This window comes from Eubalaena glacialis, chromosome X (genome assembly GCF_028564815.1).
Source record: "Eubalaena glacialis isolate mEubGla1 chromosome X, mEubGla1.1.hap2.+ XY, whole genome shotgun sequence".
Classification (NCBI taxonomy): Eukaryota; Metazoa; Chordata; class Mammalia; order Artiodactyla; family Balaenidae; genus Eubalaena; species Eubalaena glacialis.
The window spans coordinates 92,345,157-92,417,245 of NC_083736.1; the positions used below are offsets into that span (position 1 = coordinate 92,345,157).

The 72,089-nt window shown below is 39.0% G+C and overlaps 1 pseudogene; it reads left to right on the plus strand.

The window, feature by feature from the left end:
* The first annotated feature begins 27,210 nt into the window (after positions 1-27,210).
* On the plus strand, positions 27,211-30,820 carry LOC133082549 (uncharacterized protein CXorf49 homolog; annotated as a pseudogene).
* The last annotated feature ends 41,269 nt before the right edge of the window (positions 30,821-72,089 follow it).

Below are 72,089 nucleotides of genomic sequence, written 5' to 3' on the forward strand. Positions count from 1 at the left end.
TCTTAGGAATTTCCAGACTTTTTCCTGGGCTCCCTGCCGTCTAGCCGTGGTGCACTAGCCCCCCTCAGGCTGTCTTCACGCAGCCAACCCCAGTCCTTTCCTTCTGGTCTGACCTCCGAAGCCTGAGACTCAGCTCCCAGCCCCCACCCACCCCGGTGAGGGAGCAGGGAAGCCTCTCAGGCTGGTGAGTGCTGGTCGGCACCAATCCTCTGTGTGGGAATCTCTCCACTTTTCCCTCTGCACCTCTGTTGCTGCACTCTCCTCCTTTGCTCCAAAGCTTTCCCCCCGCCCACGCCTCGTTTCCACCAGTGAAGGGGCTTCTTAGTGTGTGGAAACTTTTCCTCCTTCACAGCTTCCTCTCAGCGGTGCAGTTCCCGTCCCTATTTTTTGTCTCTGTTTTTTCTGTTTTCTTTTTCCTTACTCAGGTACGTGGGGATTTTCTTGCCTTTTGGGAAGTATGAAGTTTTCTGCCAGCATTCAATTGGTGCTCTGTACAAGTTGTTCCACATGTAGATGTATTTTTGATGTATTTGTGTGGAGAAGGGGATCTCCATATCTTACTCTTCTGCCATCTTGAAGATCCTCAGTGTGTTCTTTTATATCTGTATGTGCTCCTAACTTAGAAAAGTATTTTCTTTATTAAATGCTTCCTTTTACAATTAATGGCAATGTATTTGATCATTATGTACTTTCTTTATTCAACTCTTTATGTGTTACATTATTCCTGGAATGGCTCTATTTAGGAAGCTTATATGAGGAAGGGAAGAAAAAGATGTTCTAAACTATCAGATATTCTCCTAATGTCAAAAGGCTATTATGAGAGTGTGATTTTTTTAGACTCAGGAAACTAGAATCAGGACAGGTGGAGTCTTTATTTTTTCCCTGACCAACTGATAGTTAATTTCCTGTAAATGTTACAAGTTTATATTAATTCTGATTCAGCCTCATCTCCATAGCTTCTTAAGCTTCTTAAGACTTTATGTTTAATGGGGTCTAAGAAAGCTTCAGCTACTACCCTTGAACACTTTTTCTGTTGTACCAAACAAGTCATCACTGGTTTTGTATTTCAGGCTATACCACTTACTTGCCAGGTTTTACTGAGCCACAGGCAGTCTGTCTCCTTGTAGTCCCTCAGTTCTACTTGACCACCATTATTTGGGCAGTCTTTCTCTTGTTTTGTCATTTGGAGCTTGAGGTATCTCTTAGTACCATTGTAGATAAAGTTTTTTTCTGTTTCTCACTCTTCTCATTTTTTACAGTGATTTATGAGGAGAAAGGGAGAAATTGCCAGGTTACCTTCACCATTTTTAACTATAAATTTTTCTATAAACCACTCGGACTTTAGAGCATAATGGGAACTGGGTTTAGAGGTGCAGCACTGAAGATGAAGTAGTGCTGGGACTCGATAATTTTTTTTTTTTGCATTTCTTTGTTTTTCTATTTAACTGTAATTTGGAGTAGTTGCAAATGTTCAGCACATACAGGGGGAAAATGTTTTTGCTACATCAATAAGTTTCTATGCATCAATAGCCTCACTTATATAGTGAGGCTGAGTACAGTAATTTAGTAAATTGAAAGGTCTATACATTTCTGCCTTCATGTATACTTCTGAGAATTAAAACACCAATGTAGTAAGATTACATAAGAAGGGATGTAGCACAGAGCAAAGCCCAATTGTAAACAGTTATGGGAAACAGCATATTTGTAGCTTAGTCTCAAATATAGCCTTAGATTAGTGCTCACAAGAGTGAACAGTGTAAAATCATCAAAGGCATATATCCAAGCTGCTTAGAATTTCTTTTTATAAGTATTTTAGTTTAACAGTGTTGTTTAATTTCCTGTACGCCTTTAAACCATCATAAATTTTAAGACGCATGTAATATATTTACAAGTACAATTTGAAAAATAAAAAAAGTAACTGAGCTTTCTTTTGTCCATTTGTGAAGAAAGATACTGAGGTAATACATTTTAGCTTTAAAGGAGAAATTTTTGCATTTATGGTAATTTCTCATGAGAGAATTCTGAGAGGTATATGTGGCAGATTAAAATCATTTAAAGGGGCAGAGAGAAACCACGGAGGGAAGAGCAGGCTGGAGTGCAGCATGCATCTATGTCTGCAACCCATGCTTTCTGTATTACTGTGCCATTAGGTAAGGTCTTAAAATCAGATACTGACAGAAGACATGAAACTCCTTTGTCAGAGACAAAGGACCTCAACACTCATGGCACAAGAATGGAAAGGGGAGCAAGATAAATAAGGCAACTCAGTTAAAAATAAGATTTTGGATTGCACTATTTGCTTATGATACTCTTCTGGAGTTAAAAACTCTGTGAATAATATTGCTCAGGAATGGGTCTGCTCCTAGTTATCCCAGAAGACAGGCTGCCTAAAGTTGTCCTGAGGGCACAGCCACCTCTAAACATACGTCTTGACATGGCCCTGCCCATCAGAGGGACAAGACCCAGCTCCACCCATCAGTGAGCAGGCACTAGTCCTTCCCACTAGGAAGTCTGCACAAGCCCCTGGGCCAATCTCACCTGCCAGAGACAGACACCAGAAGCAAGAGGAACTACAAACATGTAGCCTGAGAAACAGAGACCACAAACACAGAAAGTTAGACAAAATGAGATGACAGAGAAATATGTTCCAGATGAAGGAACAAGATAAAACCCCAGAAAAACAACTAAGTGAAGCAGAGACAAGAAATCTGCCTGAAAAATAATTCAGAGTAATGATAGTAAAGATGATCCAAGATCTCAGAAAAGGAATGGAGGCGCAGACTGATAAGATGCAAGAAATATTTAACAAAGAGCTAGAAGATTTAAAGAACAGAGATGAACAATGCAGAAGAGCAAATAAGTGAGCTGGAAGACAGAGTGGTGGTAATCACTGCTGCAGAACAGAATAAAGAAAAAAGAATGAAAAGAAATGAGGACAGTCTAAGAGACCTCTGGAATAACATTAAACACACCAACATTCACATTATAGGGGTCCCAGAAGGAGAAGAGAGAGAAAGGGCCCGAGAAAATATTTGAGGAGGTAATAGCCAAAAATCCCTAATATGGGAAAGGAAACATTCACTTCCAGGAAGTGCAGAGTTCCATACAGGCTAAACCTAAGAAGAAACACGACAAGACACACAGTAATCAAATTCACAAAAAGTGAAGACAAAGCAAACATATTAAAAATAACAAGGGAAAAGCAACAAAGAACAATAAAGGGAAACTCATACAGTTGTCAGCTAATTTTTCAGAAGAAACTCTGCAGGCCAGAAGGAAGTGGTATGATACATTTAAAGTGATGAAAGGGAAAAACCTACAACCAAGAATACTCTACACAGCAAGGCTTTCATTCAGTTTTGACAGAGAAATCAAAAGCTTTATAGACAAGCAAAATCTAAGAGAATTCAGCACCAGAAAACCAGCTTTGCAACAAATGCTAAAGGAATTTTCTAAGCAGAAAAGAAAAGCCCACAACTAGAAACAGGAAAATTATGAATGGGAAAGCTCACCAGTAAAGGTAAACATACAGTAAAAGTAAGAAATTATCCACACAGAAATATCATGTCAAAATCAGCAATTATAAAAAGAGAGTACAAATGCAGGATATTGGAAATGCATTTGAGATTAAGAGACCATCAACTTAAAACAATCTTGTATATATACAGACTGCTATATAAAAACCTCATGGTAACCACAAACCAAAAATCTACAATAGATACACATACAAAAAAGAAAAAGCAATCCAAACACAACTCTAAAGATAGTCATCAAATCACAAGAGAAGAGAACAAAAGAGGAAAGGAGGAAAAAAGCCCTACAAAATCAAATCCTAAACACTTAACAAAGTGGCAATAAGAACATGCATATTGATAATTGCCTTAAATGTAAATGGACTAAATGCTCCAACCAAAAGACAGACTGACTGAATGGATACAAAAAAAGACTGGTATATATACTGTCTTCAAGAGACCACTTCAGATCTAGGGACACACACAGACTGAAAGTGAGCATGTGGAAAAAGGTATTCCATGCAAATGGAAATCAAAAGCAAGCTGGAGTAGCAATACTTATATCAGACAAAATAAACTTCAAAATAAAGACTGTTACAAGAGACAAAGAAGGACACTACATAATGATCAAGGAATCAAACCAAGAAGATATGACAATCGTAAATATATATGCACCCAACATAGGAGCACTTCAATATATAAGGCAAATGCTAAGAACCATAAAAAGAGAAATCAACAGTAACACATTAATAGTGGGGGACATTAATACACCACTTACATCAATGGACAGATCATCCAGACAGAAGATCAGTAAGGAAACACAGGCCTTACATTTTCTCAGAACTAGAATAAAAAATCTTTAAATTTGTACGGATACATAAAAAAATCCCAAATAGCCAAATCAATCCTGAGAAAGAAAAACGAAGCTGGAGGAATCAGGCTCCCTGACTTCTAGCTATACTATTATATACAATACAAAGCTAGAGGAATCAAAACAGTATAGTACTGCCACAAATACAGAAATATTGATCAATGGAACAGGATAGAAAGCCCAGAAATAAACCCAGGGACCTATGGTTAATTAATTTACAACAAAGGATGCAAGAATATACAGTGGAGAAAAGACAGTCTCTTCAATAAGTGGTGCTGGGAAAATTGGACAGCTACATATAAAAGAATGAAATTAGAACATTCTCTAACACCATATAAAACAGTAAACTCAAAATGGATTAAAGATCTAAATGTAAGACCAGTTACTCTAAAACTCTTAGAGGAAAAGATAGGCAGAACACTCTTTGACATACATTGCAGCAAGATCTTTTTGTATCCACTTCTCAGAGTAATGAAAATAAAACCAAAAATAAACAAATGGGACCTAAGTAAACTTAAAATCGTTTGCACATCAAAGGAAACCGTAAATAAAATGAAAAGGCAACCCACAGAATGGGAGAATATGTTTGCAAATGAAGCAACCAACAAGGAATTAACCTCCAAAATATACAAACAGCTCATGCAGCACAATACCAAAACAAAGAAACAAACAAACCAATCAAAAAATGGGTGGAAGATCTAAATAGACAGTTCTCCAAAGAAGACACAGAGATGGCCAACAGGCACATGAGAAGATGCTCAACATTGCTAATTATCAGAGAAATGCAAATCAAAACTAAAATGAGGTATCACCTGATCCAGTCATAATGGCCATCATCAAAAAGTCTACAGATTATAAATGCTGGAGAGGGTGTGGAGAAAAAGGAACCCTGCTACACTGATATTGGGAATGTAAATTGGTGCAAACACTATGGAGAACAGTATGAAGAGTCCTTAAAGAACTAAAAATAGAGCTACCATATGATCCAGCAATCACACTCTTAGGCATATACCTGGAGAAAAGCATAATTCGAAAATATACATGCACCCTAATGTTCATTTTATCACTATTTACAATAGCCACGACATGTAAGCATCCTAAATGTCCTTCGACAGAGGAATGGATAAAGAAGATGTGGTACGTATATACAATGGAATATTACTCAGCCATTAAAAAGAATGAAATAATGCCCTTTGCAGCAACATGGATGCACCTTGAGATTATCACACTAAGTGAAGTAAGTCAGACAGAGAAAGACACATATCATATGATATCACTTATATGTGGAATCTAAAAAGATGATACAAATGAACTTATTTACAAAACAGAAACAGACTCACAGACATAGAAAACACACTTATGGTTACCAAAAAGGAAATGGTGGGGGGGGGGGGTGTAGGGTGCTTCCTCTCATTTACCACCTAAGCCCATTACATCACCATTTGATTCGTTTTACCACCCAAATATATATGTTAAAATATGTCTCTCCATTTTTTCTCCAGTTCCTTCATCTAACTGCCTTATTTTTCTTCAGTCTCACCATCAGTGACTGCTTCAATTAGCTATCGCTGTGTAGCAGACTACTATAAATCGTAGTGGCTTAAAAGCTCACTGAATTATTATTACTCACGAATCTGTGATCTGACTTGACCGTCCTTTTGCTGTCTGGTCTCACTTGCATAGTTACAGTTAGGTGGCAGCTCTAATGGTTGTAAGGTACAAAATGGTATCACTCACAAATTTTGTGGCTGGGGCTAGCAACTGGTTGGGGCATCTTGGTCCTTTTCCATGTGGTCTCTCATATTCCAATAGGCTGGATCAGTATCTTCACATAGCAGTCTCAAGACAGCATTCCAAGAGGGTAAGAGTAAAATTGCAATACCCCAATATAACACCGTGATATCATGCAGCTGAACCACTTTAAATACCATCAATATGCTGATCACAGTTGAATTTATATACTTATCATTTTACCTCTTCCTGATCTGTAGACGTGTATGTCCAGCTGCTTACTCATCATGTCTACTTGGATGTGTAATAAATATCTCAAACTTAAAATTATGAAAATTTTGATTTTTCCCAACCTATGCTTCTATGAATATCCTCCATATTCAGAAAATGTATCCATTCAGCAAATATTTATTAAACATCTATTATGCCAAATGTCATTTTAGACAATGGATACAACAGTGAACAAAACAAACAGCATTCATGATTTTATGGAGTATGTTTTCTAGTGGAGAGGTCAACTAATAAAAATAAAATGTCAGATTATAAGTGTGAAGAAGAAAAATAAAGTAGGAAGGGGATAAAGAGTGATGGAAATTGCTATTTCAGATAGGGAGGTCATGGAAAGCATCTCTGACTAGATGACATCTGAATAGAGACCAAAATGAATAACGGTGTGAGCCATGTGTATATAGGTGAGAATCACATAGTAGGCACCATCCAGCTGCTGGAGTCCCAAACTTAAGAATCATCTTTGATTCCTTTCATTCCCTCACTACTCTCTAAGATGGGAAATAATTGAATTGACTTTAACAAAATATATCCCATATTAGTCTACTTCTTTCCAGTTCAATTGCTATCACTGTGTTCCAAGTTATTATCTATCCTGATGTACTACAAAAGTCTAACTTATAACTAGCTACCAATTCATTGAATCTCACAGCTAGAATGATCTTTTAAGACTGTAAATCAAATTATATGACCCCCCTGCTTAAAATTTGACTTCCAATTGCACTTAGGATAAAATACAACATTCTTAACCAGTTCTACAGGGCTTCATGATGTGATTCTTGCTTACTACTGTAGCTCCAGTCTGTTGCATTTTACTTGGATTCTAAGCTTCAGTAATTCTGTTCTTCCAACTTAGCCTCAGAGCTTCAGGGCATGAAATTGTCTTAGTGTCATCCGTACTCTTTTCCATTCTCCATATAACTATTAACTTATTCTTCAGATCTCAACCCAAATGCCACTTCTTTTCTGCAGTCCTTAGATTGGCATAGTGCACTGTACTTTTGAGATTATAGTTTTTATGACATTTTGTTGAAATTACCAATTTAATTGTATATCTTTTCTGTTGGACAGAAAGCTCAGTGAAGTTAGGCAGCATATTTATTGTGGCTATCATAACACTGATATTTTATTATATTTATATAATTACTTATTTATTGTTTACCTTTCTATTTTCCCTAACTAAAAGGTAAGCTCTCTGAAGGCAGAGAGCATATCGGCTTGTTCATCTCTATAGGCCCTTCACCCTTTAAAAAGTTCTAAAATATAGTATGCACTCAGGAAAATGTTTTCAAATTTGTACTTAAATTTTAAATATACACACAGAAAAGTGAACATCTTATAAGTATACAACTTCATGAATGACCACTAACTGAATATACTCATGTAATCTGTATCCAGACCCCAAAATGTTACAGTACCAACACTTTAGAAACCCACCAGTCCTCCCTGCCTCTCATTACCCATGTCCTCAGGGTAACTGAAATCCTGATACCTACCAACAAAGTTTAGTTTTATCTGTTTTTGTACTTTATATAATTGGAAAATGCAGTAAGTGCTCTTTTGTGTCTGGATTCTTTCACTCAGCATTGTTTTTGTAATACTTACCCATATTATTCGGTGTCCTTGCAGTTTTTCTTTATGACTGTTATATAATATTTCATTCTGTGGGTATACAAATATTTACTCATTGTCATATTTATGGAAAGTTTCAACTTTGGGGGTTTTACAAATTGTGCTGCCATAAAAATTCCAATTCATGTCCTTAGATGAATGAAATGTAGGAATTTCTGTTGGTTATATGCCAAAGCAACAAAGTGGAATTTTTGAGTCATAGAATAGGCATATGTTCAGCTTTAATAGGTACTACCAAAAAGTTTTCTAAAGTCGTTGCACTAATTTACACTTCCACCAACAAGGTATGAGAGTTATAATTGCTCTATATTCTTGTCAACATATATTTTCTATTTTTTCATTTAGTCTCTTGTGGGTTTGTAGGGTATTTCATTGTGGTTTTAGTTTTCATTTTCCTGGTACCTAACGGGATTTACCACATTTTCATATGTTTCTTAATCATTTTGATACTCTTTTATGTGAATATTTTCTGTTCACGTGTTCTTCCCAAGTTTCTATTTGGTTGTCGTAAGTCACATTTCAGTAAATGTATAGATCTATTTCTACACGTTCTTTTTGGTCCTATTGGTCAGTGTTTTTTTGTTTGTAATAATCAATAATTACTTTTTGAATAAATGCAAGATTTAACCTGTACAACATGTGTAAGTGAATATAAAACCTCAAGGAAACAGTAGAGGCCCTTGATGGAGGGAGAAGATGGCGGAAGAGTAAGAGGCGGAGATCACCTTCCTCTCCACAAATACACCATAAATACACGTACATGTGGAACAGCTCCTATAGAACACCCACTGAACGCTGGCAGAAGACCTCAGACCCCCCCAAAAGGCAAGACACTCCCCATGTACCTGGGTAGGGCAAAAGAAAAAAGAGACAACAGAGACAAAAGAATAGGGATGGGACCTGCACCAGTGGGAGGGAGCTGTGAAGGAGGAAAGGTTTCCACACACTAGGAAGCCCCTTCGTGGGCGGAGACGGCGGGTGGCAGAGGGGAGAAGCTTCAGAGCCACGGAGGAGAGCACAGCAACAGGGGTGCGGAGGGCAAAGTGGAGAGATTCCCGCACAGAGGAGTGGTGCTGACCAGCACTCACCAGCCCGAGAGGCTTGCCTGCTCATCCACTAGGGCAGGTGGGGGCTGGGAGCTGAGGCTCGTGCTTCAGTCGGATCGCAGGGAGAGGACTGGGGTTGGCGGCGAGAACACAGCCTGAAGGGGTTAGTGCACCACAGCTAGCCGGGAGGTAGTCCGGGAAAAAGTCTGGAACTGCTGAAGAGGCAAGAGACTTTTTCTTCCCTCTTTGTTTATTGGTGCGTGAGGAGAGGAGATTAAGAACGCTGCTTAAAGGAGCTCCAGAGACAGACTCGAGCCGCGGCTACCAGCGCGGAGCCCAGAAACAGGCATGAGACGATAAGCCTACTGCTGCCACCACCAAGAAGCCTGTGTACAAGCACAGGTCACTCTCCACACCTCCCCTCCCAGGAGCCTGTGCAGCCTGCCACCTCCAGGGTCCCATGATCCAGGGACAACTTCCCCTGGAGAACGCATGGCACGCCTCAGGCTGGTGCAATGTCATGCCGCCCTCTGCCACCCTAAGCTCACCCCGCACTACGTACCCCTCCCTCCTGCTGGCCTGAGTGAGCCAGAGCCGCCGAAGCAGCTGCTCCTTTAACCCCGTCCTGTCTGAGCGAAGAACACACGCCCTCAGGCAACTTACACACAGAGGCAGGGCCAAATCCAAAGCTGAACCCCAGGAGCTGTACGAACAAAGAAGAGAAAGGGAAATCTCTCCCAGCAGCATCAGGATCAGCGGATTAAATCTCCACAATCAACCTGATGTACCCTGCATCTGTGGAAAACCTGAATAGACAATGAATCATCCCAAATCGTGGAGGTGGACTTTGGAAGCAAAATATATTATTTTTTCCCCTTTTCCTCTTTTTGTGAGTGTGTATGTGTATGCTTCTGTGTGAGATTTTGTCTGTATAGCTTTGCTTTCACCATTTGTCCTAGGGTTCTCTCCGTCCATTTTTGTTTGTTTGTTTGTTTGTTTTACATAAAAAAATTTTTTTTCTTAATAATTATTTTTTATTTTAATAACTTTATTTTATTTTATCTTTAATTTATTTTATTTTATTTTATCTTCTTTCTTTCTTTCTTTCTTTCTATTTTTTCTCCCTTTTATTCTGACCCATGTGGATGAAAGGCTCTTGGTGCTCCAGCCAGGCATCAGGGCTGTGCCTCTGAGGTGGGAGAGCCAACTTCAAGACACTGGTCCACAAGAGACCTACCAGCTCCACGTAATACCAAACGGTGAAAATCTCCCAGAGATCTGCATCTCAACACCAAGACCCAGCTTCACTCAATGACCAGCAAGCTACAGTGCTGGACACCCTATGCCAAACAACTAGCAAGATGGGAACACAGCCCCATCCATTAGCAGAGAGGCTGCCTAAGACCATAATAAGGCCACAGACACCCCAAAACACACCACCAGACGTGGACCTGCCCACAAGAAAGACAAGATCCAGCCTCATCCACCAGAACACAGGCACTAGTCCCCTCCACGACGAAGCCTACACAACCCACTGAACCAACCTTAGCCACTGGGGACAGACACCAAAAACAACGGGAACTACGAACCTGCAGCCTGCGAAAAGGACACGCCAAACACAGTAAGTTAAGCAAAATGAGAAGACAGAGAAACACACAACAGATGAAGGAGCAATGTAAAAACACCTAACAAATGAAGAGGAAATAGGCAGTCTACCTGAAAAAGAAATCAGAATAATGATAGTAAGGATGATCCAAAATCTTGGAAATAGAATAGACAAAATGCAAGAAACATTTAACAAGGACCTAGAAGAACTAAAGAGGAAACAAGCAATGATTAACGACACAATAAATGAAATTAAAAATACTCTAGAATAGAGCAATAGCAGAATAACTGAGGCAGAAGAACGGATAAGTGACCTGGAAGATAAAATAGTGGAAATAACTACTGCAGAGCAGAATAAAGAAAAAAGAATGAAAAGAACTGAGGACAGTCTCAGAGACCTCTGGGACAACATTAAACGCACCAACATTCGAATTATAGGGGTCCCAGAAGAAGAAGAGAAAAAGAAAGGGACTGAGAAAATATTTGAAGAGATTATAGTTGAAAAACTTCCCTAATATGGGAAAGGAAATAGTTATTGAAGTCCTGGAAGCACAGAGAGTCCCATACAGGATAAATCCAAGGAGAAAACACCAAGACACATATTAATCAAACTATCAAAAATTAAATATAAAGAAAATATATTAAAAGCAGCAAGGGAAAAACAACAAATAGCACACAAGGGAATCCCCATAAGGTTAACAGCTGATCTTTCAGCAGAAACTCAGCAAGCCAGAAGGGAGTGGCAGGACATATATAAAGTGATGAAGGAGAAAAACCTACAACCAAGATTACTCTACCCAGCAAGGATCTCATTCAGATTTGATGGAGAAATTAAAAAATTACAGACAAGCAAAAGCTGAGAGTTCAGCACCACCAAAGCAGCTTTACAACAAATGCTAAAGGAACTTCTCTAGGCAAGAAACACAAGAGAAGGAAAAAACCTACAATAACAAACCCAAAACATTTAAAAAAATGGGAATAGGAACATACATATCAATAATTACCTTAAATGTAAATGGATTAAATGCTCCCACCACAGACTGGCTGAATGGATACAAAAACAAGACCCATATATATGCTGTCTACAAGAGACCCACTTCAGACCTAGGGACACATACAGACTGAAAGTGAGGGGATGGAAAAAGATATTCCATGCAAATGGAAATCAAAAGAGAGCTGGAGTAGCAATTCTCATATTAGACAAAAGAGACTTTAAAATAAAGATTATTACAAGAGACAAAGAAGGACACTATATAATGATCAAGGGATCGATCCAAGAAGAAGATATAACAATTGTAAATATTTATGCACCCAACATAGGAGCACCTCAATACATAAGGCAAATACTAACAGCCATAAAAGGGGAAATCAACAGTAACACAACCATAGTAGGGGACTTTAACACCCCACTTTCACCAATGGACAGATCATCCAAAATGAAAATAAATAAGGAAACACAAGCTTTAAATGATACATTAAACAAGATGGACTTAATTGATATTTATAGGACATTCCACCCAAAAACAACAGAATACACATTTTTCTCAAGTGCTCCTGGAACATTCTCCAGGATAGATCATATCTTGCATCACAAGTGAAGCCTTGGTAAATTTAAGAAAATTGAAATCGTATCAAGTATCTTTTCCGACCACAATGCTATGAGACTAGATATCAATTACAGGAAAAGATCTGTAAAAAATACAAACACATGGAGGCTAAACATTACACTACTTAATAACCAAGTGATCACTGAAGAAATCAAAGGGGAAATCAAAAATTACCTAGAAACAGATGACAATGGAGACACGATGACCCAAAACCTATAGGATGCAGCAAAAGCAGTTCTAAGAGAGAAGTTTATAGCAATATAATCATACCTTAAGAAAAAGGAAACATCTGAAATAAACAATGTAATCTTGCACCTAAAGCAATTAGAGAAACAAGAACAAAAAAAACCCAAATTGAGCAGAAGGAAAGAAATCATAAAGATCAGATCAGAAATAAATGAAAAACAAATGAAGGAAATGATAGCAAAGATCAATAAAACTAAAAGCTGGTTCTTTGAGAAGATAAACGAAATTGATAAACCATTAGCCAGACTCATCAAGAGAAAAAGGGAGAAGACTCAAATCAATAGAATTAGAAATGAAAAAGGAGAAGTAACCACTGACACTGCAGAAATACAAGCGATCATGAGAGATTACTACAAGCAGCTCTCTGCCAATAAAGTGGACAACCTAGAAGAAATAGAAAAATTCTTAGAAATGCACAACCTGCCGAGACTGAACCAGGAAGAAATAGAAAATATGAACAGACCAATCACAAGCACTGAAATTGAAACTGTGATTAAAAATCTTCCAACAAACAAAAGCCCAGGACCAGATGGCTTCACAGGCGAATTCTATCATTTAGAGAAGAGCTAACACCTATCCTTCTCAAACTCTTCCAAAATATTGCAGAGGGAGGAACACTCCCCAACTCATTCTACAAGGCCACCATCACCCTGATACCAAAACCAGACAAAGATGTCACAAAGAAAGAAAACTACAGGCCAATATCACTGATGAACATAGATGCAAAAATCCTCAACAAAATACTAGCAAACAGAATCCAACAGCACATTAAAAGGATCATACACCATGATCAAGCAGGGTTTGTTCCAGGAATGCAAGAATTCTTCAATATATGTAAATCAATCAACGTGATACACCATATTAACAAATTGAAGGAGAAAAACCATATGATCATCTCAATAGATGCAGAGAAAGCTTTCGACAAAATTCAACACCCAGTTATGATAAAAGCCCTCCAGAAAGTAGGCATAGAGGGAACTTTCCTCAACATAATAAAGGCCATATATGACAAACCCACAGCCAACATCATCCTCAATGGTGAAAAATTGAAACCATTTCGACTAAGATCAGGAACAAGACAAGGTTGTCCACTCTCACCACTATTATTCAACATAGTTTTGGAAGTTTTAGCCACAGCAATCAGAGAAGAAAAAGAAATAAAAGGAATCCAAATTGGAAAAGAAGAAGTAAAGCTGTCACTGCTTGCAGATGACATGATACTATGCATCGAGAATCCTAAAGATGCTACCAGAAACCTTCTAGAGCTACTCAGTGAATTTGGTAAAGTAGCAGGATACAAAATTAATGCACGGAAATCTCTTGCTTTCCTATACACTAATGATGAGAAATCTGAATGTGAAATTAAGAAAACACTCCCATTTTCCATTGCAACAAAAAGAATAAAATATCTAGGAATAAACCTACCAAAGGAGACAAAAGACCTGTACATAGAAAATTATAAGACAACGATGAAAGAAATTAAAGATGATACAAATAGATGGAGAGATATACCATGTTCTTGGATTGGAAGAATCAACATTGTGAAAATGACTCTGCTACCCAAAGCAATCTACAGATTCAATGCAATCCCTATCAAACTACCACTGGCATTTTTCACAGAACTAGAACAAAAAAATTCACAATTTGTATGGAAACACAAAAGACCCTGAATAGCCAAAGCAATCTTGAGAACGAAAAATGGAGCTGGAGGAATCAGGCTCCCTGACTTCAGACTATAATAAAAAGCTACAGTAATCAAGATAGTATGGTACGCATCCATAAACAGAAATATAAATCAGTGGAACAGGATAGAAAGCCCAGAGATAAACCCACGCACATATGGTCACCTTATCTTTGATAAAGGAGGCAAGCATATACAGTGGAGAAAAGACAGCCTCTTCAATAAGTGGTGCTGGGAAAACTGGACAGGTACATGTAAAAGTATGAAATTAGAACACTCCCTAACACCATACACAAAAATTAAACTCAAAATGGATTGAAGACCTAAATATAAGGCCAGACACTATCAAAATCTTAGAGGAAAACATAGGCAGAACACTCTATGACATAAATCACAGCAAGATCCTTTTTGACCCAGCTCCTAGAGAAATGGAAATAAAAACAAAAATAAACAAATGGGACCTAATGAAACTTAAAACCTTTTGCACAGCAAAGGGAACCATAAACAAGACCAAAAGACAACCCTCAGAATGGGAGAAAATGTTTGCAAATGAAGCAACTGACAAGGGATTAATTTCCAAGATTTACAAGCAGCTCATGCAGCTCAATAACCAAAAAACAAACAACCCAATCCAAAAATGGGCAGAAGACCTAAATAGACATTTCTCCAAAGAAGATATACAGATTGCCAACAAACACATGAAAGAATGCTCAACATCATTAATCATTAGAGAATTGCAAATCAAAACTACAATGAGATATCATCTCATACCGGTCAGAATGGCCATCATCAAAAAATCTAGAAACAATAAATGCTGCAGAGAGTGTGGAGAAAAGGGAACACTCTTGTACTGTTGGTGGGAATGTAAATTGATACAGCCACTATGGAGAACAGTATGGAGGTTCCTTAAAAAACTAAAAATAGAACTACCATACGACCCAGCAATCCCACTACTGGGCATATACCGTGAGAAAACCATAGTTCAAAAAGAGTCATGTACCAAAATGTTCATTGCAGCTCTATTTACAATAGCCAGGACATGGAAGCAACCTAAGTGTCCGTCATCAGATGAATGGATAACGAAGATGTGGCACATATATACAATGGAATATTACTCAGCCATAAAAAGAAACGAAATTCAGTTTTTTGTAGTGAGATTGATAGACCTAGAGTCTGTCTTACAGAGTGAAGTAAGTCAGAAAGAGAAAAACAAATACAGTATGCTAACACATATATACAGAATCTAAGGAAAAATAAATAAATAAAAAAAAGGTCATGAAGAACCTAGTGGCAAGACGGGAATAAAGACACAGACCTACTAGAGAATGGACTTGAGGATATGGGGAGGGGGAAGGGTAAGCTGTGACAAAGTGAGAGAGTGGCATGGACATATATACACTATCAAACGTAAAATAGATAGCTAGTGGGAAGCAGCCACATAGCACAGGGAGATCAGCTCAGTGCTTTGTGACCACCTAGAGGGGTGGGAGAGAGAGGGTGGGAGGGAGGGAGATGCAAGAGGGAAGAGATATGGGCACATATATATATGTATAACTGATTCACTTTGTTATAGAGCAGAAACTAACACAGCATTGTAAAGCAATTATACTCCAATAAAGATGTTTAAAAAAATAAATAAAATAAAATAAAAAAACAAACAAAACAACAACAAAAAATCAGTAGAGGCCCTTGAAAACGATGGGTTTATTTTGCCATCAAAAGTTAATAGAAAGAGTCTCATTTAGTGATATGTACCAGAAAATAGCCTAGAGGATACACTTGTGTGATGAAATTTGTTTAAGTAATAGCATATGTGTATTCAGTAAATTTTGGCAAATGCTGATCAATTTTCATGAAATTGTACATTGACATCTTCAATCTTCACTGTATTTTTGTCATAAATTATTAGTAGCTTATCAGATTTCTGTTGTAACTTTCTCTCAACTTGCAAAAGCTTTGAAGGATCCATCCCTTTAAGGGATTACAGGGTACAAAATAACATTATTATTCCTTGATGTTCACATTTTGTGTAAGCAACAGTTGTATACTGATATGCAGAAAAATCAAGCATAAATATTTAATCCCATAAGAATTATTTTAACACTTATTTCCTGATATTCAGTAAACACAGGTCTAGTCTTCATTCCAGGGGAATCAATGTGGTCATTGTCCACTTGATTCATCTATTCCTTCTACAAATATTTATTGAACAACTACTATGTCCCTGTCCATAGAAATTCAATATTAAATAAGATAGATAAGGTTCTTGTATTCCCACAGTGTATATTCTAGTGTTGAAGGAAGACAGAATATAGACAAATATACATACCAACAAACCAACAAACAAAAACAAGAAAAGTAGTAAAGAATATGTACTAACACATAGAATTTTAAAAGGGTGAAGTAAGTATCTTGTTGGTTTCTTTATTTTTAATTTTTTTAAATTGAAGTATAGTTGATGTACAATATTATATAAGTTACAGGTGTACAATATAGTGATTCACAATCTTTAAAGGTTATACTCCATTTAGAGTTATTATAAAACATTGGCTATATTCTCTGTGTTGTACAATACATCCTTGTAGCTTATTTTATATAATAATTGTTTGTTCCTCTTAATCCCCTACCCCTATATTGCCCTTCCCCCTTCCCTCTCCTCTCTGATAAACACTAGTTTGTTCTCTATATCTGTGAGTCTGTTTCTTTTTTGCTATATTCACTAGTTTGTTGTATTTTTTAGATTCCACATATAAGTGATATCACACAGACAAGGATATATTTGTTTTTTGCTGTCTGACTCATGTCACTTAGCATAATACCCTCCAAGTCCATCCACATTGTTGCAAATGGCTAAATTTCTTTCTTTTTTAAGGCTGAGTCGTATTCTAGTGTGTGTGTGTGTGTGTGTGTATGTATCTATATCTATATCTATCTATATCTATATCTATATCTATATCATCTCACATCTTCTTTATCCATTCATATGTTGATGGACACTGAGGTTACTTCCATATATTGGCAATTGTAAATAATGCTATTAGGAACATTGGGGTGCATGTATCTTTTCAAATTAGTGTTTGTGTTTCTTTCAGATATATACCCAGGAGTGGAACTGCTGAGTCATTGCTGGGAATTGCTGGTAGTTCCATTTTTAGTTTTTTGAGAAACCTTCATACTGTTTTCCACAATGGCTGCACCAATTACATTCCCACCAACAGTGTACAAGGGTTCCCTTTTCTCCACATCCTCGCCAACATTTTTTTTTTTGATCCCAAATAGTCAAAACAATCTTGATAAAGAAGAAGAGAGTTGGAGGAATCACATTCCCTGACTTCAGACTATACTATAAAGCTACAGCAATCATTACAGTACAGTACTAGCACAAAAACAGACACATTGGTCAATGGAATACTATAGAGAGCCCAGAAATAACCCCACACACTTATGGTCAATTAGTCTATTACAAAGGAGGCAGGAATGTGCAACAGGGAAAAGACAGTCTCTTCAATAAGTGGTGCTTGGAAAACTGGACAGCTACATGTAAAAAATGAAATTAGAACATTCTCTAACACTACATACAAAAATAAACTCAAAATTGATTAAAGCCCTAAATGTAAGATCAGAAAACATGAAACTCCTAAAGGAAAACATAGGCAGAAACAGAACACTCTTTGATATAAATCATAGTAATATTTTTTTGGATCCATCTCCTAAACAAAGGAAATAAAAACAAAAATAAACAAATGGGGCCTAATTAAACTTAAAAAACTTTTGTATAGCAAAGGAAACCATCAACAAAATGAAAATACAACCTACAGAATTGGAGAAAATATTTGCAAATGATATGGTCAATAAGGGGTTAATATCCAAACTATATAAACAACTCATAAAACTCAACATCAAAAACAACAAAACAAACAAAAAACAACAACCTGATTTTAAAATGGGCAGAAGACCTGAATAGACATTTTTTCCAAAGAGGACATGCAGATGGCCAACAGGCACATGTGGCTAATCATCAGGAAAATGCAAATTGAAATCACAGTGAGATATCACCTCACACCTTTCAGAATATCTATTACTCTATGTCTTTTGATTTGAGCATTTAGTCCACTTACATCATAGGAATTATTGGTGGGTATGTACTTATTTACATTTTGTTAATTGTTTTCTGTTTGTTTTTGTAGTTTTTATCTGTTCCTATCTTCTCTTGGTTTCTTCCCATGTGGTTTGGTAGATTCCTTTAGTGTTATGTTTGGATTCCTTTCTCTTTATTTTTTTGTATATCCATTGTAGGTTTGTGGGTTGTGGTCACCATGAGGTTCATATATATCAACCTGCATGTATAGCTGTCCATTTTAAACTATAGGTGCTTAGGTTTGAAGCCATTCTAAAAGTACTACATTTTTACTCCCCTCAGGCAAGTTTTGTTTTTGATGTCACAGTTTATACCTCTTTATTTTGTATATCCCTTAACTAATTACTGTTGTTATAGTTGATTGTACTATTTCTTATCTTTAAACCTTCATACTAGCTTTTAAGTGATTGATTCACTGTGCCTATACTATATATTTGCCTTTACCGATGAGATTTTTCCTTTCATATATTTTCTTGTTTTAGTTGTAGCCTTTTCTTTTCCACTTAAAAGGACCTTCTTTACATTTATTGTATGGCTAGTTTAGTGGTGATGAACTTCTTTAGTTTTTCTTGTCTGGGAAACTATTTTTCCTTTAATTCTGAATGATAACCTTGCCAGATAGAATATTATAGGTTGTAAGATTTTTTTTTCCCAACACTTTAACTATATGTTGCCAATTCCTTCTGGCCTATAAATTTTCTGCTGAAAAATCAGCTTATAGTCTTACAGGGTTTCCTTTGTATGTAACTAGCTGTTTTTCTCTTGTTGACTTTGATTCTCTCTATCATTAATTTCTGCCATTTTAATTATATGTCTTAGTGTGAATTTCTTTGGGTTTATCTTGTTTAGGAATGTCTGTGCTTCCTGTACCTGTATGTCTGTTTCCTTCCCCAGGTTAGAGAATTTTTCAGCGATTATTTCTTCAAATAATTTTCTCTCCCTCTCTCTCTCTTCTCTATCTGGGACCCTTATAATGCAAATGTTAGTACATTTGATGTTGTCTTAGAGGTCTCTTAAGATCTCCTCATTAAAAAAAATTCTTCCTTCTTGCTGTTCTGATTGGGTAATTTTATTATTCTATCTTCCAGATTGCTTATCTGTTCTTCTGTATCGTCTAATTTAATATTGATTCCCTCTAGTGTATTTTTTATTTCAGTTATTATATTATTCAGGTCTGATTGGTTCTTATATTTTTTAAGTATTTGTTGAATTTCTTCTGAGTTCCTCCATTCTTCTCCCATGTTTGGTGAGCATTCTTATGACCATTTCTTTGAACACTTTATTAGGTAAATTACTTATCTTTATTTTATTAGGGTTTTTTTCTGGGTTTTTTTTCTGCTCTTTCTTTTGGAACATATTCTTCTGTCTCCTCATTTTGTTTTACTTTCAGTGTTTGTTTTTATGAGTTAGGTGAAACAGCTACTTTTCCTGGTATTGAAGGAGTTCCCTTGTGTGGGAACACCCCCTGTGTATACTGCTTATGCCTGGCAGCTTTGGCAGGCCATCTTAAGCTGGAGCAGGCATGAGCCAGAGTTAGTCTCTGAGAAGCACCGTACCTGAGACTGCCTTGGTGTGGTAGATGGAGCTGGAGCAGGTATGGGTTGTGGGGAGTCCATGAGGAACTCAACCCATGTTGTTCACCAAAGACTCTGACCCCAAAGAGGGTTCCAGAAGTCCCTGGACTGATTGGCAAGTCTCTAGTGTTAGTAAATGGATTTTCTTCCCATATAATATAGGTGCCCTTTAAACTGCTGGGTTCTTTTGCTGTGTCTCAGGATAAGCAAGTCTGCACTCAGGTTCCTCAGCAATATCCCTTCTTACTGCAGAGTCAGGGCTGTGGTTCCCATGGATATTGTGTCTGTTTTTCCTACCCGTTTCTATGTGGTCCTTCTATATGCAGCATCTACACAATCAGCCTTCAGGTCTTTTTTAAGAGAATATGCTCTATATGCAAGTTGTGGATTCAGTGTGTTCAAGGAAGGAGGTGAGATCAGGGTCTCCCTACATTGCCATTTTGAACTCCTCTCTATGGTTTGGTTCTATAGTCTGACCAGGACAGGTTCTTATAATTTTTCTAAACCATGGATTTGCTTCTTGTTGAATCTTGCAATAACTCACATTTTCAGGACCAGTTCATGAAAGGCTTATTTCATATTAGATTTTGTTAAGCACTATAGATTGCCTTCAGTGTTAGAAAATAAAAAATGATATATCCTATTTCATATCTTTCAAGGAAGATGGTGGGAGCCTACTTCATGTCTATGTCAAAGGACATCTCAAGCACATCACATTATTTGTAGTATAAGCTACCAAGGCAAAAATAATCAAAACAGATTGACTAGGTCAACCACAGTAGAAGAATCCCAGGCTGGTATGCAGGTTTGATATGAGAGATGAGTCAACTTCATGTCAAACATGACATGTGTGATTATTTGAGTAAGGATTTTAGAGATATTGAATAGGGTTAATAGATTTTTTGCTCCTTCAAGTTAGTAAATTATGTTTATTTGTTCACATATAAATCAGATATTTTCAATTAATAATAGAAATAGCAAACACTGTATTAAAGAGTTTAAATTGAAGAATATTTTTATTTCCAAAAATTTTTCTTAAAATTTCTCTTCTTAGTGATCTCTATAGATTCTTCTACATTCCTTTTTCTTTATAGTACTTCTCAGATTTTTTAAAATAATCATTACAATGTCAACAACTTTTTTCTTATTATTACTTCAGGCTTATAAAATTTTCCTTTCCCTTGACATATTTTTCAGATATTCTTTTTAATATGTCAATAAGCGTCTGCCTCCAAATTGACACTGTCCCAAATGATTGATCAGACATAATCTAAAGAAAATTGATGAAGTGGGAAATCAAAGGTTATGTCTGCAATTTAGAGGCTTCCATCTGGCCTTTGGATTTAAAATGTAAGTAATGTGTATAAGCAGTTGCATCATTTTTTCTCTCAATAGACAGATAGATGATGGATACATAGATAGAAAGATAGATAGATAGATAGATAGATAGATAGATAGATAGATAGATAGATAGATAGATATAAAATTCCCTAGCCAAGCCTCATTTAGTTTGTTCCTAAAACAAAATGTATATATAAATAGATTTTGGGGTGCCAGAATCATACAATTTTACCTTTCTAGAGCATGCTTTTAGAAACCTACATTGTAAGAATTCTAAATCAGTAGAATTGCTATGAAAATTGGTGGAATTTACAAACAAAATGCGTATTTCTCTATTAAGCATATGATTTACATTTTAGACTTGCATTGCAATGTTTCGAGATATTATCAAAACAATTTAAATGTTCTTCTCCTGGTGTGATGCTGAATAATCTGTGCTCTAAACACTTTACATATGATTTTTTACATATACTCAGAGATCACTCATTTTCTTTCCCACTTGGATGCCCAAATGTATTAACAACTTCTTTTCTTGAAAATGAACTAATTCTGAAAAGGTGCATCACTAACTCCGGGAAAAATTGTTTCTGAAGAATGAGTATACATTTCTAAACAAAAATTAGGAACCAATTTTTTCACCAACATACTTAAAACATGCTAAAGAAACACACCACATAACTCAAAATTCTTCTGCTAGTGACAGATAAATAGGATTTCCTCTGCATTCTGGTTTCTATTGACATTTATTGTTTTAAAATGTGTGTGGTCCATGGATACCTGAGTGCTCCCAGCCTTAATGGGTATTAATTTCATTTTCTTCTTGTACATTATTATGCAGCTGCACTTCCACCCACACTCCATTATCTTCCACAGTTTTTAAAGAATCCACAAGCCAAATTCACTTACAAAAAGCCTTGTTTCATTTATTCTCTTTTTTTTTCTTAACACCTTTATTGGAGTATAATTGCTTTAAAATTGTGTGTTAGTTTCTGCTTTATAACAAAGTGAATCAGCTTTACATATACATATATCCCCATATCTCCTCCCTCTTGCACCTCCCACCCACCCTCCCTATCCCACCCCTCTAGGTGGTCACAAATCACTGAGCTGATCTCCCTGTGCTATCTGGCTGCTTCCCACTAACTCTCTGTTTTATGTTTGGTAGTGTATATATGTCCATGTCTCTTTCTCACTTCATCCCAGCTTACCGTTCCCCCTCCTTGTGTCCTCAAGTCCATTCTCTACATCTGCCTCTTTACTCCTTTCCTGCCCCTAGGTTCTTCAGAACCTTATTAAATTTTTTTTTAGATTCCATATATATGTGTTAGCATACAGTATTTGTTTTTCTCTTTCTGACTTACTTCACTCTGTAAGACTCTAGGTCTATCAATCTCACTACAAAAAACTCAATTTAGTTTCTTTTTATGGCTGAGTAATATTCCATTGTATATATGTGCCATATCTTCTTTATCCATTCATCTGTCGATGGACACTTAGGTTGCTTCCATGTACTGGCTATTGTAAACAGAGCTGCAATGAACATTGTGGTACATGACTCTTTTTGAATTATGGTTTTCTCAGGGTATATGCCCAAAAGTGGGATTGCTGGGTCGTATGGTAGTTCTAGTTTTAGTTTTTTAAGGAACCTCCATACTGTTCTCCATAGTGGCTGTATCAATTTATATTCCCAACAACAGTGCAAGAGGATTCCGTTTTCTTCACACCCTCTCCAGCATTTATTGTTTGTAGACTTTTTGATGATGGCCATTCTGACCAGTGTGAGGTGATACCTCATTGTAGTTTTGATTTGCATTTCTCTAATGATTAGTGATGTTGACCATCCTTTCATGTGTTTGTTGGCAATCTGTATATCTTCTTTGGAGAAATGTCTATTCAGGTCTTCTGCCCATTTTTGTATTGGGTTGTCCGTTTTTTTGAAATTGAGCTGCATGAGCTGCTTGTAAAATTTGGAGATTTATCCTTTGTCAGATACCTCATTTGCCAATATTTCCTCCCATTCTGAGGGTCGTCTTTTTGTCTTGTATGTTTTCCTTTGCTGTGCAAAAGCTTTTAAGTTTCATTAGGTCCCATTTGTTTATTTTTGTTTTTATTTCCATTGAAACCATTTCCTCTAAGATCAGAAACAAGACAAGGTTGTCCACTCTCACCACTCTTATTCAACATAATTTTGGAAGTTTTAGCCACAGCAATCAGAGAAGAAAAAGAAATAAAAGGAATACAAATTGGAAAGGAAGAAGTAAAATTGTCACTCTTTGCAGATGACATGATACTACACAGAGAGAATCCTAAATGTGCTACCAGAAAACTACTAGAACTAATAAATGAATTTGGTAAAGTAGCAGGATACAAAATTAATGCAATGAAATCTCTTGCATTCCTATACACTAATGATGAAAAATCTGAAAGGGAAATTATGGAAACACTCCCATTTACCATTACATTTTTTCTTAATACAAAGTACAGACATTAACCTCCAGCTGTGTATTTTTAGAAAGAATGAAATGTTTTCTTAATTTCACTTTCAGATTTTTCATCATTAGTGTACAGGAATGCAAGAGATTTCTGTGCATTAATTTTGTATCCTGCTACTTTACTAAATTCATTGATTAGCTCTAGTAGTTTTCTGGTAGCATCTTTAGGCTTCTCTATGTATAGTATCATGTCATCTGCAAACAGTGACAGCTTTACTTCTTCTTTTCCGATTTGAATTCTTTTTATTTCTTTTTCTTCTCTGATTGCTGTGGCTAAAACTTCCAAAACTATGTTGAATAATAGTGGTGAGAGTGGGCAACCTTGTCTTGTTCCTGATCTTAGTGGAAATGGTTTCAGTTTTTCACCATTGAGGACGATGTTGGCTATGGGTTTGTCATATACGGCCTTTATTATGTTGAGGAAAGTTCCCTCTATGCCTACCTTCTGCAGGGTTTTTATCATAAATGGGTGTTGAATTTTGTCGAAAGCTTTCTCTGCATCTATTGAGATGATCATATGGTTTTTATCCTTCAGTTTGTTAATATGGTGTATCACGTTGATTGATTTGCATATATTGAAGAATCCTTGCATTCCTGGAATAAACCCCACTTGATCATGGTGTATGATTCTTTTAATGTGCTGTTGGATTCTGTTTGCTAGTATTTTGTTGAGGATTTTTGCATCTATGCTCATCAGTGTTATTGGCCTGTAGTTTTCTTTCTTTGTGATACCTTTGTCTGGTTTTGGTATCAGGGTGATGGTGGCCTCGTAGAATGAGTTTGGGAGTGTTCCTCCCTCTGCAATATTTTGGAAGAGTTTGAGAAGGATAGGTGTTAGCTCTTCTCTAAAAGTTTGATAGAATTCGCCTGTGAAGCCATCTGGTCCTGGGCTTTTGTTTGTTGGAAGATTTTTAATCACAGTTTCAATTTCAGTGCTTGTGATTGGTCTGTTCATATTTTCTATTTCTTCCTGGTTCAGTCTCGGCAGGTTGTGCATTTCTAAGAATTTGTCCATTTCTTCCAGGTTTTCCATTTTATTGGCATAGAGTTGCTTGTAGTAATCTCTCATGATCCTTTGTATTTCTGCAGTGTCAGTTGGAGAAGGTGAGAAGAAGTTCTGGGAGTCTCTCTATGGGGGAGGGAGGAAGGGAATGGAAATGGTGAGAGAGAAGATGGAGGCTTCCACTGGATCCACTGGTAATGTTTCATAGGATGCTGGTGGATGCAGGAGATTTTGCTATATCCTTCCTTATCCATTTTAACATATTTGAAATAGCACACCATGACTTAAAAAGTCACTGGGAGAAGTGGAAGAGGGCGGTATCCACAAACAGGCAGGCACCATCGGGGGCAGGCTCGAGGAGGAGAATTGCAGATTTACAGTGCACCCAATCTCCCCTGCTCTGTAACTTCTCCAGCATGGTCAGCTTCTCAGGTGCAGACCCAGAAAACTGGGCCTTTCAGTTCCATAGGCAAGAGGGGTTCAGACACCCCAGGACTCTCCAGGAGGTCAGCCATAGCAGGATGCAGGAGAGAGAGGTGACTGAAGACAGAGGGGTATGAACGGGAAAGAGTAGAAGGAAGGTATGGGAGGAATGGAGGGGTGTCAGAGTAAGAGTTGGGTGGCAGACAGGGGAAATTCTAACACCCATGGGCCATATAGAAACCAAGAGAGGGACCACTCCCCAGACATCAGTACTGCTCAGCTCAGGGAAGCTGAGAACTGACAGTTCCAAGAAAAATTGAGAGACACCTGGCTATCCACACCCATCGCCATCACAACTGGTAGGCCTTGGTTGTGCGTTCTTCAAAACTTTAAAACATCTTGTACATATACTTAAATGAATTCTCATATATTACATAGGATTGACTGGTGTGTGTGTGTGCCCACGCACGCAAGTGCTTTAATTTACAAATGTGAATCCAAAGCCATCGTTCTGCAACTTGCAGTTTGAAGTCAGGCGGATGCTTTCGAAAGCTGTGAGAATGGCCTGATGCATTCCTTTGGACTGCCACGCTTTATGCTACTGGATGCTAAGCCACGTTGCATTCATCCATTTCCTTACTGACAGGAATTTGGAGTGTTCCCAGTTTTTCCCATCACCAACACCCTTGTGCATGTGTTCTTGTACACTGCAGGTACCAGCCTGTCTCTGGAAGAAGTACCAGGCAGCGGACTTGCCGGAACATAGAGGAAATAGCTTTTATTTTTCCTTCCAGTTTTAAGATCTTGGGCTCAAAGCAAGGACTCTGGAGTCAGATTGATTGGTTTCAATCCTGCCGCTGATTCCCACGAGCCAAATGACCTTGGGCCAGTGGCTGAACCTCTCAGTGCCTGTTTCCTCACCGGTAAGAGGCCAGTAATAGTTGGTACTATAGTTCTAGGTGTGTCACGCGGATGCATTACTATTTATGCCCAGCGCTTAGAAGAGTGCCAGGCACAGAGTCCGTGCTGGCGCTAAGTTGCTTTCAATGGATTCTGCCAGATTACCTCCCAAATGGATCTCTTGCACCACCGCCACAGGGGTTTGCTCCTAACCTCTCCCACCCTCGGAATGGTTAAGCTCTTTGAAGGTTGTCAACCTAGTGTGTGAAACCCGATTCGTGGTTTTAGTTCACATCTCCAGGATCAGCGGTGGGGAGCATCTTTTGGGGTGTAACTGGCCACTGTGATTTCCTCTTCTTTGAATTTGCCTCAGAGCGGGGGAAGGGCTGATGGAGCGAGGCCAACCCCAGTCTGTCCGCCAAACCCGCCTGCCAATAACGTTTGCTGAGCCACATTTGATGGAGCAGTTGAGACAGAGACCTTACAGAACGAAAATACGATCCCTTTGCTCTCTGGCCGACCCCTGATCACTGACTGCGGGACTCCTGTGCCCATTCTCCTGTTGGGTCGTAAGGCTTGCGGCGGAAGGGAGGCTGGCAAATGCTTTCGGCGCGTGCTAGGCGTCCAGCGCCTCCATCTTGACGTTTCATCCTCACCACCCCTGGAGCCCGGCGCCCTCACTCCCCGACCCCCTGTGTAGATGGGAGACGGAGGCTCAGAGCTGTGACTCTAACCGGAAAGGGGAGGTGGGACAGGAGGAGGCGGGCCGAGAGGCTTGACAGAGGGAGGCACTCCCACCATCCCCTTCGCCAGCCCACTGCCCGGACCGCCCACAGGCTTGGGGGCAAACCAGAGGCCCTCGACCCCATTGGTTAGGCCTCGAGGGGGCGGGCGAACAAGGCGCCCGCTGGTTGGCGGGGGCCGGACCAATGAGGAGGCCGCGGCGCGGGCGTGGGAGGTGCGCTGGAAGCCGCGCGTCGTCTCGTTTGAGGCGAGCTTGTGCGGCGCCTGAGGTGGCTGCCGCTGACCTCTGAGCGCCGCCCGCCTCGCCCGCCGTGACCGCGACCGCGACTCGGGCCATCGACCGTCGCCCCGGTTCCGGCACCGCCAGGGTCGCGACATGAGCTCCCCCGATGAGGTGTCTGTGTGGGGAACGGGTTTCGGCCCAGAGGGCGAGGAGCGGGCCGGCGTCGGCCTGGCCGACCCCGCAGTCCCGCAGGGACCCGACCCAGGCCCCGAGCTGGGGAGCCGCGGAGCGGCGAGGGCGGGGGCGGCTTCCCGGACCCCGAGGGCGGCTTCCCGGACCCCGAGGGCTTCCAGTCGGAGCGGGAGATGCTGGAAGCGGGAGGGCCGGTGCTGTGGGGCCGCGAAGGCCGACCTGGCTCCCCGGCTGACGACACGAGGGACCTCCTGGACCTGGCCGAGGAGTCTGCGGCGGCCATCCTGCTGCAGCTGGCCGACTGGGACGTGCTGGGCGTCGCAGACACCCGTCCCTGGAGAGCTGCGCCGCCTTCGAAGTGTCCGCCGTGTGGGCCGGCCTCGAGGCGGGTCCCGGCGGTCGAGGAGCGCCCGCCCAGAGCTGTGGGGAAGCGCCGCCGGCTCCGACCGGCCCTCTCCACCTCGGTGGGCCCGAAGCGGGCCGGGCCTGGGGAAACCCTAAGAGAGGCCCTAAGCGTAGGTTGAACGTGGCTGCGGATCGCCAGCGGCTCCCGGAGGAAGGCCTGGCCTGGCTGCTGTCCGACCCCGAGTCCTCAGATGAGTTCAGTGAGACACAGCTGATGACGGTGAGCACTTACCCCAGAGGAGGAGGCCAGGCCGAGCCCAGCAGACCCGAGGATCCCGGGGACACTCCCAGACACTCGAATTTCCAAGTCAGGGAGAATTTCCTTCATGTGCGAGGCTCTTCCCTGTCCTCGGCTCCGCGAGGACTCACTTCGGTTGTGGAAACGCAGGGCGTGGGAGAGCAGGGCATCTCTTCCCCTAAGAAAATGCGGAGTGTGCTCTGGGGGAAGGGGGGCAGCAGGCCCAGCTACCCGGGAGCTGCTGCTGCTGCTGCAGGTGGCCTGCCGCGGGTCACTCCTAGGAAGAAGGGGGCCCAGGAGAAGAAATCCCTCGGGGGAGCCTCCAAACTTGCCCTGGGGACAACCTTCCCTTCCGGGGGAGAGCGAATCTCGGCAACTCCCCTGGAACCGGCCACCTTGCCCCCAATCTCTGGTATTCCGCTGCTTGGGAGATCCAAGAGGTATACCTTGGTCCCTTCGGGAACCAAACAGTCCAAGCACACCGGTGCTGGGAAGAAATCCGTGGCCAGGCGGGCAAGGGAGTCTGAGGCGGTGGCGGGAGAAGATAAGGACCCAAATAGAGACCCAGCCCCAAAGGGCCAAGTGAGTAGGCCATGCTCCTCCTCTCTGCCCACTCTTCCCCCCCCCTCCGCTCCAACCGCCCCCAGGACACACGTCTTCACCCATGCTGCCTGTGTCCATCCCTCAGGGGTCGTCATTGGGTGCCCCTCGGTCACTGGGTCATTAGGATGCCAGATCGGGCTCCTTTTACTAGGGACAAACATTAAGGTAGCACTTCGGGTGTGCTGGGCCCGGTTCTCCACCCTTGGCCTGTTTCCAGCCTCCTCTGCGAGACTGGGGCTGGGATGGAAGGGAGGGCTGGTAGCTGAATTGGGTCGGGGGATCCCTTAAAAGCTTCCCCGAAAAGCCTCAGTATTTAGACTCACCAGCTTCCTGAATCCTACTTCCTAGCTGTTCCCCAGACCTTCCTTGCAGGGGGCCTGGGCTTTCTCAGTGCCCCACTGTTGTCCCTAGATCAGCTCTGCCTGCTGGCCTGGGACTGACTGAGGGAGAAAGTGCTAATGAGATCAGCCTTTAAATTCCCTTCCCAATTCCCTGCCTCACCCCGGCCCCGAATCACACAACTCTCTCTCTCTCTCTCTCTCTCTCTCTCTCACACACACACACACACACACACACACACATACACATCCTTAGTCCAAATCGGTGAGAAATTCTTGTTTCAGCTGCCAACTCACAGGCCAGGCACATCTTTTCCACGCATGCATCGTGGAAAAGCCAGCAGTGGCGACCTCAACACCAGAGGCCCCCAAGATCCAGGAAACTCAGAGCCCTTGGCCCTGAACCAGGGAGAAGTCATGCCCAGGGGGCCTGTCCCCTCAGGTGAGTGTCGTGGGTTTGATATGAGGGGAGGGGAGAGGGGTTGAGGACAGAAACCTCTGGCTCTGTCTCTGCTGGGGGCACAGCCTTGCTCCCAGGCAGCTTCTCCCACAGGAGACGGGGTGCTGGCAGGGCTGGCCTTGAGCCACATCATCCTCTGTGTGGGGTTTGTGCGGCCGGGGTGATCGGTGGCAGTGCCCGCAAACAGCTCCTCCGGGTGTAGACTTGCAGGGGAACAGCCTTTTCTGTTAAGTCCTGTTCGCCCACATTGCTCTCCCACGTGCTGGCTGTGGCTGCAGCTCTGGGAGGGTCGAATCCAGAGCCACAGTCTTTGGGGATCACGGTGGTGAAATGGCTGCCCCCGGGGAACAGGGGAGGCAGGCCCAGAGAGAAGGTTCGGGCTGCTGGGCAGAGCAGGGGCGGCTTGTTGCCAGCGGAGGGTGGTGCTGCCTCACCTCACGTTAGACCCCGCTTGGCCCTTTCCACCTCACTGGGAGCCTGGGAAGCTGGATTGTGTGTCCTTTCCCTCTCAGGTGACCGGGAGCCACTTGACCATCCCCCAAGACCGGAAAGGCAGCAGCAGCCACTGGGAACGCCGGGCTGTCCTTGGGTAATGCTTCCTCTGGCTCCTGGAAATGCAGGCCCAAACTCGAGGGTGGGATCTGGGTCCAAGTTCAACTGACATGTGTGGGGCCCCCCCTCCCCTGCCCCCATCGCGTACCCCACGGAGGGAGCCCACCTCCTTTCCACTGAGGAGCCCTTGCCAGTCTAGCCACCCGGCTTTGGGATGGAGGGCCCTGGGGAGAGGAGAAGGTGGAGGAGAGAGGAGGCCAGAGTATACTAATCATTTCTCTTCCTCCTGTGTCTGCTGGCCTAGTGTCTCATGCTACAGAGAGAAATAGACGACCTTAAGGAGCAACTTGGTATGAGGAACCAGGGACGGAGAGCGGTGTCTTAGTGCAGAACCCGGGTGGGCACCTGGGGTGGGGGTGGGCTGCAGGTGCAGTCGGCCTCGCAGGGACCAACATCCCTGTGGGGAGGAGAACCTAGCAGGCCTGGCCCTGGAGCCGGCTGTGCATGTACAGCTGGGCGTGTGTACAAGTAGCAAAGTACTGTCTGGACTGCATGCACACTTTGCCAACCAGACCAGTCCTAGGGAATCTCCTTCTGATCGGACTTTTAGAGATGCCTCGTTGATTTTTCCCTTGAACTGCTGCTTGGTGTGGCTTCTAAGGTTCTTGTTGGATTGTTTGTTTGTTTGTGTGACGAGTTCTGACTGGTTGTGGCACGGCCCACAGCATGAGAGCTGCTGGCACATTTTGTTTCCCTTTAGGAACCGGTTCCACATTCAATTCGGGTGGTGGGGAGTGATCAGGCCCAGAGCTCTTTGCATCGGGTCTGGAGGGGGTTTCAGGTTGCAGGGCTAGGCGGTTCCTCACGGGGATAGGGGGACGGGCTTCTATATCCCTCTGTCTGGAGCGCCTGCTAATGCCTGTCCCTGTTGCAGCCGCCATGCAGTACCTGGCTGACAAGTTCCAGACCCTTTGAAGTGAGTGTTACACACACCGTACCCCTTCCCACAGTCCTGGCTGTTGAGCAGGGCTGGGGGCTGGCCCTGGCTTGAGGCTCTTCCCTGACTCCGCTGTTTCACAGGTTGAGCCCAGCGTCTTCCTGCAAGAGGAGCAGCTGGTACCTTTGGGGCCCGGGAGCTGTGGCCAAGCTCGTTCCCTCCTGTTCTGCCTCAGCTAGGGCTTCCTCTCCCCCTTGTTTTTTTGCCCCCACCCCGCCCCAGTTTCACAGCAGTTTCCAATTAAAGTACCTCTCATATTCTGTGTTCTGCCTTCTCTCTGGAGGGTTAGGGGTAGGGGTAGGGGTAGGGGGCCGGGGCGGGGCGCTGCTCCACATCAGAGCCTTTTCCAGAACAGTATCTCTGGCATCCTGTGGTGGGGACTCTGGGCCAGCCTCTGCTACCATCCCTGCAGTCAAGCCAGCGGAGTGCCCCAGGTCTGGGTCCTGTGTGTGCTCTGCCAGGCCACATTGGCACGTCCTCCCTTTCCCCCGAAGGCCCTCTTCTAGTTCTCTCCAAACCCCCCTCCTCCTTTGGGGTCTGGCGGTTCCCATTCATCTCTGCCATTCCCCCTCCCCATCAGCAGGAACTCATGACCCCCTTCCAGAGCTCCAATCTGGAAGCTTTCACATCCTCCCTGCCCTAGCCAGCTGACCACCCTCCTCCAGCCTGGTCGTCTCTATACCCTTGAGTGGAAATTGGCCCTTCAGGTTCTATGGCAAGTGTGGTTAGTAGGTCTGTGTTCTTGCATGGTCCCCGTCAAATACTCTTCCACCCGCCCCATGACACAGATTTTCCTGGAAATGATATTTCCGTGTCCCAGCTCAATCTCCCAGACTGCCTCTTTAGGACACACGAGATTGAGTCTGAACTCCATGTTCGATTTCCCCCTCACTGGAGGTTGGGGAGCACTTCCTTCCCTCAGCCGGGACCCAGGGCTGTACCAGCCTGAGACTCAGAAGAACAGATTTGTGTTTGAGTGAGGCGAGGGTGGTTCTGCCTGACACCCTTCCCGAAAGACCGGTGTTTTACTACACAAAAGGGGGTATGAGGGTAGATAGGACATTCCAGGTTGGTGACTGTGTCCCTGTGTGTGAATAAAAGTAATCAGGGATAATCTCCCTTGAGGGAGAAAGATGTGATTCAGGGAGTAAAGGGAGTAGAGGCTGGTCCAGGTTCTGTAAGGCATTGAATGAGCAAAGGCAAGGGTCGGATCTGTTTTGTTCAAGGGTTGTCGTTAAATTCCCAAAACATAGGAGGGGGGTGATGCAGAAGTCACCAAACCCCACGACAGGGTGTCGGGATGCTCAAAATGTTGGATTCGCTGCAGGAGGCTCTCGATCGTACTCTGTGACCCTGTGATGTCTGACAACTACTGTGGGTGTGGATGGAATGAGATTGGGAAGGGTGGCTCCTCAGAGTAGCTCATCTTAGAATCAGGGGACCCATATATGAGACCACCCAACATGAGCTACCGGGGACAGGGGCGGGATGGGCGCGGTGAGGATGGGAAGTAAGGAGTGACTGCACCTGGACAATGGGGAGCACTTGGGTCCACCCTTCCCCCATATTCTCACCCTGACTCGCTTCCAGAGTTCATGGCATGAGCTCAGGTGGACAGACCACAAGTGGGATGGGACAGTCACAGACCTCAGAGTCAGAAAAGAACGTTCCTGGGACTGAATCCTTCCACTCAAACCCCTCCCTGGTGAAGGTGGGCTTGACTGCTTAGTTTACAGCTTTGACCCTGAACTTGATCCAGTGGTTATTGCTTGGCGGTGTAGCACATCTCGCTGCTGTCTGCGTAACTAAGTTTGGCAGAGACCTTCCAGCTGAGGTTTCTGCTCACTGAGACGTGCAGGCAACTTGTGCCCGGGGAGAAGTCCAGCACCAGCACCAGCACCGCCTGTCGGCAGAGGGGTTCTCGGGGCTGTGGTCACCAGTGTGAGGAAATAGAGAAGCTTGTTGAAAGGGAGGTGACATGGGAGGGCGTGACCTCAACCCTTGGTGATGCATTTTCCCTGCCTCCCTTCCCTCCACTGAGCACACAATCTCTCTGTTCCGTGTTCTGACCAACTACCGCAGAAAAATGTTGCTGGAAACATGTATATCACAGGCTGTGGCTTGGCCCTGAGCTTTCCAGTTCCAGAGGGAAATAGTGGCAGGTCATACATCTAGGCCCCCGTGGGTAGGAGGAGGTCAGAACCCCGCCCTCATTCAGTTCACCCCATTTGCCTTTCCCCTCAAGCCCCTTCTCCAGCCTGGGAGACAGTGGCGGCTGGCCTGGAGAGCCCTAGGCCCCATCCTGCCTGCTTCTGCTCCCTGCCCAATTACTGGGAAGATGCCCCCTCCCCACCCCACCCACTCCACACCAGCACCAGCCCAACCACAGGCCAACTGCTCTCTCTGACTCTTGGGGGGAACTGATACAAACAAAGAAGGTAGGTGTAGGTGAGCCTTGGAGAGGGAGCTGGGTGTGGTGGGCAGAGTAATCATGCCCAAAGATGTCCAAATCCTAATCCCTGCTCTTGGCTTATATGTTACCTTGCATGGCAGCAGGGGGTTAAGCTTGCAGGTGCAATAAAGGCTGCTACTCAGCTGAATTAAGGTGGGGAGACTCTCACCTGCATTGGCCGGGTCCAGCCAGGCACATTGGGGCTGCCTGGGTTGCCATGTGGGCTGTCCCTGCATGATTCCAGCGCGCAGCATTCAAATGACTGCAGTGTGCTTGGTGCCCCCTGTGCTTGTGCAGTGTTGAAGTCCTGGTAATACCACTCAGACACAGGTGGATGCCAGGCCGGTAGTTTTGGATCCTCCTCTGTCCAAGCCCCCTCTCTTGTCCTTTTGATGCACCCGCCGGCCTGACTTTTACAGTAATCAATCATTCACTTTCTCTTAAAGGTTTTACAATTGCTATTTAATAAAATTACCCTTCCAAAGATATAAAAGACAAATTACATTGAATTAAATATAAATCAAACACACCACACATATGCACATTGTAGAGACCATAAGCCCTCAATTAGACAAATAATTATTAACTGATCACTCCATGTAACTACTCAGTTGATGGAGAGGTACATTGCCCATCCAGAAGTCCCCTATGTGTCCCTTTCTGTGAAGGAATCCAAATGGATAAGTCTACATACTGCCTGATTCCATTTATTTCACATTCTTGAGAAGGCCAAACTATAGGGATAGAAAACAGATTGGTCGTTGCCTGGGTCTGGGGGTTAAGACAAGGCGTTAAATTACCAAAGAGCATGAAGCAATTTTGAGGCTGATGAAAATGCTTTTTGTTTTGATTGTGGTGGTGGTTCTGTAACAGAATATGTTTATAGAGGCTCATAGACCTTGTATGTAACTTATATCTCAGTAATCCCATATTATTAAAAAAAATTATAAAAAGTAGAATTCAACTGCAGGAATAAAAAACTGTAGAAAAAAACAAACAGATGGAGGCTAAGCAATATGTTACTAAACAACCAATGGATCACTGAGGAAGTCAAAGAGGAAAACAAAAAATACCTAGAGACAAATGAAAAGGAAGACACAACAATCCAAAACCTATGGGATGCAGCAAAAGCAGTTCTAAGAGGGAATTTTATAGCAATACAATCTTACCTCAGGAAACAGAAAAAATCTCAAGGAAACAACCTAAGGTTACCTAAAGCAACTAGAGAAAGAACAAAGAAAACCCAAAGTTAATAGAAGGAAAGAAATCATAAAGATCAGAGGAGAACTAAATAGAGATGAAGAAAGCAATACAAAAGATCAATGAAACTAAAAGCTGGTTCTTTGAAAAGATAAAAAAAAAATTGATAAACCTTTAGCCAGACTCATCAAGAAAAAAAGGGAAAGGACTCAATTCAATAAAATTAGAAATGAAAAAGGAGGAGTTACAACTGACACCACAGAAATACAAAGGATCATAAGAGACTACTACAAGCAAATGTATGCCAATAAAATGGGCAACCTAGAAGAAATGGACAAATTATTAGAAAGCTACAACCTTCCAAGACTGAAACAGGAAGAAATACAAAATAGGAACGGACCAATCACAAGTACTGAAATTGAAACTGTGATCTAAAAACTTCCAGCATACAAAAGTCCAGGACCAGATAGCTGGCTTCATGGGCAAATTCTAGCAAACATTTAGAGAAGAGTCAACACCTATCCTTCTGAAACTATTCCATAAAATTGCTGAGGGAGGAAAACTCTCATACTCATTCTACGAGGCCACCATATCACCCTGATACCAAAAGCAGACAAAGATACCACAAAAGAAAAAAGAAAAGAAAAGAAAATTACAGGCCAATATCACTGATAACCATAGGCACAAAAATCCTCAACAAAATACTAGCAAACCAAATCCAACACTACATTAAAAGGATCATACACCATGATCAAGTGGGATTTATCCCAGGGATGCAAGAATTTTTCAATATACACAAATCAATCAATGTGATACAACACATTAACAAATGGAAGAATAAAAACCATATGATCATCTCAATAGATGCAGAAAAAGCTTTTGACAAAATTCAACACCCATTTATGATAAAAACTCTCCAGAAAGTGGGCATTGAGGGAACCTATATCAACATAATAAAAGCCATATATGACAAACCCACACCTAACATCATACTCAATTGTGAAAAGCTGAAAGCATTTCTTCTAAGATCAGGAACAAGACAAGGATGTCCACTCCCACCACTTTTTTTCAACATAGTTTTGGAAGTCCTAGCCACAGCAATCAGAGAAGAAAAAGAAATAAGAGGAGTCCAAATTGGAAAAGAAGAAGTAAAACTGTCACTGTTTGCAGATGACATAATACTACACATAGAAAATCCTAAAGATGCTACCAGAAAACTACTACAGCTCATCAATGAATATGATAAAGTTACAGGATACAAAATTAATACACAGAAATCTCTTGCATTTCTATATGCTAACAATGAAAGATCAGAAAGAAAAATTAAACAAACAATCCCATTTACCATCACATCAAAAAGAATAAAATACCAAGGAATAAACCTACCTAAGGAGACAAAAGACCTGTACTCTGAAATCTATAAGACACTAATGAAAGAAATTGAAGGTGACACAAACAGATGGAAAGATATACCATGTTCTTGGATTGGAAGAATCAATATTGTCAAAATGACTATACTACCCAAGGCAATATACTAATTCAGTGCAATCCCTATCAAACTACCAATGGTATTTTTCACAGAACTAGAACAAAAAAATTTTTTAACTTGTACAGAAACACAAAAGACCCAAATAGCCAAAGCTATCCTGAGAAAGAACAACAGAACTGGAGGAATCAGGCTCCCTGACTTCAGACTATTCTACAACACTACAATAATCAAAACAGTATGGTACTGGCACAGAAACAGAAATATAGATCAATGGAACAGGCTAGAAAGCCCAGAAATAAACCCATACACCTATGGTCAATTACTCTCCAATAAAGAAGGCAATAATATACGATGGAGAAAAGACAGCCTCTTCAATAAATGGTGCTGGGAAAACTGGACAGCTACATGTAAAAAAATGAAATTAGAACATTCTCTAACACCATACAAAAAAAATAAACTCAAAATGAACTAAAGACCTAAATATAACACCAGATACTATAAAACTCTTAGAGGAAAACACAGGCAGAACACACTTTGACATAAAGCACAGCAATATGTTTTTGGATCCACCTCCTAGAGTAATGAAAATAAAAACAAATATAAACAAATGGGACCTAATTAAACTTAAAAGCTTTTGCACAGCAAAGGAAACCATAAACAAAAGTAATAAAACCCACAGAATGGGAGAAAATATTTGCAAATGAAGCAACCGACAAGGGATTAATCTCCAAAATATACAAACAGCTCATGCAGCTCATTATAAAAAAAAAAAAAAACCAAATGACCCAATCAAAAAGATGGACAGAAGATCTAAATAGAGATTTTTTTCAAAGAAGACGTACAGATGGCCAAAAAGCATATGAAAAGACCACAGCATCACTAATTATTAGAGAAATGCAAATCAAAACTACAATGAGGTATCACCTCATACCCATCAGAATGGCCATCATCAAAAAGTCTACAAACAATAAATGCTGGAGAAGGTGTGGAGAAAAGGGAACCATCCTACACTGTTGGTGGGAATGTAAATTGGTACAACCACTGTGGAGAACAGTATGGAGGTTCCTTAAAAAACTAAAAATAGAACTACCATATGATCCAGCAATCCCACTCCTGGGCATATATCCAGAGAAAATCATAATTCGAAAAGATACATGCACCCCAATGTTCACTGCAGCACTATTTACAATAGCCAAGACATGGTAGCTACCTAAATGTCCATTGACAGAGGAGTGGATAAAGAATATGTGGTACAGGACTTCCCTGGTGGCACAGCAGTTAAGAATCTGCCTGCCAATGCAGGGGACACGGGTTCAATCCCTGCTCCGGGAAGACCCTACATGCCATGGAGCAACTAAACTCATGCGCCACAACTACTGAGCCTGCGCTCTAGAGCCCGCAGGCCACGACTATTTAAGCCCATGCACCCTAGAGCCTGTGCTCCACAAGAGAAGCCACCGCAATGAGAAGAGAATGTTCTAATTCTCTTCTAGCAAATTAGAACATTCTCTAATGTTCTAATTCTAATGTGTCACACCGCAACAAGGAGTAGCCCCCGCTCGCCAAAACTAGAAAAAGCCCACGTGCCACAACGAAGACCCAACGCAGCCAAAAAAAAAAAAAAAAATCATTTGGTACATGTATACAATGGAATATTACTCAAGCGTAAAAAAGAATGAAATAATGCCATTTGCAGCAACATGGATGGACCTAGAGATTATCATACTAAGTGAAGTAAGTCAGACAAAGAAAGACAAATACCATATGATATCACTTATATGTGGAATCTAAAAAGTGATACAAATGAACTTATTTACAAAACAGAAGCAACCTCACAAACTTCAAAAACTACTTATGATTACCAAATGGAAATGTTGTGGTGGGGGGGATAAATTAGTAGTTTGAGGTTAACAGATACACACTACCATATGTAAAAGAGATACATATAGTAACAAGGACCTACTGTACAGCATAGGGAACTCTACTCAGTATTCTGTAATAACCTATATGGAAAAAGAATCTGAAAAAGAATGGATATATGTATATGTATAACTGAATCACTGTCCTGTACACCGGAAACTAACACAACATTGTAAATTAACTATACTCCAATATAAAATAAAAATTAAATTACAAAATAATTTTTATATTTTTATTTTTTTAAACATCTTTATTGGAGTATAATTGCTTTACAATGGTGTGTTACTTTCTGCTTTATAACAAAGTGAATCAGTTATACATATACATATGTCCCCATATCTCTTCCCTCTTGCATCTCCCTTCCCCCCACCCTCCCTATCCCACTCCTCTAGATGGTCACAAAGCACTGAGCTGGGGCTTCCCTGGTGGCGCAGTGGTTGAGAATCTGCCTGCCAATGCAAGGGACACGGATTCGAGCCCTGGTCTGGGAAGATCCCACATGCCGTGGAGCAACTAGGCCCGTGAGCAACAACTACTGAGCCTGCGTGTCTGGAGCCTGTGCACCACAACAAGAGAGGCCGCGACAGTGAGAGGCCGACGCACCGTGATGAAGAGTGGCCCCTGCTTGCCACAACTAGAGAAAGCCCTCGCACAAAAACGAAGACCCAACACAGCCAAAAATAAATAAATAAATAAATAAATAAATAAATAAAATTATAAAACAAATAAAAGCACTGAGCTGATCTCCCTGTGCTATGCGGCTCCTTCCCACTAGCTATCTATTTTACGTCTGGTACTGTATATGTGTCCATGCTACTCTCTCACTTTGTCCCAGCTTACACTTCCCCCTCCCCGTATCCTCAAGTCCATTCTCTAGTAGGTCTGTGTCTTTATTCCCGTCTTGCCCCCAGGTACTTCATGACCATTTTGTTTTGTTTTGTTTTTTTTAGATTCCATATATATGTGTTAGCATAAGGTATTTGTTTTTCTCTTTCTGACTTACTTCACTCTGTATGACAGACTCTAGGTCCATCCACCTCACTACAAATAACTCAATTTCGTTTCTTTTTATGGCTGAGTAATATTCCATTGTATATATGTGCCAAATCTTCTTTATCCATTCATCTGTTGATGGACACTTAGGTTGCTTCCATGTCCTGGCAACTGTAAATAGAGCTGCAATGAACATTTTGGTACATGACTCTTTTTGAATTATGGTTTCCTTAGGGTATATGCCCAGTAATGGGATGGCTGGGTCATATGGTAGTTCTATTTTTAGTTTTTTAAGGAACCTCCATACTGTTCTCCATAGTGGCTGTATCAATTTACATTCCCACCAAGAGTGCAGGAGGGTTCCCTTTTCTCCACACCCTCTCCAGCATTTATTGTTTCTAGATTTTTTGATGATGGCCATTCTGACCGGTATGAGATGATATCTCATTGTAATTTTGATTTGCAATTCTCTAATGATTAATGATGTTGAGCATTCTTTCATGTGTTTGTTGGCAATCTGTATATCTTCTTTGGAGAAATGTCTATTTAGGTCTTCTGCCCATTTTTGGATTGGGTTGTTTGTTTTTTTGTTATTGAGCTGCATGAGCTGCTTGTAAATCTTGGAGATTAATCCCTTGTCAGTTGCTTCATTTGCAAACATTTTCTCCCATTCTGAGGGTTGTCTTTTGGTCTTGTTTATGGTTCCCTTTGCTGTGCAAAAGGTTTTAAGTTTCATTAGGTCCCATTTGTTTATTTTTGTTTTTATTTCCATTTCTCTAGGAGCTGGGTCAAAAAGGATCTTGCTGAGATTTATGTCATAGAGTGTTCTGCCTATGTTTTCCTCTAAGATTTTGATAGTGTCTGGCCTTATATTTGGTCTTCAATCCATTTTGAGTTTATTTTTGTGTATGGTGTTAGGGAGTGTTCTAATTTCATACTTTTACATGTACCTGTCCAGTTTTCCTAGCACCACTTATTGAAGAGGCTGTCTTTTATCCACTGTATATTCTTGCCTCCTTTATCAAAGATAAGGTGACCATATATGCGTGGGTTTATCTCTGGGCTTTCTATCCTGATCCATTGATCTATATTTCTGTTTCCGTGCCAGTACCATACTGTCTTGATTACTGGAGCTTGGTAGTATAGTCTGAAGTCAGGGAGCCTGATTCTTCCAGCTCCGTTTTTCTTTCTCAAGATAGCTTTGGCTATTCGGAGTCTTTAGTGTTTCCATACAAATTGTGAAATTTTTTGTTCTAGTTCTGTGAAAAATGCCAGTGGTAGTTTGATAGGGATTGCATTGAATCTGTAGATTGCTTTGGGTAGTAGAGTCATTTTCACAATGTTGATTCTTCCAATCCAAGAAAATGGTATATCTCTCCATCTATTTGTATCATCTTTAATTTCTTTCATCAGTGTCTTAGAGTTTTCAGCATACAGGTCTTTTGTCTCCTTAGGTAAGTTTATTCCTAGATATTTTATTCTTTTTGTTGCAATTGTAAATGGGAGTGTTTTCTTAATTTCACTTTCAGATTTTTCATCATTAGTGTATAGGAATGCAAGAGATTTCTGCGCATTAATTTTGTATCCTGCTACCTTACCAAATTCATTGATTAGCTCTAGAAGTTTTCTGGTAGCATCTTTAGGGTTCTCTATGTATAGTATCACGTCATCTGCAAACAGTGACAGCTTTACTTCTTTTCCGATTTGGATTCCTTTTATTTTTTTTTCTCTAATTGCTGTGGCTAAAACTTCCAAAACTGTGTTGAATAACAGTGGTGAGAGTGGGCAACCTTGTCTTGTTCCTGATCTTAGTGGAAATGTTTTCAGTTTTTCACCATTGAGAACGATATTGGCTGTGGGTTTGTCATATATGGCCTTTATTATGTGGAGGAAAGTTCCCTCTATGCCTACTTTCTGGAGGGCTTTTATCATAACTGGGTGTTGAATTTTGTCAAAAGCTTTCTCTGCATCTATTGAGATGATCATATGGTTTTTCTCCTTCAATTTGTTAATATGGTTTATCACATTGATTGATTTGCATATATTGAAGAATCCTTGCATTCCTGGGATAAACCCCACTTGATCATGGTGTATGATCCTTTTAATGTGCTGTTGGATTCTGTTTGCTAGTATTTTGTTGAGGATTTTTGCATCTATGTTCATCAGTGATATTGGCCTGTAGTTTTCTTTCTTTGTGACATCTTGGTCTGGCTTCAGTATCAGGGTTATAGTGGCCTTGTAGAATGAGTTTGGGAGTGTTCCTCCCTCTGCTATATTTTGGAAGAGTTTGAGAAGGATAGGTGTTAGCTCTTCTCTTAATGTTTGATAGGATTCACCTGTGAAGCCATCTGGTCCTGGGCTTTTGTTTGTTGGGAGATTTTTAATCACAGTTTCAATTTCAGTGCTTGTGATTGGTCTGTTCATATTTTCTATTTCTTCCTGGTTCAGTCTCAGAAGGTTGTGCATTTCTAAGAATTTGTCCATTTATTCCAGGTTGTCCATTTTATTGGCATAGTGTTGCTTGTAGTAATCTCTTATGATCCTTTGTATTTCTGCAGTGTCAGTTGTTACTTCTCCTTTTTCATTTCTAATTCTATTGATTTGAGTCTTCTCCTTTTTTTTCTTCATTAGTCTGGCTAATGGTTTATCAATTTTGTTTATCTTCTCAAAGAACCAGGTTTTAGTTTTATTGATCTTTGTTATCGTTTCCTTCATTTCTTTTTCATTTATTTCTGATCTGATCTTTATGATTTCTTTCCTTCTGCTAACTTTAGTGTTTTTTTTGTTCTTCTTTCTCTAATTGCTTTAGGTGTAAGCTTAGGTTGTTTACTTGAAATGTTTCTTGTTTCTTAAGGTAGGATTTCATTGCTATAAACTTCCCTCTTAGAACTGCTTTTGCTGCATCCCATAGGTTTTGGGTCATCGTGTTTTCATTGTCATTTTTTCTAAGTATTTTTTTGATTTCCTCTTTCATTTCTTCTGTGATCTCTTGGTAATTAAGTAGTGTATTGTTTTGCCTCCATGTGTTTGTATTTTTTACAGGTTATTTCCTGTAATTGATATCTAGTCTCATAGCATTGTGGTCAGAAAAGATACTTGATACGATTTCAATTTTCTTAAATTTACCAAGGCTTGATTTGTAACCCAAGGTATGATCTATCCTGGAGAATGTTCCATGTGCACTTGAGAAGAATGTGTATTCTGTTGTTCTTGGATGTAATGTCCTATAAATATCAATTAAGTCCGTCTTGTTTAATGTATCATTTAAAGCTTGTGTTTCCTTATTTATTTTCATTTTCGATGATCTGTCCATTGGTGAAAGTGAGGTGTTTAAGTCCCCTACTATGATTCTGTTACTGTCGATTTCCCCTTTTATGGCTGTTAGTATTTGCCTTATGTATTGAGGTGCTCCTATATGGGGTGCATAAATATTTACAATTGTTATATATTCTTCTTGGATTGATCCCTTGATCATTATGTAGTGTCCTTCTTTGTCTCTTGTAATAGTCTTTGTCTTAAAGTCTATTTTGTCTGATATGAGAATTGCTACTCCAGCTTTCTTTTGATTTCCATTTGTATGGAATATCTTTTTCCGTCCCCTCACTTTCAGTCTGTATGTATCCCTAGGTCTGAGATGGGTCTCTTGTAGACAGCATATTATGGGTCTTGTTTTTGTATCCATTCAGCCAGTCTATGTCTTTTGGTTGGAGTATTTAATCCATTTACATTTAAGGTAATTATCGATATGTATGTTCCTATTACCATTTTCTTAATTGTTTGGGTTTGTTATTGTAGGTCTTTTCCTTCTCTTGTGTTTCCTGCCTAGAGAAGTTCCTTTAGCGTTTGTTGTAGAGCTGCTTTGGTGGTGCTGAATTCTCTTAGCTTTGGCTTGTCTGTAAAGGTTTTAATTTCTCCATCAAATCTGAATGAAATCCTTTCTGTGTAGAGAAATCTTGGTTGTAGGTTTTTCTCCTTCATCATTTTAAATATGTCCTGCCACTCCCTTCTGGCTTGCAGAGTTTCTGCTGGAAGATCAGCTGTTAACCTTATGGGGATTCCCTTGTGTGTTATTTGTTGTTTTTCCCTTGCTGCTCTTAATATTTTTTTTGTATTTAATTTGTCATAGTTTGATTAATATGTGTCTTGGCATGTTTCTCCTTGGATTTATCCTGTATGGGACTCTCTGTGCTTCCTGGACTTGATTAACTATTTCCTTTCCCATATTAGGGAAGTTTTCAACTATAATCTCTTCAAATATTTTCTCAGTCCCTTTCTTTTTCTCTTCTTCTTCTGGGACCCCTATAATTCGAATGTTGGTGCATTTAATGTCGTCCCAGAGGTCTCTGAGACTGTCCTCAATTCTTTTCATTCTTTTCCTTTTCTTTATTCTGCTCTGCAGTAGTTATTTCCACTATTTCATCTTCCAGGTCACTTATCCGTTCTTCTGCCTCAGTTATTCTGCTATTGATCCCTTCTAGAGAATTTCTAATTTCATGTATTGTGTTGTTCATCAGTGTTTGTTTGCTCTTTAGTTCTTCTAGGTCCTTGTTAAATGTTTCTTGCATTTTGTCTATTCTATTCCCAAGATTTTGGATCATCTTTACTATCATTATTCTGAATTCTTTTTCAGGTAGACTGCCTATTTCCTCTTCATTTGTTATGTGTGGTGGGTTTTTGCCTTGCTCCTTCATCTGTTTGTGTTTCTCGGTCTTCTCATTTTGCTTAACTTACTGTGTTTGGGGTGTCCTTTTCGCAGGCTGCAGGTTCGTAGTTCCCATTGTTTTTGGTGTCTGTCCCCAGTGGCTAAGGTTGGTTCAGTGGGTCGTGTAGGCTTCCTGGTGGAGGAGACTAGTGCTTGTGTTCTGATGGATGAGGCTGGATCTTGTCTTTCTGTTGGGCAGATCCACGTCTGTTGGTGTGTTTTGGGGTGTCTGTAGCCTTATTATGATTTTAGGCAGCCTGTCTGCTTATGGATGGGGTTGTGTTCCTGTGTTGCTAGTTGTTTGGCATAGGGTGTCCAGCACTGTAGCTTGCTGGTCATTGAATGGAGCTGGGTCTTGGCGTTGAGAAGGAGATCTCTGGGAGATTTTCACCACTTGATATTACGTGGAGATGGGAGGTTTCTTGTGGACCAGTGTCCTGAACTTGACTCTCCCACCTCAGGGGCACAGTCCTGACACGTGGCTGGAGCACCAAGAACCTGTCATCCACACAGCTCAGAAGAAAAGTGAGAAAAGAAAGCAAGCAAGAAAGAAGAAGATAAAATAAAATATAATAAAATAAAGTAAAATAAAATAAAGTTATTAAAATAAAAAGTAATTATTAAAAAATTTTTAAGTAATAAAAAAAGAAAAAAAAGAAAGAAGAGAGCGACCAAACCAAAAAACAAATCCACCAATGATAACAAGTGCTAAAAACTATACTTAAAAAAAAAAAAAACAAACAGACAGAACCCTAGGACAAATGGTAAAAGCAAAGCTATACATACAAAATCATACACAGAAGCATACACATACACACTCACAAAAAGAGAAAAAGGGCAAAACATATATATATTGTTGCTGCCAAAATCCACATCCTCAATTTGGGATGATTCTTTGTCTATTCAGGTATTCCACAGATGCAGGGTACATCAAGTTGATTGTGGAGATTTAATCTGCTCCTCCTAAGGCTGCTGGGAGAGATTTCTGTTTATCTTCTTTGTTCGCACAGCTCCTGGGGTTCAGCTTTGGATTTGGCCCTGCCTCTGCATGTAGGTCGCTGGAGGACGTCTGTTCTTCACTCAGACAGGACGGGGTAAAAGGAGCAGCTGATTCAGGGGCTCTGGCTCACTCAGGCCACGGGGAGGGAGGGGTGTGGAATGTGAGGCGAGCCTGTGGCGGCAGAGGCCAGCGTGACGTTGCACCAGCCTGAGGCACGCCGTGTGTTCTCCTGGGGAAGTTGTCCCAGGATCATGGGACCCTGGCAGTGGCGGGCTGCACAGTCTCCCAGGAGGGGTGGTGTGGATAGTGACCTGTGCTTGCACACAGGCTTCTTGATGGCAGCAGCAGCAGCCTTATCGTCTCATGCCCGTCTCTGGGGTCTGCGCTGATAGCCACGGTTCGCGCCCGTCTCTGGAGCTCGTTTAGGCGGTGCTCTGAATCCCCTCTCCTTGTGCACCAGGAATCAAAGAGGCAAGAAAAAGTCTCTTGCCTGTTCGGCAGCTCCAGACCTTTTCCCGGATTCCCTCCCGGCTAGCTGTGGTGCACTAACCCCTTCAGGCTGTGTTCACGCTGCCAACCCCAGTCCTCTCCCTGGGATCCGACCTCTGAAGCCAGAGCCTCAGCTCCCCACCCCTGCCTGCCCTGGCGGGTGAGCAGACAAGCCTCTCGTGCTGGTGAGTGCTGGTCGGCACCGATCCTCTGTGTGGGAATCTCTCCGTTTTGCCCTCTGCACCCCTGTTGCTGTGCTCTCCTCCGTGGCTCCGAAGCTTCCACCCTCTGCCACCCGCAGTCTCCACCCGCGAAGGAGCTTCCTAGTGTGTGGAAACCTTTCCTCCTTCACAGCTCCCTCCCACTGGTGCAGGTCCCATCCCTATTCTTTTGTCTCTGTTGTTTCTTTTTTCTTTTGCCCTACCCAGATACGCGGGGAGTTTCTTGCCTTTTGGGAGGTCTGCCGTCTTCTGCCAGCGTTCAGTGGGTGTTCTATAGGAGCAGTTCCACGTGTAGATGTATTTCTGATGTATCTGTGGGGAGGAAGGTGATATCCGCGTCTTACTCTTCTGCCATCTTCTCCTCTCTCCCACAGTTTTTTTTTTTTTTAATTGGAAAATATTTAAACAAGATAGCATATATAAATAGACAATAAGCACATAAAAAGTTATAGAACATCATTAGTCATTATGGAAATGCAAATTCAAACTAAAATGAGATAAAATTACACACCTAATATCATTGTTAAACTTAAAAAGCCTGATAATATCAAGTGTTAGCAAGGATGTAGAGCAACAGGAACTCTCATATATTGCTTATGGTAATGTAATATGGTACAGCCATTGTGTAAAACTCGCTGTTATTTATAAAGTAAAAAATCACTTGCTGTATGACTTGGCAATTGTATTCCTAGGTATTTATCCAGGAAAAATGAAAGCATAGTGCACAAAGTCACTTGCAGTACTATGTTCAGAACAACTTTATTATAGTCAAAGTTATTTGGAAACAACTAAATATCTATGAATTGATAATGGAAAACAAATTGTGGTATAACCATACAGTGGGAAACCATTTAGCAAGAAAAGAGTAAACACACGATATACTCAACAACATGAAAGAATCTCAAAAAATATTTTTTAGAATGAAAATATCCAACAGTAAAGGAGTGCATACTATGTGATTCCATTTATATGAAATTCTAAGATAAGAAAAATATTCTATAGTGACAGAAAGCCAATCAGTGTTTCTACTAGCAGGGCATAATGAGGGTTATCTGCAAAGGGGCATGATGGAACTTTGTTGAGTAATGGAAGCATCCTAATGTCTCTTTGTGGGGCTGATTACACAGGCATCCACATTTATCAAAACTCACCAATCTCTGCTTTTGGGTGCATTTTATTGCATATAAATGACAATTCAATAAATCTGATTTTAAAGGTAAAAATAATGTTATACTATAAAGAAAATATATTTTTATGCACTGTTTGGAATTTAGATCCTGATCTAAACAAATAAATTCTAAAAGACACTTTTTTAGGCTATTGGGGAAAGTCAAACAGTCCCTGATTAGTTGATGATATTAAGGAACTATTATTAATTGTGTTAAAAATGATCATTTCATTGAGGTATTATTTACAAAACAAGCACCTTATCTATTGTAAATATATTTTGTAGATTTTTATAATGTTTTACAGTATCTGAGATTTGTTTTAAAATACTCCTAAGGGGAAGGTAGTAAGTGGATATGTAAATGAAAGAAGATTGGTCATATGTAGATAATTGCTGAAGCAAGACAAAGGTACAGGGGGTGGGGTCCATAATAATATAATCTTTACTTTTGCAAGCATTCAACGTTTTCATTATAAATGTTTTTAAATGATCAAATACCATTATAGCATAATTCCATATTTTGTGTATGTGTGTGTATGCATGTGTGTAGAAAACATATGTCATAAATATATTTTCATCACAAGCCTGAAAGAATATACACAAAAATTTTGGCAATTGTGATTATTCTTGGAGGTTAGAAATTCAGACTACTGCAATTGCTTTTCATTTTGATTTCTGTATGTTTAAATTTTTTCTACAGTGAGATTTATAACTCATGTAAAACACATATGAATAATCAGCAAAATTGTAAAGCAATTGATTACAATTAAATTAAAATTATATTATTTTTTTAATTCAGAAAATGAGTCAAAAAAATTTCCAAGGACAGTTTTATCTACATTTTGCTGGAGGACACATTTTGAATATGTTCTTGGGACTGTTATTCTTCTTGACTTCTCTTTTCAGAACATTGTGTCAACTATGATAGCATTCAGTTTTTTGCATTTTTACCAACTCTATCCTGCACTTGCTTTTCATCACTTTTCCTTGACTGGTTTGAAATGCCAATCTTCTGAATCCTCAGATCACTTCGTTTAAACCTCTATTATGGCTTTGACTTCTAAAAGATTGACATTTAACTTCCTACGCAATATAACTCAAACCAGCTTTTCAAGACTTATGTACCAAAGTGTAGTAAGGAAACAGCATCATGTGGCCAAAGTGCATGTGTTTAGCAAAAAGCAGATGGATTAAAATCACAACCCTGACATCAGTAGAGTGTATTTGAACAAATTATTCAACTCCACTGGGCCTCAATTATCCTCGTTTTAAAAATAGAAATAGGAGTTTAACCTCACAGGATTGAAGATAGGGAAATACAAGGAAGCATGTGAGGTTTTAAAACATAATATGTGTTCAATAAATGTTGGTTCTCCTTTCTTCTAGCCCCATACATAACACCTATGTGACTTCCAAATTTTACTAAACTCCCCGTGCTTAGAAAAACAACTCTAAGTTTAACAAGTTTAAATGAAGTGATCTGAAAATCTGAGGCATTTTAAACTAATGCCTCAATGCAATGAAATGAATGTCAATGAAAAGAGATGAAAAAGCAAGTACAGTAAAATGGTAAAGATGTAAACTTTCCAGTTGGAATGTTTTCATCCTGCTTATTTCTGACTGCAAGATTATACAACCTTCAAGGTACAGCCTAAATAATATTACTTCCATGGAGCCTTTTCTGATTCCCAAATTAAATGTGTTTTCTTCCTTCTTTCAATTCTGCTTAAAACCACACACCTTTCTTTTGACATATGCCTTACCTTATTCATTATTGTTACTTTTATTCAGATATTATCTCTTTACAATTTTTTAATAGTCTTAATGTCATAAACTATGTATTAGCTGTTCTATATAAATTATAATGTTCATCACAGTGCCTTTAACACTGTAGGCATATATTATATGATTTGGGAGTAGGAGTGGGGAACTATAAGAATAGAGTAGTGGTGATGATTAGAATATCAGGGGTCTTATATATGAAATATAGGACATGAAAAGTTACTGTTCTATGTTGTGAAATAAAGGCAATAAGCATGGGCACAGGGTACATAAAGACAAATATGTGTGCTGTGCATATCTGCAGAGCTTAAGAAAGAAAATGGGTGAACAATGTAGAATGAAGGAGTTGGCTTAGTATGGATTATCAGAGAATGATTGGCTAAAGACATGAAAACAGTGTACTTAAATAGAAAGCATCAAATTTAAAATTGATTTATCACCTAGCTTCAGAGGCAACACCGAATATTACATCAGCTTTGAGGTTAGTTATTGATATTAGTACTATGCAGGTTCTCAAGCAAATGTATTAATGTAGAATGTGCAGAATGATCAACATTGATCATTAGTAGTAGGTGGCTGTATTCTTATTTCCATGCAGGCCAGGTGGATAATATCTGATAGAAACCACCTTCCAAGATTCTGTCAGAAAGACTTATAGGTTTCTTCCTCCTAAATCAGATCCCCAAAAGATAAAAAATACCCTTCAGGGGGTACTGCTATAGATACTAAAAATAGATGAATGAGTTTCTTCTTTTAAATGGGATGGTATAGTTTGAAATAGGACAATAATATCACTGGAAACAACCAGAAAATATAAAATTTTTAAGGCATCAGAGAGCTACAGAAGCAAAAAGAACTATATGGAATACCATTTCAGAAAGGAGAAAACCTTTAGAAGCAAAGAATCTCCAGCTGCCTCTTATTTAAGGAAATTTGAAAAATCTCATTATGGCATAGAATTGAAAATCTTGGTGTGGCTAAGGCAGTGGACTACTCTTTGGAAAAAAGAAACCAACATACTGGTGATCCCATGGGACTAGAGTGACAAAGTTGGAGAATTTAGGGTCTTAAACGTTCAGCCAAGGTATTTGCTATATTCTTTTTTTTTTTAAATCTTTATTGGAGTATAATTGCTTTACAATGTTGAGTTAGTTTCTGCTGTACAACAAAGTGAATCAGCTACACATATACATATATAACCATATCCCCTCCCTCTTGTGTCTCCCTCCCTATCCCACCCCCTTGGTGGTCACAAAGCACCGAGCTGATCAGGGTGATGGTGGCCTCATAGAATGAGTTTGGGAGTGTTCCTCCCTCTGCTATATTTTGGAAGAGTTTGAAAAGGATAGGTGTTAGCTCTTCTCTAAATGTTTGATAGAATTCACCTGTGAAGCCATCTTGTCCTGGGCTTCTGTTTGTTGGAAGATTTTTAATCACAGATTCGAATTTAGTGCTTGTGATTGGTCTGTTTATATTTTCTATTCCTTCCTGGTTCAGTCTTGGAAGGTTGTGCTTTTCTAAGAATTTGTCCATTTCTTCCAGGTTGTCCATTTTATTAGCATATAGTTGCTTGTAGTAATCTCTCATTATCCTTTGCATTTCTGCAGTGTCAGTTGTTACTTCTCCTTTTTCATTTCTAATTCTGTGGAGTCTTCTTTTTTTTCTTGATGAGTCTGGCTCATGGTTTATCAATTTTGTTTATCTTCTCAAAGAACCAGCTTTTAGTTTTATTAATCTTTGTTATTGTTTCCTTCATTTCTTTTTCATTTATTTCTGATCTGATCTTTATGATGTCCTTCCTTCTGCTAACTTTGGGGGTTTTTTTGTTCTTCTTATCTGATTGCTTTAGGCATAAGGTTAGGTTGTTTATTTGAGATGTTTCTTGTTTCTTGAGGTAGGACTGTATTGCTATAAACTTCCCTCTTAGAACTGCTTTTGCTACATTCCATAGGTTTTGGGTTGTTGTGTTTTCATTGTCATTTGTTTCTAGGTATTTTTTGATTTCCTCCTTGAGTTCTTCACTGATCTCTTGGTTGTTTAGTAGCGTATTATTTAGCCTCCATGTGTTTCTATTTTTTACAGTTTTTTTTCCTGTAATTGATATCTACTCTCATAGCATTGTGGTCAGGAAAGTTACGTGATATGATTTCAAATTTCTTAAATTTACCAAGGCTTGATTTGTATCCCAAGATATGATCTATCCTGGAGACTGTTCCATGAGCACTTGAAAAAAAAGTGTATTCTGTTGTTTTTGGATGGAATGTCCTATAAATATCATTTAAGTCCATCTTGTTTAATGTGTCATTTAAAGATCGTGTTTCCTTATTTTTATTCACTTTGGATAATCTGTCCATTGGTGAAAGTGGGGTGTTAAAGTCCCCTACTATGATTGTGTTACTGTCAATTTCCCCTTTTATGGCTGTTAGCATTTGGCTTATGTACTGAGGTGCTCCTATGTTGGGTGCATAAATATTTACAATTGTTATATCTTCTTCTTGGATTGATCCCTTGATCATTATGTAGTGTCCTTCTTTGTCTCTTGTAATAGTCTTTGTTTTAAAGTCTATTTTGCCTGATATGAGAATTGCTACTCCAGCTTTCTTTTGATCTCTATTTAAATGGAATATCTTTTTCTATCCCCTTATTTTCAGTCTGTATGTGTCCCTAGGACTGAAGTTGGTCTTTTGTAGAGAGCATATATATGGGTCTTGTTTTGGTATCCAGCCAGTCAGCCTATGTCTTTTGGTTGGAACATTTAATCCATTTACATTTAAGGTAGTTATTGATATATATGTTCCTATTACCATTTTCTTAATTGTTTTGGGTTTGTTTTTGTAGGTCTTTTCCTTCTCTTGTGTTTCCTGCATAGAGAAGTTCCTTTAACATTTGTTGTAAAGCTGGTTTGTTGGTGCTGAATTCTCTTAGCTTTTGCTTGTCTGTAAAGGTTTTAATTTCTCCTTCGAATCTGAATGAGATCCTTGCTGGGTAGAGTAATCTTGGTTGTAGGTTTTTCTCTTTCATCACTTAAATATGTCCGGCCACTCACTTGGGGCTTGCAGAGTTTCTGCTGAATGATCAGCCATTAACCTTATGGGGATTCCCTTGTACGTTATTTGTTGCTTTTGTCTTACTGCTTTTAATATTTTTTCTTTGTATTTAATTTTTGATAGTTTGATTAATATGTGTCTTGGCGTGTTTCTCCTTAGATTTATCCTGTATGGAACTCTCTATGCTTCCTGGACTTGATTGACTATTTCTTTCCCCATGTTAGGGAAGTTTTCAACTATAATCTCTTCAAATATTTTCTCAGACACTTTCTTTTTTTCTTCTTCTTCTGGGACCCCTATAATTCAAATGTTGGTGCATTTAATGTTGTCCAAGAGCTCTCTGAGACTGTCCTCAATTCTGCTCATTCTTTTTTCTTTATTCTGCTCTGCAGTAGTTATTTCCCATATTTTATCTTCCAGGTCATTTATCCGTCCTTCTGCCTCAGTTATTCTGCTATTGATTGCTTCTAGAGAATTTTTTATTTAATTTATTGTGTTGTTCATCATTGTTTGTTTGCTCTTTAGTTCTTCTAGGTCCTTTTAAACATTTCTTGTATTTTCTCCATTTTATTTCCAAGATTTTGGATCATCTTTAGTATCATTACTCTGAATTCTTTTTGAAGTAGACTGCCTATTTCCTCGTCATTTGTTTGGTCTGGTGGGTTTTTACCTTGTTCCTTCATCGGCTGCATATTTCTCTGACTTCTCATTTTGTTTTACTTACTGTGTTTTTGGTCTCCTTTTCACAGGCTGTAGGTTCACAGTTAACTTTGTTTTCCTGTCTGCCTCCAGTGGGTGAGGCTGGTTCAGTGGGTTGTGTAGGCTTCCTGGTGTAGGGGACTGGTGCCTTTGTTCTGGTGGGTGGGGCTGGATCTTGTCTTTCTGGTGCACAGGGCCACATCTGGTGGTGTGTTTTGGGGTGTCTCTGAACTTAGTATGACTTTCAGTAGCCTCTCTGCTAATGGGTGGGGTTGTGTTCCTGTCTTGCTAATTGATTGTCATGAAGCATCCAGCACTGGAGCTTGCTGGCCGTTGGTTGGAGCTTGGTCTTAGCGTTGAGATGGAGATCTGTAGTAGAACTCTCGCCAATTGAAATTACATTGGGCCAGGAGGTCTCTGTGGTCCAATGTCACGAACTTGGCTCTCCCACCTCAGAGGCTCAGGCCTGACACCAGGCCAGAGCACCAAGACCTTGTCAGCCACATGGCTCAGAAGAAAGGGGAGAAAAAAGAAAGAAAAAAAATTAAAGAAAATAATAATCATAAAAAAAGAAGAGAGAAACCAAACAAATAAACAAATCCACCAATGATAACAAGTACTAAAACTATACTAAGGTAAACATAAAAATTAGAAACAAATCAGTCAAAGACAGCAAACCCCAAGTCTACAGTTGCTCCCAAAGTCCACCACCTCGATTTTGGGATGATTTGTTGTCTATTCAGGTATTCCACCAATGCAGGGTACATCAAGTTGATTGTGGGGTTTTAATCTACTGCTCTTGAGGCTGCACAGAGAAATTTCCCTTTCTCTTCTTTGTTCGCACAGCTCCTGGGGTTCAGTTTTGGGTTTGGCCCCACCTCTGCATGTTGGTCACCCTCAGCCATCTGTTCCCACCTAGACAGGATGGGGTTAAAACAGCGGCAGATTAGGGGGCTCTGGCTCACCCATGCTGGGGGAAGGGAGGGGTTCAATATTTATAATTGGAATGCAGGGCTAGCCTGTGGCGGCAGAGGTCAGCATGACGTTGCAACAGCCTGAGGCACACCGTGTGTTCTCCTGGGGTAGTTGTCCCTGGATCACGCAACCCTAGCAGTGGCCTGCTGCACAGGCTCCCCACAGGTGTGGATAGTGACCGGTCTTGCACACAGGATTCTTGGTGGCTGCAGCAGCAGTGTTAGTGTTTCATGCCTGTCTCTGGGGTCCAAGGTGATAGCCATGGCTCACACCCTTCCCTGGAACTCTTTTAGGTGGTGTTCTGCCTTCTGTGTGCAAACAGGGAAGGAATCCCCTCTCCTGGCACACCCTAAAACAATTCTCTTGCCTCTTAGGCAGCTCCAGACTTTTTCCCGCACTCCCTCCCAGCTAGCCGTGGCACACTAGCGCCCTTCAGGCTGTGTTCACGCAGCCAACCCCAGTCCTCTCCCTGGGATCTGACCTCTGAAGCCAGAGCCTCAGCTCCCAGGCCGCACCCACCCAGCTGGGTGAGCTGACATGCCTCTCAGGCTGGTGAGTGCTGGTTGGCACCGATCCTCTTTGCAGGAATATCTCTGCTTTGCTCTCTGCACCCCTGTTGCTGTGCCCTCCTCTGTGGCTCCAAAGCCTCCCCCCAGCTCACCCCCATCTCCACCAGTGTAGGGTCTTCTTAGTGTGTGGAAAGTTTTCCTCCTTCACAGCTCCCTCCCAGAGGTGCAGGTCCCATCTCTATTCTTTTGTCTCTGTTTTTTCTTTTTTCTTTTGCCCTACCCAGGTACGTGGGGATTTTCTTGCCTTTTGGGAAGTCTGAGGTCTTCTGCAAGCATTCAGTAGGTGTTCTGTAGGAGTTGTTCCACATGTAGATGTATTTTTTATGTATTTGTGGGGAGGAAGGTGATCTCTACATCTTAGCCCTCTGCCATCTTGAAGGTCCCCCCCCCATTCGCTTTATTCTGAATCTAAATACAGTAGGAGGCAAAAGAATTAGTCTAAAATCTTATAAAAAATAGAGTTGACATTTTTCTAGTCCTCTACTATCTAGGGGGCAAATACATACTTGGATAGAAACCTTCAAACACAAAAGATAAGAGTTGAAATCCTAGAATTGCTTTCCCTAAGAATAGTTGCCATTTGGGCATGGTAGAAGACTCAGAATCTAGGCTTGGCCCCTAGCAGAGGGCCATTATTGGAGGATAGAGAAATCTTCAGATATATTGGCCAACTGTGAGACACTTTACTGGCAAAATTGGAGAATTGAAGGAGTTCAAACACAGTCGTTATCAATTATCATCCTGGAAACATCTGCTAAATTCTAAAGGTGACTATGATGGGATACAAAAATGTAAAAAAATATCTCTGAAAATCAGAGTGAAAATTCCCACAAACCATAGGTTCTGAGGAGGCAAAGACCTAAAAGAGTCTCATATAAAATCCCTGGATGGTCACATCCAGAGGTCAGGAACAAATCAGAGGTGGACAGTACCTTACCAAAACTGCTATAGAGCCTCAACACAGTTCTGTTCCTAATTTGATTAAGGTGATAAGCCTCTCCTTTCATATGTACCTAACAGATAGAATGTTAAACCCTCTCTGGTAAAAGATAACATCATCATGAGTCTATATGTCTCTTTTATATACAAGGAGCAAAATCCAACCAAAAGTCAGTAGAGACAACTACATGTGACTAATAACGTAGAAAAAAAAAAAGGCAACAGATAAAACCATGGTGATCTGGGCATTTGAGCTTAGCAGACAACAACTTCAAATATGATTAAATATCTGATTACACACTTACTATAAACAACTGTAACACATAGATACACACACCTATACACATACACAATACTGTAGAATGTTGAATTGTATCCCCCATAGTTATGTCAAAATCTAACCCCTAAATAGCTGTGAATGTAACCTTATTTGGCAGTAGGGTGTTTGCAGATACAGTAAAGTTAAAATAAGTTCATATTGGAGTAGAGTGGACCATATATCCAAAGATTACTTTCTTTATAAGGAGAAACAGACATACAGACACATACAGAGGCAAGATGGTCATGTGAAGTCTAAGGCAGAAATTGGAGTGATGCACCTACAATTCAAGGAATACCAAAGATTGCCATCAACTACCAGAAGCTAGGAAGAGGCAAGGAATGATTCTTTCTTATGGACTTTAGAGGGAGCATGGCCCTTCCAACAACTTGATTTCAGATTTCTAGCCTCAAGAACTGAGAGAATAAATTTCTGTCCTTTTAAGTCACCCAGTATGTGGTATTTTGTTATGGTAGCTCTAGGAAACTAATATACATACATACATAGGTATATATGTTGGCAGGCATTGAATTCGACTAACAAAACTTTATAATGCTTGAGAAAGGAAAGCACATGAGTTGAAATCCACATTCATCCCAGAATTTTTCCCAAGGGCACTTTCCAAAATATGGCTTAGGTAAACAGACCCTAAGGAGAAAACAACATTCATTGTTGGTACATATAAGAAATGGAGAAAGATTGAAATTTGGAGTTGTCAAAGTGGCTGAAATTTAGGGAACAGTGTAGAAAAGAGGAGGTGGCCATAAAGAAGGGGGCACAAACATCCACATAATTATTCCTTTCAGATCCTTGAGAAAATCTTAACCTTCACAGGTGAAGGCAAGACTCTATTAGGCTTGGCAGAGATTAGTTACTGAAGACTGGAGAGTTGAACAGAGATTAAAGAGGCCACACAGTACAGAGGAGGCATTGGGGTTTAAGCCTAGCCAGAGTGGAGAGACATTATTAGACACACTGGGCTTTCTTGAGACCCTAAGAGCCATACCCCAGAAGTAAAGAACACACCACAGAACAAGGGCTACACCAGGGATGTAAGAACAAAGGTGAAATATAGACTAGCAAAGCTATAAAACAAGCTTCAGCATGATTAAGGTGATCCTCTGGCAATTTAACTACATTCTGGGGCAAAATATGATACTCCAGAGAGGAAGATTTACATAATTAAAATCTTTCTTAACATTTAAGGAACAATGTATAACATACAGTAAAAAAAACTATCAGATGTGTAAAAAGTCAGTAATAAAGAAATACAATACTCCATAAAAGAAGACCCAGATATGATCCAAATATTAAAGATAGCAGAAGGACCTAAAATAACTATAATTAATATGATAATGAAAATAGAAGAAAAGGTGGAAATAATCCAAAGAGATATAGCATTTCAAAAGAAAATCAAAATCTATAAAATGTTTCAAATGAACATTATGTAACTTCAAAAGACAATATCTATATCTCAAAATTTATTAGAGTGTTATAACATCAGATGGAACACAAGACACAAGATTAGTAAACGTGAAGAAATAATAAAAGATCCAAAGGGAGCATAGAGATAACAAGAATACACAGATCCAAGAGTAAGGGACTCATGGGACACAATCAAAATGTCTAACATACATGTAATTGGAATCCTAGATGAGAAGAAAATGAATGGAAAAGAATCCACATATGAAAAATTAATGATTTTAAAATCTGGCAAAATATCTCAATCTGTAGATTCAAAAAAAATCAGCAAATAATAAATAGGATAATGTGCTGAAAAATGTAAAAAAATAATTTTGAAGTTAGTAGAATATTATTCAACAAAGATGAAATAAAGGAATTTGCAGATTTTTTAAAAGCTGAATTTATTCATCAGCAGCATATCCAAACTACCAAAAATAAAAAATAAAAAAACAACTCAGTATGAAGAAAAATAATCCTAACTGAACAAGGTACCATTAAAAGGAATGAAGAGCACCAGAAAAGATAAATATGTGGCTAAATGGAAATCCATTTAAAACTCAATAATAATGTCTATTTAGATTTGAAATGCATGTTACAAATAAATTATACAATAAAACATAAAGGTTGGAGGAAGTAAGTGGAGTTAAACTATTATAAATTTCTTTTATTTTTTGTGAAATAGTAAAAATTACTTAACCAAAAGTAGAATCTAATATGTAATAGATGCTTATGTAGTCCCTTAGGTAACCACTTATTAATAAAAAGAGGCATAACTAAAATCTAATACAACAACAACAAAATAAAGAATACTTGATTAATACAAAAGAAGTAAGGAGAGAGGAATAAAGAAACACAGATGAGCCAATTTAAAAAAAAGCAAGATGGTAGATTTTAACTATATCATTAATTACATCCAATTTGAATTGCCTAATTTCTCATCTTAAAAGACAAATATTGCTGTCATGAATTAAGAAAAATCTATGTGCCAATTTCAATCAACATATTTTAAATATAATAATAGATAAAGGTTAAAAGTGAAAAGATGGGAAAATATATAAACAAAAGCTATTCAAAAAAGCTACTGTGGCCTCATTGATATTAGGAAAAGTATACTTTAGGAAATAAGTATTGTGAGAAATAACGAAGGAAATTTCATAAAAATAATGAGAGCAATACAATTAGAAAATATAAAAATCCAAAAGTCGTTGTATCTAGTAACATAGCTTTGAAATAGCATACATAAAGCAGAAACTGACCAAAGCAAACGAAGAGATAGACAAGTCCAAAATTATAGCTGGAGATTTTAAAACACCTCTTTTGGTAACTGATAGAATAAGCAAACAAAAGTCAATACGAATGTAGAAGATTTAAGTAAGACAAAAAATTGATCTAGTTGAAATATCTACACTACTATATCCAACATCTGCAGAATACACATTTTTTCAAACACACATGGTACATACACCACAATAGAGCATATCCTTGGATATGAACTAAGTCTCAAAAATTGCAAAGAAGAGAGTGGTGTCAATGAAATGGCAGACTAACAAACTCCAGGCTCACATTCACCTATAGAAACATTTGAAGAACAACTATAATGACTTTATATAGGAGCTCTAGAAAACTGTTCAAAGGTCTGCAGCAACCAACAGAATTCCCAGTCAAAATGGGAAATGATAGGAAAATTCATGACATTTTTACTCACCCTTGCCCCACATTCTCACTAGGACAGCACAGTGCTGTCTGAGGGAAGCAGCAGGCCAGGTCCTAGTTCCTTCCCTCAAACCAGAGGAAGGAGAGTGGACCTCACTTGTAACATTCAAACCAGTCTGGGAGATGAATGAAGGATTGATCTCTGTTTCACCTAATTCAGAGCTTAGGTAGGGAAGAGCAGTTTAGCACACATCTCAGGCTGGGAAATGTTGTGGGGAGCAGAGTGCATTGCACATGGGTGTTGATTGTGAAAGCTGCAGGGGAACTATGGACCTAAAGACTCCTGCTGCAAGGAGATCATAAGAAAATACAATAGAACATCTAAGGCTGTGAGAAGAAGCAAGAGTGAAATTCCTTGGGAAAATAAGTTATTTAAAAACAGACATGTATAAGCGGGGGGGATCAAAAAAAGCACACACATAGGCCCAGGCAAGATGCATGCCAAGAAAAAGCCTGAGGAAACCTTAGGCCTTCATGCCAGGCTGACCTCAAAGCACAGAACACACTCTGCTAACTAGTGAAGGTCATCCCTGGCAGAGAGCCTGTCTTCAGAGACTCAGGTGGCTGCTTTTATTTTCAACAACAACAAGAAAAAAAATCAAAAAGCATACAAAGAAACAGGAAAACATGGCCTATTCAAAGAAAGAAAATAAAATCGCAGAAAATGTCCCTAAACAAACAGGCATCAAAAATAATAGACAAATAATTTAAAACACCATCTTAAATGTGCTCAGAGAGTTAAAGAAAACATTGAAAAAGAATTAAAGGAAATCAGGAAAGGCATATATAAACAAAATCATAAATATCATCAAAGAGGTAGAAATTACAGCATGAAACAGAACAGAAATTCTGGAGCCCAAAAATAAAATAACTGAATTTTAAAGTTCACTAGAGAGGTTCAACAACAGAATTGAAGAGACTGAAGTTTCAGCCAGCTTTTTTTTTTATTGAGGTATATTTGACATACAATATTATGTTAGTTTTATGTGTACAGTAGTATTCAACATGTGTATACATTGTGACATGAACACCACAATAAGTCTAGATACCATCTGTCACCATAGAAAGTTAATGCAATATTACATTATTGATTGTATTCCCCATGTTGTACGTTTTGTCCTCATGACTTATATTTATTTTATAACTGGAAGTTTGTGCCTCTTGATCTCCTTCATCCACTTCACTCACTCCAAACTTCCTCCTCCCGGCAAACATCTGTTCTCTGTATCTGAGTCACGGTTTTGTTTCATTTATGTGTTTCTTTCGTTTTTTAAAATTTCACATATAAGTGAAATCATGCTGTATTTGTCTTTCTCTGTCTGGCTTATTTCACTTAACATAACACCCTCTAGGTCCCTTCATGTTGTGGCAAATGGCAAGATGTCTTTCTTTTTTAATGGCTGAAGAGTAGTCCATTGTATATTCCATATATATATGTAGATATAAAACATCTTCTTTATCCATTCATCCATAATGGACACTTAGCTTCCATATCTTGGCTACTGTAAATAATGCTTCAAAGAACATATGGGTGCATATATCTTTTCAAATTAGTGTTTTCATTTTCTTCATACAGATACACAGAAGTGAAATTGCTGGAAAATATGTTATTTTTTTCATTTTTTGAGGAATCTCTATACTGCTTTTAGTACTGGCTGCACCAATTTACGTTCTCACCAACAGTGCATGAGGGTTCCCTTTTCCCCACATTCTTGGTAACACTTGCTATTTCCTTTAGATAATAGCCATTCTAACAAGTGTGAGTTAATATCTTATTGTTGTTTTGATTGGCATATCCCCAATGATTAGTGATGTTAAGCAACTTTTCATGTGCCTATTGGCCATCTGAATGTCTTCTCTGGAAAAAGTACTATTCACATCCTTTTCCCATTTTTAAAAATTGGATTGTTTGTGGGACTTCCCTGGTGGCATAGTGGTTAAGAATCCACCTGCCATTGCAGAGGACATGTGTTTGATTCCTGGTCCAGGAAGATCCCACATACTGTGGAACAACTACACCCATGTGCCACAACAACTGAGCCTGCACTCTAGAACCCATGAGCCACAACTGCTGAAGCCCGCATGCCTAGAGCCCATGCTCTACAACAAGAGAAGACATGGCAGTGAGAAGCCCATGCACCAAAACAAAGAGTAGCCCTCACTTGCCCCAACTTGAGAAAGCCATGTGCAGCAATGAAGACCCAACATAGCCAAAAATAAATAAATAAACTAAATATTTTTTTAAAAAATTGGATTGTTTGTTTTGTTTGGAGTTGTATGACTTCTTTAAATATTTTTTGTATTCACCCTTTACTAGACATATCATTTTCAAATATCTTTTCCCATTTAGTAGGTTGCCTTTTCATTTTGTTGACAATTTCCTTAACTGTGCAGAAGCTTTTTAGTTTGATAGTTCTATTTGTTTATTTTTGCTTTTTTGCCCTTGCCCTTTGAGTCAGATCCAGAAAAACATCACAAAGACTGATGTCAAGGAGCTTGCCACCTACATCTTCATCTAGGAGTTTGATGGTTTCAGACCTTACAGTCAAGACTTTAATCCATTTTAAGATAATATTTGTATAAATGTAATATGATGATCCAGTTTCATTCTTTTGCATGTAGTTGTCCATTTTTTCCAGCACCATTTATTAAAGAGGTAATCTTCTCTCTACTGAATACTGTTAGCTCCCTTGTCAAATATTAGTTGACCAAATATGTTTAAGTTAATTTGGGGGCTCTCAATTCCGTTCAGCTGATCTATGTGCCTGTTTTATGACAATACCACACTGTTTTAATTACGATAGGCTTGTAGTATAGTTTGAAATCAGAAAGTGTGATGCCTCCCACTTTGTTCTATTTTCTCAGGATTTCTTTGGCTATCGGAGGTCATTTGTGGTTCCACATAAATTTTAGGATGGTTTTTACAATTTCTGGGAAAAGTCACTGGAATTTTGATAGGGATTGCCTTGAATCTATAGATGGCTTTGGGTATATGGACATTTTAACAATATTAAGTTTTCTAATCCATGAGCATCGAATATCTTTTCATTTATTTCTGTCTTCAGTTTCTTTCATCAGTGTCTTATAGTTTTCTGTGTATAAGTTTTTCACCTCCTTCGTTAAATGTATTCCTAGGTAGAGATTGGTTCAAGATGGTGGAGTAGAAGGACATGCTCTCACTCCCTCTTGTGAGAGCACCGGAATCACAACTAACTGCTGAACAATCATCAACAGGAAGACACTGGAACTCACCAAAAATATACATCCAAAGACAAAGGAGAAGCTGCAATGAGATGGTAAGAGGGTCGCAATCACAATAAAATCAAATCCCATAACTGCTGGGTGGGTTACTCAAAAACTGGAGAACAATTATACCACAGAAGTCCACCCACTGGAGTGAAGGTTCTGAGCCCCACATCAGGCTTCCTAACCTGGGGCTCTGGCAACAAGAGGAGGAATTCCCAGAGAATCAGACTTTGAATGCTTGCAGCATTTGATTGCAGGACTTTGACAGGACTGGGGGAAACAGAGACTCCAATCTTTGAGGGCACACACAAAGTAGTGTGTGCATCAGGACCCGGGGGAAGGAGAGTGACCCCATAGGAGACTGAACCAGACCTACCTGTTAGTGTTGGAAGGTCTCCTGCAGAGGCAGGGGGTGGCTGTGGCTCACAGTGAGGACAAGGACACTGGCAGCAGAAGTTCTGGGAAGTACTCCTTGGTGTGAGCCCTCCTGGAGTCCACCATTAACCCCACCAAAGAGCCTGTAGGCTCCAGTGTTGGGTCACCTCAGGCCAAACAACCAGCAGGGAGGGAACTCAGCCCCACCCATCAGCAGACAAGCGGATTAAAGTTTTACTGAGCTCTGCCCACCAGAGCAACACCCAGTTCTACCCACCACCAGTCCCTCCCATCAGGAAGCTTGCACAAGCGTCTTAGATAGCCTCATCCACCAGAGGGCAGACAGCAGAAGCAAGAAGAACTACAATCCTGCAGCCTGTGGAATGAAAACCACATTCACAGAAAGATAGACAAAATGAAAAGGCAGAGGACTATGTAAGAGATGAAGGAACAAAATAAAACCCCAGAAAAACAGCTAAATGAAGTGGAGATAGGCAACCTTCCAGAAAAAGAATTCAGAATAATGATAGTGAAGATGATCCAGGACCTCAGCAAAAGAATGGAGGCAAAGATCGAGAAGATGCAAGAAATGTTTAACAAAGACCTAGAAGAATTAAAGTACAAACACCTAGAAGAATTAAAGAACAAATAGAGATGAACAATACAATAACTGAAATGAAAAATACACTAGAAGGAATCAATAGCAGAATAACTGAGGCAGAAGAATGGATAAGTGACCTGGAAGACGGAATGGTGGAATTCACTGCTATGGAACAGAATAAAGAAAAAAGAATGAAAACAAGTTTATTCCTAGGTATTTTACTCTTTTGATGCAATCAAAATGGGATTATTTTCTTAATTTCTCTTTCTGATAGTTAATTATTATTGTATAGAAACACAAGATTTTTCTGCATATTTATTTGGCATTCTGCAATTTTACTGAATTCATTTTCTACTTTTAATAGTTTTTTGGTGGTCTTTATGGTTTTCTATATATAGTATCATATCATCTGCTATTAGTGATCATTTTACTTCTTCCTTTCTAATTTGTATGCTTTTTATTTCTTCTTCTTTCATAATCAATATGGCTAGCCATTCAATACTATATTGAATAAAAGTGAAGAGAATGGACATCCTTGTCTTGTTCCTCATCTTATAATGAAAGATATCAGATTTTCATGGTTGAGTACAATATTAGCAGTGAGTTTGTCATATATGGCCTTTATTATGTTGAGGTATGTTTCCACTGTACCCATTTTGTTGAGAGTTTTTAACATAAATGGATGTTGAATTTTGTCAAATGCCTTTCTGCATCTATTGAGACAATCATATGATTTTTGTCTTTCATTTTCTTAATGAGGTGTATCATGTTGATTGATTTGTGATGTTGAAACCTTTTTGCATGCCTATAATAAATCCCATTTCATCATGGTTTATGATTCTTTTAATATATTGTTGAATTTGGCTTACTAATATTTTGTTGATAATTTTTGCATCATATTTATCAGAAATATTGTCAGCCACCTTTTAAAAAGCACACTTAAAATGATTAATTCTAAGTATCAAAAAGAAAAAAAAAAAAGAAAAGTGAACAGAGGCTAAAGAATCTATGATAAACTATCAAGCAGATGAATATAATCATTAGGAGAGTATCAGAAGAAGACATGAGAGAGAAAAAGATAGGAGATAATTGAAGGAATAATGGTGAAAATTTTCCCAAATTGGAGGAAAGACATGTATCTATAAATCCAAGAAGCTCAGTGAAATCCAAATAGGATATGTCAAAGACACCTGCATCAAGGTACATTATAATTGAAATTTTGAAAGGCAAGACAAAGAGAGAATCTTAAAAGCAGCAAGAAAATAGTGACTGGTAGTGTACAAATCTTCAATAAGATTAGCAATGGATTTTTTAGCAGAAAACTTGGAGGCCAGATGCAGTGGGATAATATATCTAAATTGCTGAAAGAATGAACTGTTAAATGAAAATCATGTATCCATCAGGGTAATTAGGCAAGAAAAACAAATATAAAGCATATGAATTGTAAAGGAAGTTGTAAAATTTTCTCTGATTGCAGAGGACATGATTATCTATGTAGAAAATCCTAAACATTCCACAAAAAAATTTGTTAGAACTAATAAACAAATTAGGCTAAGTTACACAATAGAAATTAACACAAGAAAACGTTTCCTTTCTATACATCAACAATGACCAATCCAAAAAGGAAATTAAGAAAAACATTCCATTTACAATAGCATCAAAAAGAAAAAAATGCTTAGAAATAAATTTAACCACAGAGATGAAAGACTTCTACACTGAAAATTGTAAAATTGTTGAAATAAATTAAAGACACAAAATTATCAAAATATATCTCATGTTCTTGGACTGAAGAATTTAATATAATTAATGTGTTGATACTATCCAAAGTGATCTGCAGATTCAATGCAATTCCTATTAAAATACTAATGATAGTTTTTGCAGAAATATAACAATCCATACTAAAATTTATATGAACTCCCAGGGGACCCCAAATGATGAAAAAAAATGTTGAAAATGAACAAATTTTCAGGTCTCACACTTTCTGATTTCAAATATTACTACAAACTATGGTAATCAAAATAGTGTGATAATAACATAAAAACAGACATATAAGACTAAGAAATAGATGAGAGAGCCTAGAGGTACACACTCACACATATTGTCAAATGATTTTCATCAAGATTTCCAAAACCATTCAATGGGGAAATAGTCTTTTCAACAAATTTTGTGGAAAAAGCTGGTTGTCTACATGCAAAAGAATGAAGTTACACCCTTATATTATACCATACACAGACACACACACAAACACACACACACACACACATACACACACAAAAAAAGCCCTCAAAATTGATCAAAGTTATAAATGTAAGAGCTAAAAGTATAAAACTCCTAGAAGTATATATAGGGGAAAAGATTCATGATATAGGACTTGGCAATGATTTCTTGAATAGGACATCAAAAGTACAGGCAACAATAACAAAAAAATAGATAAGTTGGACTTCATCAAAATTAAAAACTCTTGTGCATCAGAAGACATTATTAATAGAGGCAAAAAGCAACCCACAGAATGAGAAAAAATACCTGTAAATCATATATCTGATAAGTGATTGATATCCAGGATATATAAAGAACTCTTCCAACTCAACAACAACAACAACAACAAACAACCAACTCACTTTAAAAAGGAGCCAAGGACTTTTTTTTTGTTGTTGGCCACATGTGAGATCTTAATTTCCCAACGAGGGATCTAATCTTTACTCCCGTGCCCCCTTAAACACTGGACCACCAGCAAAGTCCCCCAAGGACTTTTAAAAAAATTTTTATTGGAGTAGAGGTAATTTACAATGTTGTGTTAGTTTCTGTTGTACAGCAAAGTGAATCAGTTATACACATACATAGATCCACTCTTTTTTAGATTCTTTTCCCATATAGGTCATTACAGTGTATTGAGTAAAATTCCCTGTGCTATACAGTAGGTCCTTATTAGTTATCTATTTTATATATGGTAGTGTGTATGTATCAATCCAAACCTCCTAATTTATCCCTCCCCTCCTTTCCCACCTGGGTAAACATAAGTTTGTTTTCTACATTTGTGACTCTAAAAATAAGCCAAAGACTGTAATAGACATTTCTTGGAAGAAGATATTCAGAAAGTAAGTAGGCACATGAAAAAAATTGTCAGCATACTAGTCATCAGGGAAATGCCAAACAAAAGCAAAATGAGATACTGCTTTGCACCCATTAGATTTGCTGTTATAAATAAGAAAAAAGTAAAATGAAACAAAAGCGAAAGAAACAGAACATAACAAATGTTGGTGGGGATTACAAAACTTAGAACTGTTGTGCATTACTGGTGGCTGTGTAAAATGGTGAAGCCATTGTGGAAAACCATACAGTGGTTCCTCAGAAAACTGAACAGAATTAATATACAAATTAGCAACTTTCCTGGGTATATACCCAAAATAAATGAAAGCAGGGACTTGAACAGATATTTGTATACCCACGTTCATAGCAGTTTTATTCACAATAGCCTAAAAATGGAAACAATTCAATGTACATTAATGGATGGATGGTTAAACAAGTTATGGTATAGCCATATAGTGGAATATCATTCACCCTTAAAAAGGAAAGAAATTCTGATGCTTGCTACAATATGAATGGGAGGACATTATGCTAAATAAAATAAGCCAGATACAAAAGGACAATTATTGTATGATTCCACTTACATGAAGTACCTAGAGTAGTCAAATTCATAGACAGAAAATACAATGTTCTTGCCAGTGGTTGAGGAGGGGGGAATGGGCTATTCTTGTTTAATGAATACAGAGTTTCAGTTATGAAAAAGTTCTGGAAATGGATAGTGATAATAGTTGTACAACAATTTGACTGTACTTAATTCCATTAAAATGTATATTTAAAATAGTTAATTGGTTAATTTTATGTTATGTCTACTTTACCATGCTAAAAAGTAATTGCAAAGATTTGATATCACACAGAGTGTGACAGAGTATAATTAAATAGGCATTCAATAACAAAAAAAACTAGAAAATATCGAAATGCATGGACACAATGTAAATCTAAATAACTCGTAGGTCAATGGATGAATGAGTGTAAATTAAAAGATAAAATGAATGATTATGGTAATATGACAAATCACAATGTGTGAGATGCAACAAAACTGGGAGATTATTTATAGCTTTAAATTCATATATTAGAGAGGTGAAAGAAGTTAAAAGTCATTGATCTCAATTTCCAATTCAAGAAGGTAGAAAAAGTACAACAAATAAAACAAGGAAAATAGAGGAAAAGGAAATATAAACTTAAAAACAGAAATAGAAAACTGATATACAATGGAGAAAATTCAACAGTCACACATTTATTTTTTATGACATTAATAAAATTAATAAACCCATAGCAAGAATGATCAAGAAATAGGGAATGCACAAATTACCAATATAGGAAATAAAAAAGGAGTCATCTTGAAGACCCTGCATACATTAAAGCATAATAAGAGCATATTATAAACAACTTTATTCCAAAAAAGTTAACACATTAAATGAAATGGACAAATTCCTTGAAAGACATAATTTGCTAAAACTGATACAAAAAGAAATGCAAAATCTGAATAACAAGATCATTTATTAATTAAAATAAATCTGTAATTAAAAACCTTCCTACGAAGAAAATTCTAATCCTGGATGGTTTGCCTGGTGAATTCTGGCAAACACTTATGAATGGTACCAGTCTTACACAAAAATGGAAACATTTTCCAACACTTTATATGAGCCTAGCATAACCATAATACCAAAACCTGACAAGGACATTGCAGGAAAGAAAGATGATAGGCCATATTAAACTTAGATGCAAAAATTCTTCAACAAAATATTAGCAATTATAATCCAGTGATATATAAAAAGAATAATGCATCATGACCAATTAGAGTTTATTCATGCAAGGTTGGTTTAACATTTGGAAATCAATCAGTATAATTCTACACATTAACATACTAAAGGAGGAAAAATATGATCATCTCATAGAGGCAGGCAAAATATTTGATAACACTGAACACCCATTTATGGTAAAACTCAAAATTAGGAAGAGAGCTTATTTAATTTGGTAGACAGTGCCCACTGAAATTTATAGAAAATATTAATTTAATGGTGAAATATGGAACACTTAACCCCTGATGTTATAATTATTCAAGGATGACCACCAGTACCACTTATATTTATTATTTAATGGAAGTTCTAACTAATTGGATAAGACATTGGAAAAGCAATAAAACAATCATTCACATAGGACTTGTCAATGAGCATATAAAATCTCAAAAAATATTAGAAACTCTTAGAATTAATAATGGAATTTAACGAGATCAGCACTTACAAGATCAATATAAAGTATCATTTTATCCATATACTAGCAGGAACATTAAAATTTATACTTTAATTATAATACCATTTAAGATACCATTAAAATATTAAGTACCTAGGAAATAATTCTAAAGAGAGATATGCAAGGTTTCTACATGGAAAAGTACAAAAATATCACTGAGAAAAACTGATAACTTGAATAAATTCCTGGTCCTGGATTAGAGGACTTTATATTAAGATGTACGTTCTCCAAAAACTGATATATAGATTCAAATCAAAACCAATCAAAATCCCAACAGAATTTTTGTCGAACATAATGAGCTGATTTAAAAATGTATATAGAAATGCAAATGGCAGCGAATAGTAAGGCAGTCCGGAAGAAAAACAAAGCTGGAAGGCTTATAATGTCCGAATCATGACTTCTTATAGAAATTAAAAAGTGGGATACTAAAAAAAAAAAAAAGTGGGATACGGACACAAGAATAGACAAATAGACTAATGGACCATGTAGAAGGGTCCAGAAATAGACAATACCTATGTCAATCACCTGGTATATGATGAAATTGAAATTACATAGCACTGTGAAAAGTATGGAATTTCAGTAAATTATACTGGGTCAATTTGCTATCCAATGTGGAGAAAATAAATTTTTGCTTCTATATATCATTATAAACAAAAAAGACTAAACAGAATATATAAATATGACAGATAATGAAACCTTTACAGAAAAATACGTAAGAACATCTTCATGTCCATTTGCACACAGAAAACTAAAATTACCAATCATAAAGAGGAAAATTTGACTATATTATTATTTTTAAGACTTCTCTTCATAAAAAGATACTAATGAAAGAGTGAAAAGGTAACCCACAAAGTGAGAGAAGTATTCCCAAAATGTATAAATCCCCACCAAAAAATATTGATATCCAGAATACATATTAAAAAAAACTATTTCAAATAAATAGAAAAAAAGAGACAATACAATTTTTAAATGGGCAAAAGACTTAAACAAGTACCTTATAAAAATGATATCGAAATTTGCAATACGTGTCATTTTTCATCAAGACAAATTCAAATAAAACCAAGTCTCGATAACATTATATACTTTGCAGAATGACTAAACTGAAAAAGGCAATAAATTGTGCTCCTATTCTCATTTCTTTCTTTTGATGGAAACATATAATTTACATGTTAAGTATACATTTAAGAGTGGAATTGCTGTCTCAAAAGGTATGTACATTTTCACTTTAGGATAAACTGCCAACAATTTTCAAAGTGTTTGTGCCAATTTACCTTCCCACAAACAGTTTATAAGAGTTCTAGTAGCTCTTGAAACTTGTCTTTATAAACATTATTCATAAGCAAATGATATATAAATCACGGTATTTTCACAAAATGGAATGCTGTATAAAGCAAGGAGAATGAGAAAATTACAAGTACACACAAAAATATGGTTGAATCTTACAAACATAATATTACATAAAATAATCCAGGCATAAAAGAATACATAATGTCCTATTTCATATGTGTTAAAATAATATATGGTGTCAGAAGCCAGATTAGTGGTTATTTTTGATGGTGGGTGGGGAGAGGTGGTTAGTGATGGGAAGTGCAAATTTCGATAAGTACAAGGGAGGGTGAGAAAGGTTAGAATGTTACTAGCAGAAAGCGACCACATGATCACAGACTTTGGTGTCACAGAGAGGAAAGAGCACAGGCTTTGGGATCATATCAAAGTGGATGTTAATCTTCACTCTGCTACAAGCTGATTAACCCTAAGCAAATTAATTAACTCTCAGATATTCAGGGATGACAATTCTTACTTTACATGGACTTTGTGAATGTTAGAGAAAATTTGTGAAAGGAATTTAGTTTCATGGTTGGCATATGATAACGTTTCAAAAAATGTTTAAAAAGTTACTATTTTGGGTAAGGGGAATTAATATGACACAGAGTACAGTAGTGTAAATCTTGCTGTGGCTAGAGTGAATGGCTTGTGCTATACAGGAAAGAGCTACCTGGATAGATAAACTGAGGCTATAGTGTAAAGAAAGAGATTAAACTTGACATTTTAGGCACTAGTAAGCCATTGTGGATTCTTAGGCATAAAAGCAACATAGTTCATTGTTGTATTTTATAGCAAGATTATTCTGGCAATGAATATACAAAGGAGATTGGAAGACAGGCAGTGGCTACTGGTGTTTGAGTTTGGAAAAAGATATTATTGTATAAATCCATGTTAAAGATAATTAGTCCTAAAACCAGGATTATGGCAAGGGAAATATTGTGACAGGACACGAGTATCTATTTAACATAAGAATCCACGGCACTTCTTGAAAGATTATATTGAAAGGACAAAAGAGATGAAAACTTTCAAGTTGATTATGGGGTTCTTAGCTTGCTTGGATCATTTATACAGAGGTGGAAAATAGGTAACTTTGTAAAAAGATGCTAATTCATTTGCAGGCATATAGAATTTGAAATGATTAGTCAAGAGTAGGTTTTCTTTAAGCAATCAACAAAAGAATTTTCACACATACCTCCTTTTGTATTTGTGCTCCTTACTTATCTTCAGTTTTGCCTTCTGTTCTTGCTATTATTTTCCAAAACTTTTACTTCAGGTTTTCTTGCTGAAGATTACTTAGAAGGTCAGGCTGTATAGTGAATGGCTTTTTAGGTTTTGAAATGATATCTGAATTAACATGAGGTACTAATTACAAAAGAGGTCACAAAGGCTGCTTATTTTGTTCCATCCAGCCAGCTCCTGCAGAGCAGGTTTTAACCTCAACTCCATGGAAGATATGTCATCAAGACTTGAAATTTTCTCTGCCATATAGTTCATGTTCAACTTGAATAAAGGAAGCTGCTTTCAACACCAGATTTCACAGTCTGATACCACAATCATAAATATTTTCCCTATCAATTAATATAAAGGTGAACTTCATTTAAGATTCATTTATAGGGACTTCCCTGGTGGTTCAGTGGTTAAGAATCTGCCTGCCAATGCATGCGACATGTGTTCGAGCCGTGGTCCAGGAAGATCCCACATGCCATGGAGCAAATAGGCCTGCGAGTCACAACTACTGAGCCTGTGTGCCACAACTACTGAAGCCTGCGTGCCTAGAGCCTGTGCTCTACAAGAAGAGAAGCCACCGCAATGAGAAGCCCGTGTACCGCAACAAACAGTAGGCCCCGCTCGCCGCAACTAGAGAAAGCCCGCAAGCAGCAACAACGACGTGAGAGAGTAGCATTGACATATATACACTACCAAATGTAAAATAGATAGCTAGTGGGAATCAGTTGCATAGCACAGGGAGATCAGCTAGGGCTTTGTGACCACCTAGAGGGGTGGGATAGGGAGGGTGGGAGAGAAATACAAGAGGGAGGGTATATGAGGATATATGTATACATATATCTGATTCACTTTGTTATACAGCAGAAACTAACACAACATTGTAAATATGTTAAAAAGAAAAGACCCAACACAGCCAAAAATAAATAAATAAATTAAAAAAAAGATTCATTTATAGAGACTGACTCTATAGAAATATAATGCCATAATACATGATGAGCTAAACGAATGGATTTTGTCAGATATTCTTACGTACTACAAGCATTCTTGGTGAAAATAATGAAGTTTAGGAGACAATGAGAATGTTTCTCTTTCTTCACTCTCTCACTCTGTGTCTCTGTCTCTGTCTCTCTCATCTTCTCTCTCTCTCTAAATCACGACAAAGTTAAATTTCCCTTAAGAGTGCAACTAAAACAATAGGGCTCATTGATACTGGGAATCCTTCCAAGATTCTCCTACAATGATGTTGTGCTGTTCTAGAAGGTTAAAGTACACAAATAGTTACATCTTGTTGAAAAAGTTCAACCAATCCATGGAATGAGATTCCCTTTTGAAAAAAAAAGATTGAACCACTATTGATACTCAAGGAGAGCCTTATCCCTTGCAGTATATACATTGTGTAAGGTCTATACATACTCTTGCACTACTTGGGATTTTGACTAGTCTGTTGAGCATGCTTATTCTCAGTGAGAACTGGTATACATAGTAGTTTTAATCAGCTTGGGAGGGACTTTCTTTCCCTTGCCTCTTAGTGAGATTTTCCACTCTATTGGTGCACTGGAAACAATCCCTGTGCTCTCCAAACCAATCTCTTTTCCCAAGTCCATCACCTCCACCAGAGGCCACTCATTATCTGTAGCCTAAAATTACATTTTCCCCTTTGAGGCCCAAGGCTCTCTACCAAATTACTAATTGTTTATTTCTCCCCCTACTATAAATAATTGCTTCTCCCATTGGATACGTAATGTTAATATTGAATAATTAAAAATGAGATAGGATTTTATTTCACTCCCTTACAAAAGGAATGAAACTATTTTTTCTATATATACATTTTCTGTGGATAAGTCTGTGCTAGTGGCAAAACCATCCTCCTTTTTACTCCACTGAAATTTCTAACTCAACTTTTATATTTTTCTCTTGCTTCAGTACAGGTACTTACCCATGATGGGGTGAAGAAAACTTGGAAGACTGGGATATGAAACTAGAACTTTACACCTGGA